The sequence below is a fragment of the Scomber scombrus genome, chromosome 5 (genome assembly GCF_963691925.1).
Source record: "Scomber scombrus chromosome 5, fScoSco1.1, whole genome shotgun sequence".
In the NCBI taxonomy this organism is placed as follows: Eukaryota; Metazoa; Chordata; class Actinopteri; order Scombriformes; family Scombridae; genus Scomber; species Scomber scombrus.
The window spans coordinates 30,957,980-31,030,068 of NC_084974.1; the positions used below are offsets into that span (position 1 = coordinate 30,957,980).

At 39.0% G+C, this 72,089-nt stretch overlaps 3 protein-coding genes across 3 annotated transcripts; 2 read left to right on the plus strand and 1 right to left on the minus strand.

The window, feature by feature from the left end:
* Positions 1-21,173: 21,173 nt before the first annotated feature.
* Positions 21,174-23,056, minus strand: LOC133981047 (piggyBac transposable element-derived protein 4-like). Its single transcript, XM_062419933.1, has 2 exons — positions 21,722-23,056; positions 21,174-21,599 (listed from the first exon to the last, which is right to left on the minus strand). Exons 1-2 carry the CDS (start codon positions 23,054-23,056, stop codon positions 21,174-21,176), a joined length of 1,761 nt encoding a protein of 586 aa, XP_062275917.1.
* A 1,873-nt stretch (positions 23,057-24,929) lies between these two features.
* Positions 24,930-55,545, plus strand: gdpd4a (glycerophosphodiester phosphodiesterase domain containing 4a). The gene is made up of 17 exons (XM_062419934.1): positions 24,930-25,010; positions 29,430-29,488; positions 29,660-29,765; positions 30,122-30,225; positions 30,398-30,491; positions 30,621-30,680; positions 30,819-30,917; positions 31,668-31,761; positions 37,289-37,434; positions 38,006-38,088; positions 39,858-40,008; positions 41,204-41,422; positions 42,503-42,660; positions 51,079-51,226; positions 53,482-53,564; positions 54,481-54,560; positions 55,439-55,545. Exons 1-17 carry the CDS (start codon positions 24,930-24,932, stop codon positions 55,543-55,545), a joined length of 1,872 nt encoding a protein of 623 aa, XP_062275918.1.
* Positions 48,397-50,096, plus strand: LOC133980021 (E3 ubiquitin/ISG15 ligase TRIM25-like). The gene has a single exon (XM_062418584.1). The coding sequence runs from the start codon at positions 48,412-48,414 to the stop codon at positions 50,065-50,067; it is 1,656 nt and encodes a 551-aa protein (XP_062274568.1). The 5' UTR covers positions 48,397-48,411; the 3' UTR covers positions 50,068-50,096.
* Positions 55,546-72,089: the final 16,544 nt, after the last annotated feature.

Sequence of the window (72,089 nt, forward strand, 5' to 3'; positions counted from 1 at the left end):
TGGTGTAATTCTGGTAGTATTTACTAACTCGTGACAATAATTCTCCAACTGAGGCGTCGACTGTCAAATTTGAGAATCTCCTGATTGAACAAGATAAACCAATCGAGTGTTCAAAACTGTGAACATCCGATAACACATTAATTGATGCCTTATCAATAAGAATTTATCCTAAATTACTGAAAACCAAGATGTTGTTACAGTAATCTGAGTATCTTGCAGCTCTTCTAGTCTCCACTCTCAATAATACGGATTTCTTTCTTTTTATTTATAACATGCTTTCCTAATACTCCCCCAAACCTCTAAAGCCTCTCTGTAAGTCAATTACATAAACGACTGTTCTTTGCCGGAGTCTCGGGGCAGAAATGGGCTTAAATCCGTCTGGCTGTGACGGCCGCCTGCAGCCGCCCTCCTGCCGTCCGTCTGGATGTGAAATCAGCTCCCAAAACCTTTTTTTGTTTCTTCATCTTTCTTTCTCCTTCTAATTAAAAGTGGTAATTACTGCTCGCCTGCTTCCTATAAGCTCCTCCTTTCATCTTCAAGCTAATAGGGAATGAGGTTTTTGTTGGGTTTTTTTTTTTTTTGGTGGGAACAAGGCTTTATTGCTGCCTGTGAATCAGTTTCAAGCCCCCAGTGGCCCTGCGGTGGATTCAGTCCTGGTTGGTTGCGTAAAGTTTCTCCCTTGGACTCAGGCCTGCTGCAGCCTTCAGATCTAAAGACTCACAAACAGTACAAAGCATCTCTACAGCTGCTTCCTGGCGATGTTGTCGACAGCTGACTTCATGTTGATGGAGGTTTCATGTGATTGTGTCGAAGTCCCTCTTCAGTTTCAGGTCTTTAGTCCAGAGGTAGAGAAATTATAGCTGATATATTAATCATAGGTCAGAGACAATCAACATTTTGCCACTATAGGGTGCAACAATTGATCATAATACAGGTTTGTTTGTGTAGTTGTAAGTAAATAACAGGAATTATTAGAATTTTGTGAAGTTTTAAAGGCTGCATACTCACTTTTCTTATCGAAACATCGACCTGTTTGTGTTATATTCGTGTTTTTGTAGTTTATTTGTCACTTGTAAAATGTAAAAGAACCAAATTTAAGGGTTTATTTCTCTGTGCCGTAGACCTCCGTTGGTGTGGAATTCTGAGGCTGAAACCAATTTACTTTCAGTTTGGATTCAAAATGGATTTGGCTGCTAATTTTCTATATTTTTCTTCTAATCAACAAATCTCATTTTTGGAACCAAACCAACAATGAACTGATCAACTAACAAGTATTGTGTGTGTGTATCAAAGTCTGATATATCTTATTCCTTCGTCGTTGTTCAAAAACTACTAAAAACATCTCATAAACTCTTCATAATATAGGAACATGTCACCCAGTGCATCGTGGTTCTGTGTGAGGCCGACGCTACTGAGCATGTGCAGGAACACAGTTTCAGTTCAGTTTACGGCTTGTTGTGCTTCAGATCTCAACCTCTGGACTTTGTACTGAAGTTCTTTGAGAAATTGAGCCTGTAGTATAAAGTCACAAGGTTGTGAAACGGAACCTCGTGGGATTATTTTACTGTATGACACAATTAATTCACCAGTGTATAAAACTGTTTATTTCCTTACACTTACACTTTTCCTTTACACCAATGATAAAAGTCCCAACATCCTCAAACATCCTGATTAACAGTGTCAAAGCTTGTTGCTAAAATTAGTCTAATTGGTACTAAACTACAAACATTATTAAACATAAATAAATAAAGTTTCAACCATAAAATGATATAAGGTTTTGTACCTGGTCCACTTTTGTCTGTGGATCGGCTGTTGATAGATTTGGCCAAGACACCTGCCATCTGCCATCTACACTGATTAATGTAATGTGCTTTTTCTGCCACTAGGTGGCACAAAAAAGAGTGTACCAATGAGGACAACAGGTCAAAGTTAAGCAGAATGAAGTTCAAGGTCCAGCGAACCCAAAATGTAATGTCCCCATATGAGGACGCAGGAGGTTAAATAGTTTTTGAACAACAATGGAGGAATAAGATAGATCACACTTTGATACACACCTAGTCATTCAAAATATAGAAAATTAGCAGCCAAATCATAAATCTCCAAAGTTGAAAGTAAATCGGTTTCAACCTCAAAATGTTAGCTTTGATCAGACTTTACAACTTTTTATGTAGAGAAGAAATTGATTCAATATTCTCTTTTTCTCCATTTTATTAGAATATCTTCATAATTTCAGAACAAATAGGAAATCTAAGTGCCAACATTATCATTTATCAACTTTCAGAAGAGTCATATTGTGATGATCTCATCATGTTGTAATCTCCTTTCAGTTATAATTGGTGAAATGTTCATTATAGTAAATCTGACTTGCTGCTTAACATCACACTTTAATTCACACTGTATCCAGCTGCCATGCGCACCCTGACCTCACCCATCCACCCGACCCCCCACCTAATGTCTGTGAGTGGACAGCCTGTCTGTGGCAGTAATCCTCCTTAAATCCTTCACACACACACACACACACACACTGCTGTCCTCACTCACTCTGTCAGTGTTTTTTAACATTAAAAAAATCCTTAGAGTGCATGACAGGACATTTTCATCTCATTTTCTTCTCTCACTTTGGATGAAAAATCATTAACTATTACAAAACATTATTGAAACATAGAATAAGTTAGTTACTGCTAGGTCTTGATAGTTTCAGATATAAATAATAAGAAGTGTATATATGTGAATTTAACCATATAACAATTGATTTGTTGCATCAATCATTATTTAATTTAACTTAGCACCAGTCTGTTAAAACAAATAATAGGACTGAAACACTCAATATGAAATAAGTCGTGACAATCAAGACAAAGAACCAACATGTGACCTCAATGACCCTAAAGGTGTGAATAATGCTACAAAGGTTAAAAGACACATATTCAGCTCATCTCTAGCTCTATATTTATATTCTGGAGCTCTACAGAAAAATATTTGCTTGATTTCCATTAAAAAAACTTCTTATTTATCTTCTACAGGTCCTTTATGCAGCTCCTCAGTTCAGCCTCTGTCTGAAACACTCCGTTTTAGCTCCTGTCTCTTTAAGGATTAAACCCACGCCAGACTTTAGTGACTTTATTCATCAAATATCTTTATTTTTTTATTCCAAAATCTACATGAACTAATGAATACATTTTCAAATGAGAGATAAATGTTGCTTTATAAGAAATGATCTCCCTTATAAATCATGTCAGTATCCATGAAAAACAGCTGAACTTAGATTTTGGTGCTTAATGGGAACATTTACCCTAACAGCTGAACTTAGATGTTAGGAAGGAAGGAAGGAAGGACAGATGGAAAGAAGGAAGGAAGGAAGGACAGATGGAGGGAACATTTACCCTAACAGCTGAAAACATTGGTTAGAATATTAGAAAAGTTACATTACTTTGATGAAGTCATTGAAATAGTTACATTACTTATTACATTTTTAAATGTTATTAAGTTACCTTGACAACCCTGGAGAGGTGAAAAAAATCAGGTCCAGGTAAGGTTATGAGGAAAAATACTGCATGAAATTAGACTTTGGACACAACTCACCCTGCTAAAAATGTCAACTCAATATCAGATAGGAATTCTCTTTTTAATCCGTCCTTGTCTCCACAGGGTTTAAACTGAGCCTTGATAGTAAAGCAGTGCACAATCTGTTGCCATGGAGACTCAGCTCTCATTAATGTTAACCACCTCTAATTGTCCTGCAGGAGAGAAACAGTGACGCAGGATTTCTGCTCTGCTCCTTTTCCCCCGTAGATGCTCCTCTCCTCCTCCCCTCTTCTGATTCTCGTCTTTCTGCTTCATCCCTAACTTTTTTCCCCCTCCGTGCTCTCAGTAGTCGGCCTCTCTCTCACACACTCAAACATTAGTAGGACCTATATCTGCCTCTGCTGGTGCAGTGTGGGAAGTCATGAGGCCAGTTTCTGCTGAGGTGGCAGAGAGCGGAAGGAGTGACGCAGTGTGACGCATCGTGGACAAGGACGAATAACTACGGAGGGTGAAACAAAAAAAATGATAACAAGACAGTGGAGAGAAAAGTGTCAGAAATAATAAAGAAAAAAAGAAAAATGCAGGAAAACAGCTCGGAGAGAAAAAAGAGAGGAAGGACAGTGAGGTTGTGAAGTGTGAACGAGGGATTATATGTCAAAACAGGATGGATGAGAAGAGGAGAATACTTATACTTACTAAAATCCCTCATATAGTTTTAACCACATCATCATCAACATCATGTTTTCAAGGCTAGTGCTGATATTGCAATTAAGCCACTGATGTGCTATTTAAATTTTAAACATGTAAACTTGTGTAAATTACAAAAAATGAAGCTCATGAAACAGCGTCTGAGCCTCCTGAGGACAAAAACTACATCAGCACCAGATTTGTTGAGCTGCAATCTAAACCAGGGCAAAAAACACTCTTGTTGACAACTATTATACGTGTTAGTTCTCTATAGGGGAAATTATTGGTTGATTAATGGGAAAATCATTCAATAATTGGCAAGATGTTTTATAATTGATTGATGGTAGACAGGATTTCCCACATGTTAACATATACTACACGTGTGCAGTTAATACAGTTCAGATACAGTACAGTTAATAAACGTACTATTTACACTTTAAATAAGACTTTTATGTGTTTAATTTATTGTCTTTATATTGTATTATTAATCTATAATAAAAACTAAACTACATCCTGGTAATAGGGTGTCTATTATTTAGAGAGAGAGAGAGAGAGAGAGAGAGAGAGAGAGGTAATGTTAGCCAAGACAGTAAGGGGTGATTGATTACTGTATTCTCTCCTGTGTGTGTGTGTGTGTGTGTGTGTGTGTGTGTGTGTGTGTGTGTGTGTGTGTGTGTGTGTGTATAGTTTAAAAACAGTAAGTCATTATCTGTCTTTTGAACCTCGTTATTTCTTTATATCTTCAAGTGTATGTGAGAGACAGAGTGTATGTATTGATTCATCGTCGGTGTTGCAGTCATGAAGTCGAGTGTGTGTGTGTGTGTGCATGTGTGTGTGTGTTTAACGATTGATGCCCCTCTGTGTTGCAGTGGAGTCCCCCCACCCCACCCCCCTTTTTTATTGCTCACTATTACATAACAGCCTCCACTGCAGAGCAGGAGCACTGCAGAAGACTCCTCTGATACACACATACACACAGGTTTGTATTTCCATCTTAGTGAGGACGTAATTAATTCCTTATAAGCCCCCCAAATCCTAACCTTAAAACCAAGACTTAAAGGATAAGTTCGTCATTTTTCAAGTCTTAAACCGGCTGTAATCATTCCTTCTGTTCATATTGACTATTAAAAAGAGCTCCTTTAAATGTGCTTTCAGTGGAAGTGATGGAGGACAAAATCCACAGTGTGTCCACACAGTCATTAATTCTTTACTTGCAGTAATCAAGGACAGAGGATGAACCCTATTATAATGATTCTGTGGCCTCAAAGAACGGCTAAATTATACAAAAGCCTAAATGACTAAATGACATTCACATCAATATATTGGAGAAAGGGTTTCCACGTTTAGTTTAAACTGTCAATGTATCACACAGTCAGGATATGGTTTATTATTATTTATTCTTTAGCATTATTATCATTATTGAAGTTTTTTTTGAGAAATGTATGGGGTAGGGTTGGAAAATGTGACGTTACATATTAGCAACACCACATGGCACTGTCTAAATTGAGAGGACCCCCTGTGAAGGCAAGGGATTTTGGGGAATGGCTTAGAGAAGGAGCCTGAAGCCGGACGACGTCTTGTTTTATTATGACATGACCACGCCTTGCTAATGAGTAGGGCTGGGTATCATCATTTAACCCTCCTGTATCCTCCCGGGTCAAATTGACCCCATCTCTTTTGACTGTTCCTTCGTTCTTCCCCTCCTTCCCTCTTTCTTTGCTCCCTCCTCCTTCCATACATCTTTCCTCACTTCCTTACTCACGTCCTTCTTTCTGTCCTTCCTTCCTTCCTTCCTCCCTTCCTTCTCTCCTTACTTCTTTCCTGTTTTCCTCCCTCCCTCCTTACTCCTTTCCTTCCTTCCTTCCTTCCTTCCTTCCTTCCTTCCTTCCTTCCTTCCTTCCTTCCTTCCTTCCTCCCTCCCTCCTTACTCCTTTCCTTCCTTCTGTCCTTCCTTTCTTCCTCTTCCTTCCTTCCTTCATTCCTTCCTCCCTCCCTCCTTACTCCTTTCCTTCCTTCCTTCCTTCCTTCCTTCCTTCCTTCCTTCCTCCCTCCCTCCTTACTCCTTTCCTTCCTTCCGTCCTTCCTTTCTTCCTCTTCCTTCCTTCCTTCATTCCTTCCTTCCTCCCTCCCTCCTTACTCCTTTCCTTCCTTCCTTCCTTCCTTCCTTCCTTCCTTCCTTCCTTCCTTCTTTCCTCCCTTCCTCATCCCTTCCTCCTGTCCTTCCTTGACCTGAGGACAACAGGATTGTTAAAGAATTACAGTACCAGTACCAATCCAAGTACCCTTAAAGTGATACTGATACAAATTGAGTACTTCATTCAATACCCATCATGTGAATAGAAGCCACCACTCCTCCACATCATTAGATTTTTACACAAATGCACAAATACCACGACTTCACCACCACAGACGGGTTGTAGCTGCTGTGGCAGTGGACCAATCACATGTTGCATTAAGTCGAAGAATGCTTGCATTGATTGGCTGTGAGCAAGTCCATAGAAATAGTCATATTTTCTAGCTCTGGGTGCAAAAAGAATCGATTGAGCTCTGGGTGCAAAAAGAATCGATTGCAGGTATCGTTTGATTGGAGACGTTCAATACTACTTGGTATCGATTTATAGAAAGAGTACCGATGCCCAGCTGCACTAATGAGACAATATGGACTGTTTAAATTATATCTAAATATCTCAAATGTGACTGTTGGTATGAAATATCAAGTGTCGGGAGCCTCATGAGGAACCCGATGTAATGAGTGTAATGTCCCACCACTACTCTTGGTTATTTATATAAGTCACCTCGAGGCACATTTCACATAGAGCAGGTCTGGACTGTACTCTTTAATTTGATTTAAAGAGACCCAACACTCTCCCATGAGCAGCATTTATCAACAGCAGCAAAGAAAAATTCTCCTTTTAATGGGAAGAAACCTCAGGCAGAACCGGGCTCGAGGTGAGCGACCATCTGCCTTTGTTAAAGTTCAAGACCTGTGAAAGTATAATTGTTAACTGTGGATGTGTGGGCTCTCTGTGTTGTAGGGAGGAGCCACTATAGTTATTTTTACACTCTTTTGTACTTGTATAACTATCACTGCAGTGCCTTGTAGTAGGTGTTATAGCACCAGTAGTTGATGGGTATTGAGAGAGCTACTGTCCAGAATACAGTACAGAGCCCAACAGGATAGATAGGTTTAAGTGTTACAGTGGGTAGAAGAACAACTACAAGAACTGTATACAGAAAACCTTCCGCATTTTTGTTTTAAAGCTTTTGACTGTTCCTTCCTTCCTCTTTTCCTTTCTCCCTCTCTCCCTCCTTCCTTCTTTCCTCCCTCCATCCTTTCCTTCCTTCTTTCCTCCATCCTTCCTTCCTTCCTTTCCTTCCTCCCTTCTTTCCTTTCCTCCCTTCCTTCCTCCCTTCATTCCTTCCCTCCTTCCTTCCTCCCTCCTTTCCTTCCTTCTTCCTCCCTTCCTCTTTTCCTTTCTCCCTCCCTTCTTCTTTTCCTTTCTCCCTCCCTTCCTCTTTTCCTTTCTCCCTCCCTCCCTCCTACCTTCCTTATTCCCTCCCTCCTTTCCTCCCTTCCTTCCTTCCTTCCTTCCTTCCTCCCTTCCTTCCTTCCTCCCTACCTCCTTTTCTTCCTTCCTCCCTCCTTTCCTTCCTTCTTCCTTCCTTCTTTCCTCCCTCCTTTCCTTCTTTCTTCCTCTCTTCCTTCCTCCTTTTCTTCCTTAACTCGAGGACAACAGGAGGGTTATCTATCTATCTATCTATCTATCTATCTATCTATCTATCTATCTATCTATCTATCTATCTATCTATCACTTATTAACAGTTTTAAATGTTTTAAAGAAATAACATCTGACATTGGTGCATGAGTTTGTTATCTTGATCTCTGTAGCTTCAACTGAACTCTTTGGAGGCCGAAGGTTGGGACTAGTGAGGATGTAGAGATACAGACTTTATGTGTGACCATTATACTTTAGACTAATTGTTTGCTCAATGGCTCAATGAACAGATGTTTACCGGCTATCATCACTCATGCACTGTAATAAAGCTGTTTCCTCTCTGTGTGTGTATGTGTGTGTGTGCATCTGTGTGTGTGTGTGCGTCTGTGCGTGCGTCCCTCTGTCCTTGGTGAGCGTAATGTTTCTGTTACTGTGACGACTTGCGCTTTGTTGACCAGATTCAACTCGATATGATTAAAGGTGCTCTGAGTCACCATGGAAACACAGTAGGAGTTGCATAAGCGGAGACAGGGGTTACCCCAGTGACTGTGTGTGCGTCGATATCTGTGTGTATTTCTGTGCGTGTACAGCCGGTGTCTATGTATATTTATACTCAGTGTGTGTCTGCATTCGTGGGTGTGTGTATTGCACATTAGTGCTCTAGACCTGAAACCAGAGGAGGTTTTATTACTCACTCATTTTTCCCCCCTAATTTTTCTTTCTTGACAAACACTTGATACTTTTACTGCCTGACTCTCTTTTGACCTTTGTATATCTAGGTTGAAATCTTACATAGTGAGTGCTCATTTTCAACAGTGCTGTGCTTCACATTCACACCTAGGAGCTGCCCAGTTTAACCACAGTCTGCTGGGCCGGCTCAGGCTTCAAACGTCATTACTGACCTTAGAAACAGCAGGTTATAAATGAGTGTTATGGCCCTGGTAATACATCTTTACATACATTGAGGTGAGGAATTATGTATAAGTGACAAAGAGGTCACTTTATAAACCATGTCTGTCCTGTTATGAATCAACAGGAAGGTGGTCGGCTTATGAAAAGTGAAGCCATTGCGGAAGTGCCTTAAACTGGCTGTTTTAAACCTGTTTTTAGATAGCCAAAATGAGTACAAGCATTAGCAGTATCACAGTTAACCATAGATTGTAAATGCACTGTGCTAACCGAGCCAAGCCATCCTATCGTCGAAATATGGTCACTTCTGGCTCCAAAAACCCAAGATGGTGGCGGTCAAAATGAAGGACTTGAGGCTTCAAAATTGGGGTCCACAAATCAATGGGTGACACACGATGACCATATTATAATATTTTTATGCAGTTTATATCTTGGACACGTTGTCTTTGGCCAGATATCTTTTTTATATCAATTAATTAAAGATTAAATTAATGGTTAGGGATAAATAATAAATATAAAGTACTGTGCAAACGTTTTAGGCACTAAAAGTAAAGTGAGGATGCTTTAAAAAATAATGCCATGAATCATTTTTATTTATCAGTTAACTTAATATAAAGTTGAAAACAGGAGATAAATCCTTGTTCTTTATGAATCTGGATGTGTGTTTGGGCTCATTGTAATGCTGCAGATGCCTCCCTGATAGTACTGAATTATAGATAAGAACATCTTAAGTGTCTAAAACCTTTGCACAGTACTGTATATGAATGTTTTTGCTTTCTTTTTACCTTTTTGTCTTATTATCTTAAGTGCTTTGCAAATGAGCTGTTCTGCTTTTCTTTTCTAAACACGTCCTAGTTCACTAATTTGATCTCATCTCACGACTACTTCTTTGATGGCCCACTCAGGCAGGTTGGTGAAAATATATAAATATCTTACAATTTTTAGTACACATTAATATGCAGCTTATCAATTTTTAAAAAATACCCTGCAGATGTGATTTTTAAGAAATGCACACAGCAATCTCCTCTGCTGCGTGATGGTGATATCTCCTCTTTGATATACATAGATCGCCTCCTTTAATCATTTCAATCCACATATCCTCTCTATCCAATATGTGTACATTGATATGCGACCTTTCATATAACATGGCATATCTGAAAAGTCTGAGCTAGTTTTGTTTTTCAGTTTGATATGATGACACCTAGATATGAAGATTAGACTTGATTGTTTGGCATGACGATTTGTTAAGAACCTGACCTGACAGCTATCTTATATCATTTTGGGTGTTTATGTAGTGTGTCCTACATATCAGTGAGGCAGTTGAGTATCATGATATCATAACATGACCTTAACTACCAAAATATGACCAGGGCAGTGTTTCCATAACTGTATACCTTATGTCAGTGGTCACCAACCCTGCTCATGGAGAGCTACTGCTCTGCATGTTTTAGGTATCTCTCCACTCTAACACACCTGATTCTAATTATTAACTCATTATCAAGTCGTTGACAAGCTTCAGCTGCTTGATAACAAGCTAATAATTAGAATCAGGTTTGTTAGAGTGGGGAGATACCTAAAACATGCAGGGTAGTAGCTCTCCAGGAGCAGGGTTAATGACCACTGTCTTATGTGCACCATGAAGAACAATGTACTTGCCATTAAACCACATTAATATTAGAACACTCTTGTGTTGTTTATAATGTTTTTTGGCTTTGTTTTGATTGAGTTTTTAAAAGGAGGACAAGAAAAGTTACTTCATCCTTCACCCTTTTCCAACATTGAATGATTACTATTTTGTTTATCCACGGTTTGCTGTCATTTCTATTTTGTTATGTCTCGCTGTCTATATATTTCATGTTAACATGTTTGAAATAAATTTACTAAAAATAGACACGTTTATGTACATTTGTGCTCTGTGTAGCCATAGGCTTTACTGGCGTTCCTGTTTGGATATATGTTGATTATGTAGACTTGAATTATTTAAATAGTTAAGCAGCTGTTTCACTCTTATTTTGTTCCTTCTTCTAACAGGGTAAAGATATTTCCTCCAGGACAAACTACCACCTCCCTGCAGCAGTGTCTTTGCATTGCTGTGTTCTTGTTTGTTTGGTTGTCTGTAGCTCCTCAAACAAAACCAAGTGCTTCAGATTCGTTTCAGTTTGTGAAATTTGAACATGAAATTCTGATCAGGTCAGGTATGGCTTTGGTTACGTAATAATAACTGTCACCTGACACTTCCCAGTGTTTTGAAACGTCTCCTGATCTGTTGTCAGCAGGGATTCACTGCAGTTCCTCCTCATGTGGCAGATTTTTCTGCCTCAGCATCTCCACAAATGTAAAACACAGACACACAAATACACCAGGACACATGAAAGGCTCTTTGTTCATTTATTACACCTAATTCTGTCTGTCACATCCACCACTGTAGGTACAAAACTGTATTTAAACTGGCCTGTAGCTACAAAACATTCAGATGTAACTTCCATTGCAATCAACATTTTCATCAGTAACTGTGACAGATTACAGTTACATTTATTTTGTAATTAAGAAACACCATGTTGATGTAACTAGTTATTCTCCAACACTGCCAGCAAGTCTAAAATGAGTCTAATGTTAAAGCTGATATGTCAGAATCTTTTAGTCCATAGTTACCGTGACCCAACACATCCTGGCCAACACCACTTCCAATTACAGGACAATTCAGTCACACACTACAAGCCTGAAAAACAGCTTCTTCCCCCAAGCTGTTAAACTAATGAACACGGCCTGATCCCCTCATCCCACTCACCCACAGACACTCACTGATTATGGCCTACTGTTAAAACAAGCATTGCTACTGTTAGCTGTGTTTGCACCTTTTTTATATTCCACTTTATTGTACTTATAGATTATCAATGTTTTATTTATGTCTTCAATTGTTTTTAATTGTCTTAAATGGTCTTATGGCTCAGGGAATGCTATCTAAATGTCGTTATATTGTTGTCCAACCCTCAATATAATGACAATAAAAGCTACTAAACTAAACTAAGAAGATGTTCAGAACGTTCATTTAAATAGCCTGGAACACAGTGACGTAAGCAACAGGTTGGTTGGTATACCCCACGCGGCCGCCTCGTGCCTCGCAGTTCTCCTGCTCACCTCGATCCGGAACGCGTGCAGCTGGTTTACTGGTACATCCCAGGCAAGGCAAGGCAGGCAGAGCGCGAGAGAGCTGCTGAGCGCGAGAGGGCTGCACGCACGAGACCACTGCAGCACAGCGCGAGCCCCTTCATACGCATTTAAAAACTAACGGTCAGGAAAAATAACGGTCACAGCAGGAGAAACAGGGAGCTGACGTTATAACGGACAGACGGAGCCGGTAAATAAACATCCTCACGGTAAGATAACGCAAGTAATCTTCTCACACGATGATTTGTCTCTTCTCTTTCTCACTGCGTGTGTTGTCAGTACTTGAACGACCTTTACGAGCCTCAACTGAGCAAAAATAATGTCCGTTTAAATGTCAGATTCAGTCATTTAGTATGAAAGCCTACATATATATATAATGTAATGTTTTTGTACTTTTAGAGATATATAGCATTAAATGAGATTGTTCTGATTAAAGATAACAAACAATTTGTTTTCTTCCCCACCTCCCCTTTGTGGTGCCTTATTTAGTTTCATTTGCCTTTCTTGTTCGTTTTTGCTCCTTTTTTAATTTAAATATATTGTTTTCAGTGTCTGTTCAGAACTATGACTTGTGCTTTTTTTGGGTCTTGATTTAAGTTGTTGTCATCTAATATTATCATTTTTTTCACTCAAAGTACTGCAAAGTAATTTAGATATTTAAACATTGGACTGAAAGGCTTAATAATAATTTCAGCATGAGTAGGGGTTTTTTTTAATGCCTTTTTTTTTCTTTTTTTGCATCATGTGTATGAAATTTCGCATTGGGGATATATTTTATGTTTTTCTTGATCATATTTTCTAGCTATTGGTCTGTTTTGAGTCATATTTCTGCTGAAATGTTGTCATATTGTTAATTGTTGAACTCAAACGTCATTTATTTTGCTGGTTTGGCTGATTTTAGGGACATTATTTGTAATTGATTGCTTGGTTTTAACCACTGATTGAATGTTTGAATCACATTTTGCTTGTTATTAGGCTGTCTTTGTTGTTATTCCTATAGGTCAATACAAATCAATAGACTACACAACCAGACTGGATTTTCTCTGTCTAGGTTAAAGATTACCTGTTATTCAATAAGGATTATTTGTAGTCTGAGTCACCGGCACTACATGACACACACATTTTAGCGTGTTTTTTCACCCAGTCAAGGTCAGTTTATAGACCTACAGCTGTGTTATGGACCACATCTTGTTTAAAAAAAAATCATAACTATCATCATATCAGCTCAATTTGAAATTATTTGTCTGAAAGTTTCTCTGACCTCATTTAAATATTTAAGCCAACAAGCTGGATTCATGACCTCATAAATCATTTGCAGCCAAATCTTGTCTCAATATTGAACTTAAATAAGTGTGATGTGTAGAAACTTGAAGCCTCCAGGCCACAGAAACACTGAGAATTGACTTTACAGTGATGTAGGAGGCATCGAAGAGTCAGGAAAACTTTAGAAAATCAACAATATTTGCATATTGATAGATTTTGGGAGCTATAAGTGCGATTGGATGTCATTTTAAAGGATTTTAATGTGGTAATTTAACTTCTTTTACGAGGATAAACCAGTCCAAGTAGAGTTTTTTATGTACATTTTAAAAGATGTCTGCTAAAGATCTTAAACGTTTAGCGGCCCAACCGATATAACGGTCAACCAATATTATCGTCCGATATTGGGCTATCACAGATATATCGATATTGGTCTTTATGCCATCTGATATCTGCCAATATTTATATAGGCTGCATTTTATTTATATTTAATCTTTTTTCTTAATTCAAATTCAATATATAAATATATATAATAATCCCAGTTTATAATATATAAAAATCCAGTATCGGTCGGCTCTATAGTTTCTTGTGATATTATTCTTAACATTCCCCATCAAGAAGAACTGATGTTAATATTACATGATAACCATCTGTGGAGTTTCTGCCATAATGTTGTATTGTTCAAATATTAATTATAATAATATTTAATTTGAATCCAACATGTCCAAAACTTCAACTTCTTGTTTGTAGATTTGGGAAAGTCCTCCCTTAAATGCTTCACATGGAGGGGGTCTTTTACTTTCGGGAGGGGGGGACAACAGATTTGACCTTTTCCTATTCTTCTTACCTCAGGTTGCATTTAGTCTCTCTGCAGCTTCAGCAGCATTAGCATCACATTCTTTGTTTTGTACCATCGGCTGGTAAAAGATGCAGCACCGTACATTTTACAGATTGAGCAGCTTCGTTTCACTGTCGTTAAGTTGGAGCCGCAGATATATTCGGAGCCTCTTAGCCTGAAACTTGTCTTTGGACGGCTGCTTAACCTCATTAACGTTACTGTCTCACATCCACCACTGTAGGAATAGTACTGTATCTAAACTGGCCTGTAGCTACAACACTAGAGATAGGAATTGATAAGATTTTATTGATATCAATGCCATTATCGATTCTGCTTATCGATCCGGTTCTTTATTAATTCTCTTGGCCTACACAGGTTTTCAATTGTTTTAATATCTCCAATTTTTATTAATGACCTCACATGCTGATGAATATAACTGGAACATTAGTAAATAAATGGTCCACAGCTAATGTTGACTTTATTAATTAATTTGAAAGCATCTAACAGTCTCCTGTCTGTATGAGTGTGTTGGTCTGCTGCTCTCGTTTGTTACTGCTCTCGTTTGCGGCTCCGCTGTGCTAACGTTAGTCTGCCAACAGCTTAGGAACTTCAGTGCTGCATACTGCATACGATAATTAATACTCAGAAAGTAGAACTGAAGTGACGTTCATTATAAGATGATTAATTCAAACATTTCCAAATGCACTTGTGGGGTCAATGAAGTGATGTAACACAGTGTCAATTGGTGTAACCAGTCTTTTTTTCATAAAAATCTGATTATATACAGGAAAATAAATGAACTAAAATGTGGAATAAATTTAATACACTTTTAGCAACACAACACTGTTTTTTTAAAACAAATTTTACAACTGTTTTTAGGATACGTCCTGCTCAGTGTTGACAAAATGCTTTAAAATCTAAACGTAGAAATACTCCAAAACTTTTTCTTTTAATTTGATTTTTAAATGAAGTAATTATTAGTATATGTCCACTTAAATACACTGTAGGTGGATAAAATATTTAATATTTATCAGTCTTTTGTGGTTACACCATTTGACATTTTCAGGAGCATTCAGTCTTACTTTTGGTAAAAAAAATGGTGCAAATGTCATTTCAAATTATATAAAACCAACAAAAATACAAAATGTACATAAAACTATTTTTAACATATTTTTGAATTGCTCATCTTACCATCCCTTATTTGTCACTGACCCTTTTGCATTTTGGGACTTTCAGTAAAATAAAGGACTATTTTTCCAGTCATATATTTCATCATTGAAGTTTTCTGAAAAATAGAGTTAAAATCTCGTCTCGTCTCATCTCCTGAGTTGAGTCTATCATCACACCCCCTTGTGAAATTTTTTGTGTGTGTTCATGATGAGATTTAACAGCTTTCTTCAGCTCGTGGCGGCTAACGATGAACTGATAAACTGCCTCCAGTGGAGCTGAAGCTGTTGATGCTCATCTACAAAGAGTTGTTAGGCTCGTCATTAATCTGCTGTGATGACGACTCGTTAGCAACAATTAGTGATACACACCTCTTCATAACGTGTGTGTGTGGTCTCCTCTGTGTGGATGTTAAAAAAGAAAAGGTAATTTTTGTGTTTTACTTTCAGTTAATTAGAGTTAATTAGTGCTATGTCAGATTAGTACACAGCAGGCAGTAATTAGTGCTATTATATAATAATTAAAGTCTTCATCAGTTTTTTTATAGATGAGTTTAGGCTGGACAGGAAGTCAGCATAGAACATCTGGTTAATTTTTAAAATAAAACGACCCGTGCGGACAAATAAAAAGAGACCATTTAACTACGTAGCCCTGTGACCCACAGTGGAAGCACACAAATGATCAAATGATCAAATCAACTAAATTTTAGCAAGTTAAGAAAATGTAATGGTGCTGCTACTGCAGTAATTACGGTAGCCCAAAGCCACTCGTTTGGATTTGATTGGGCTGCCGTAAATAATGTATTAACAGTACAACTTAATTTAGAAGGTGGATTGCTTGCCTTGAGTAAGTTACGCTGCACTTCTCAGACAGAACATATTGTTTTATTTTTGTTCATATTTTATCTTTACCTACCACTAGGGGTGTGTAATGTATGTTCTACAATGATACCTTAATTGCTGTTTCAACGATGTGCGAGCTGATGTCCGTACAAGCTTGTAGATCAGTTGTTGTCTTTATTCTGTATAGAGCTCGGCAATATGTCCAACATCTCATGTCCGGATAACAGTATATATCCTGAAATAGCACATTTTAATTGAATAAATAGTTGGTCCATGCCCTCACAAACCTGACTCAGTGTCAGCTCAGATTGGCTCCGGGCCCCCTCCTTTGGTGTAGCTGAAGGATGGATGGAGGGATGGATGGATGGTGTGATGTGTTTGGACAGTGAGTGAAAAGCAGACATATGATTGGTGGGTGAACAGAGGGCTGCATTGTGTGGTGCGTACTATCCCTCCGTCTCTCTGCGTCTCTGCAGCAGCAGCAGCTCTGTGTTTCTGCTGCTGAAAGAGAGACGAGAACATAACTCACCAAACTTTCTATCAACACACACACACAGGGATAAATTGTGTGTGTGTGTGGCATGTTTCTGTGAGGTCTTCTCACCACTTAGTCATTATTTGTGTTTATTTAGTTTAAATCTCTGAGTGTTTTCAGGGTTGCTGTTAATTATTTTCATCACTAATTACTCTGTGAATCATTTTTAAATATTAGGACATCCTGAATATCATGATCATGAGTCCAAGATGACTTCTTAAAACTTGTTTTGTTCGACCAAACGAGAGATGGTGAGATTACATTTGATGAGATTACATTTATAATGAAATTCAGAGAAAAGCAGCATCTTCAGGAGTGTTGATACACTTGAGATGAGATTTTAACACTATTTTTAAGAAAACTTAAATGATGAAATATTCAACTTTTATTTAACTGAAAGTCACAAAATGTAAAACAATGCAGGTGCATTTTCAATTTTTCAATCCTAATCCTAGTATGAAGAATAGAAACAATTCTAGTATTTAAATATAAATGAAATAAAGAATCAAAATATAACATACTGCTAATAAAATACCCAGAAATAGAAATAAATTACACAAATCCCATGTCACACAAACCAACTCTGAGGTGAAGACTTAACTCTGTGTTTAGTCTGTCTCACCTCAACAACCCAGCAGCTGCTCAGTGTGTTGGACAGTGATGCTGCTCCCCACTGCTGGATATATAACTTTACTTTTTAACATTAACATAATAACAGTGGAGCATTAGGGCCGGATGATACAACCAAAATCTCATCTGCCAATAATGATATCCATCCTGATTTAACACTTTTTAATACAAAGGATAAATAGCTGGTTGGTTCATCAGAGCGATGTGTTAAGTCTCTTTGATAACTTCAAAAAATAAAATAAAAGATGAATAAAATATAATAAATATTAAAATAAAGCGATTAAAACGTGATTTCTTCTTCTTCCTCCGCACTGACCTGCTTCACATTCACACATCTTATACTCCATTTCCCCCCCAAAGGATCATTAAAGTTTAATCTAATTTTACGCATATTCACATCCTGAGGAGACACACACACACACACACACACACACACACACAGCTCCACGGCAGGGATTAAGTGCCCGGTTTAAAGAGCGATCTCTCTCTGTCTCTGAGGATTCAAACCTGTGTCGCTGCCGGAGGATAAAAAGCTTGTCGTTGTTTCTTTTAAATCCGACGTTTTTTCCCTCCGTCCTCTACTGGGATAATCCTGTCTGCTGCTTTTTCCCTTTTTGTTGTTTCTTTTTTCAGCAGACTGCAAATAAACACACTGAGATAAACACATTAGATATGGAGAATATTATGACATAAACACACACAAACACACACACATAAACACACACAAGTTCATTGTGAGTTCATGTTTTCCACACAGGGACATTTAAATTAAACACAACGCTCTGAAGTCTGAAAACACTTCAATAACTTTATTATTGCTTTTTTATATGGCAGTGCATCATCCAGGTTCTCATAATAATTGAAAAATTATAGGTAGATATTTTATAATTAGACAATTTTGGTATTTATGGAAATGACAACAGGGACCTGCAGTAACCATCTGACTGTTTTGGAGTAGTAGCCTGATGAAAAGCAAAACATCAAACGTAAATGACTCTGGTGTTTTATATTATGGCAGCGCCGTCTGCTCAGCTCTGATTGTTGTTGGACTTAACCCACTTCACATTTAACATTGTGCATAGGCGAGATAATGTGTGTGTGTGTGAATGTAGGCCTGTGATTTGTAGTTATGAGAAAGAGGCAATGCAGTAATACACTATGGCAGCGCCGTCTGCTGTGATTATTTTGGATTTGTCCAACGAACTTAACTTCAAATTTACCATTGTGTAATCGAAATGAACTAATATGTTGTCAGTAATTTTGATTAACTGATACATGGCGTTCAATTAACGTTTGATGTGTGTGAGTCTTGGCCTGTATTGTTGTAAATTGGTATGATTTGTGTGTGTGTGTGTGTGTGTGTGTGTGTGTGTGTGTGTGTGTGTGTGTGTGTGTGTGTGTGTGTGTGTGTGTGTGTGTGTGTGTGTGTGTGTGTGAGAGAGAGAAAGAGGGTGAGAAGTGGTTATGAGAAAGAAGCAATACAGCACACATTATGATTGTTGTTGATGATGTTGATTTTTGTAGCTGATGAGCTATAGTTTCTGTATCTGGCAAACTTTAAACGTTGTGTGTGGGTGTGGTTTTTTTTATGATGATGCCATAAAAACAGCCCCCCCCCCCACACACACACACACACACACTCAAATAATTCCTACTACACCACTGAATAACAACCATGAAAACCAAAATTATATACAATCACAAATACCAAAAATAAAGTAGAACAGAACAGTGAAGAACAGAAACAATTCTATTATATAAATATAAATGAAATAAAGAATCAAATTATAAATAAGTATAACATATTGCTAATAAAAAAAACAGAAATATAAATAAAATACACAAATCCTATATCACACAAACGCACAAATAAAACAACACACATATAAATTGTGTTTTAATTCGTTAGTGTGACTAATTTTACTTTTGGCATCACTAGGCTCCCATAGCTACTCCTCCTCCCTCAGGCTGTCAGTGTAGAGACCTGAGGTCAACCTGCTGCTGCTGCTCCTCTCCTCATCTCCTCCTGCTGACTGTCAGATCTGCTCAGCAGGTAGAAGCTGATAGTTCACAAACTAGAATAAGAGCGCCCAGCCTCCCACTCTAACAAGGTTTATTGATCCACAACGCTGACGTTATGAAAAAGAAGATGTGACATGTTTTGTCTTTCGAGAAATATCGTGAGATAATGTTGTGACATCTCAGCAAACACTTATTTGATAGTAAAGGTTGCAGACCATTGTACTAGACTGTTATCTTTTACTACAAGATGACATCATGGTCTGATCTTTCATATGGGCAATCTGACTAAGTGCTCAGGGGCCCCTCGGCACAGGGTCCCCGCGGATCCTTAAATAGTCTTAAATATAGTTTTTGATATTTAAAGTCTAAACATTTTTTTTAAATGTCTGGAACTGTAGGAGTTCAGGCATTAAATTTGATTTGAGTGTAATTATCTTTGTTCAGTTTATGTTATTTATCATTATTATCATTATTTTCTGATTATTTTACATAAACAAACCAATTAACTATAAACATAATCAGCAGTTGGAACTATAATAAAACTAATCATTAGTTATAGTCCTTTATAAATAACTTCAAAATTAGCTCGACCCACTCCAACAGTAAAAGCAATAGTATTATTTTTTCCTTAAAGAGGTTTTAAAAGTTATTAAATTTGTGCAGATACCCCTGAGCAGAAAGGGGTCCGAAACATAGTATGTGACTCCTTCTCTCTCTTAATGTTGGATCATTATCGTGTGAAATGTTAATAAATATAAATATAAACGGAGTAGTTCTGTCTTTAAAGTGCCGTCCAGACATTTAGTTTGATGTCAGGCTGCTGAAGTTGTCTGAAGGCTGTTCAGAGAGGAAGAGGAGGAGGAGGAGGAGGAGAAGTGACAGATGGACCGAGGAAGGAAAAACTGGGCTTAAGACAATTAGTGGAGAGACACATAGTCAAGTTAGAAAATGAAACAGATGGACAGAAAGAGACAGAAGAGAGATAGAGAGAGAGAAGGGGGCACAGTGTGATAAAATGACTGAAAAAATACTCAACAGCACCTTGTTAAACGTCTCCCTCCGTCCTCTCTGTGCTATCTTTGTCCCGTGTCCTCTCTTCACAGACAGCAGGGGGGTAAATTTTAAAGAAATATACTCTCCCTCTCCGGTTTACCTCAGCACCTCACAGTCCTTTTAAAGTGTGTCACTGCTTTCTTTATGTTCTCCATCTGACCCACTTCCAGATTCACACCATCGATTTATACAGAGGTAAATAAATAAATAAAATAAGAATGAAAGGTGACATTTACAGTAGCCACCACCATTATCACCATTATCACCATTATCACTATTATCACTGTTTGAGTGCAAATAAAACCTTTAATTCAGAAGCCTCTTTTTATCTGACTGTGCTTTATTTTATAACATTTAAAATGAGGAAACTCAGAAAAAAAACCCACATAATTTTAGCAGATTTTTGTGACCCTGTTTTAGTTTAGTTTAATTTTAGTTTATATCTAACATGTTAACCTTTGTGTCGTGTTCGTTTCTCCCCCCTTACTTTGGTGCTCCCGGTCAAATTTGACCGGCCTGTTTTAACTGCCCTTACATTAACACAAAAACCATTGATCGTCACCAAATTGTATTTAACTCCCTTTTAACCTGTAAACAATGTCTCAGACTGCTGGTTACATGAATAGACACAGAAATGGAAAGTTGTATTCCAAAATTAACATTTATTGTAGAAAAATCAAAACAGAGACCAAATTCACAGAACATCAGAACATCAACATGAACACATTGTGTGTGTGTGTGTGTGTGTGTGCGTGTGTGTGTGTGTGTGTGTGTGTGTGTGTGTGTGTGTGTGTGTGTGTGTGTGTGTGTGTGTGTTTGTGTGTTCAGACACAGGAGTGGCATTTTGCAATCAGGTCACAGTGTGCCTTGCAAACGTAGGCATCACATTTGAAACATGTAAGACTTGTCTTATTGTCTCTAGGGGCACATAGCTTGCATCTCTTCCGTTTCTGCCCCTGTTTTGGGGGGAGAGTGGCCAGGGCAGTGGCTGGGGCTTGCAGACTCCTCACCAGACTGCAAGAGGCTGGTGTGCGGGGAAGGTGCTGGCGCCGTTGAATTAGAGGAGTCACTAAAGCTTTCCCAAGCTCTGCTAGGAAGAGTCTCCTCTTGAAACATTTCCCCTGATTCCAGGCTGGGTCGATCGCTGTCCACACCACATATGCATTACATGCAGACACATCGAGGATGTTGTGAAACACAGCCACAGGCCAACGAGCTGTCATTCGCTTGCAGGTGTATGTACCAGTAAGCTGCAATGAAAGAAACAATAATGAATAGATTGGAAACAATATTGAACCTGTCTTACACAAAATGCAATGTTTTACATGAATACAAGTAAATCAAATAAATGACAGATGAAAATATACATTACCTTATCAAGGCAATCAACGCCTCCTTTGTTTCTGTTGTAGTCCAGGATGATCTGGGGCTTCCTGTGCTCTGCTTCGCTGACAGAGGCGTCTTTGTGTAGAGTGCTCATCAGGATGACATTTTTATTTTTCTTGGGCAAATATGACACAAGACTGTGTGTGTCAGTGAAAGCAAATTTGGATGAGAGTGCCTCTCTCCCTCTGGTCGACACCAGTGCAGGGGGAAGTTGAGGCTTGTTCTTCCTCACTGTCCCCACCATGGTGAGCTTTCTTTTCAGCAGCTCCTGACCAAGCCCATGTGATGTGAAAAAGTTATCACATGTGATGTTATGCCCCTTGAGACCGGCTGTCATGTCCAACACAACACGCATGCCTTGGTTTTTTTCTGGCCTTCCAGTAACAGGTTTCCCTGTGTAAAACTGCATATTCCAGGCGTAGCTGCTCCTGGCATCACATGCTGCCCAGATCTTGATCCCATACTTGCCTGGTTTGCTTGGGATGTACTGTTTGAATGGACAGCGACCTCTGAAAGGGACCAGGCGCTCGTCCACTGTCACCTCAGGGCCTGGATTGTACATCAGTGGTAGGCGCTCCACCCACCTGTCCCAAACGTTCCTGATGGCAGCCAGTTTGTCGTCTCGCCAGCGGAAAGGTCGTGTAGCTCTGTCATCAAATCTGATAATTCTTGAGAGGACATGAAACTGTTGCAGGGACATAGTTGACCGGAATATAGGCCTCCCTGACTCTGCATCCCACAGACTTTTTGTAGCCTCATTGTTGGACCGATGTACTCCTGCTAGAATCAACAGACCCATGTAGGCTTGGAGGTCTACCTGGTCCAAGGCCTTCCATGTGTCCGCAAACACACGCCCCCCTTCCAGGTTTGTCATCGCCAGTATAATTTCCACAATGGACTCTGGTAAAAAGAGTTGGAAGCTGGACTTGATGTCATCCACACGAGATGTTGCATACCGTGTTGGCCCTGGTGACATCCTAATGATATTTTCCCCTTTTGCTCTGCCTCCTCTGTCCTGGGGGGATGAATACCAGAGCAAGTTGCCATCCTTGGACTGGAATGTCACCTCAGGTGTGTCTTCCACAGGGGCCTCTTCCCCAGGTGCCTCTTCCCCAGGTGCCTCTTCCTCAGGGTCCTCTTCCTCGCCATCTGTTGACTGTTCAGTCTCATGATGGTCTGGATCAAAATCAGGATCGTTGTCTTCTATTTCTGAAACATCCTCCTCTATTTCTGGTTCAACTACAATCCCGTCTTCATCAGTTTGAAACAAAAGGTCAAGAGCCTCTCTGACAGAAAAACGTCTGATCGGGCGCCGACTCATTGTGTTCAGAGTAAAATAAGAGCAATGCACAAGCAAGCTATATATAGGGGATCTGTGAGAAGATATCATACGTTTTGTATCGAAAGTGTGGTTCACGTGGGGGGATGGACACATTAGCCCGGGAAAGAGCCAGGTTCCCATAACAAACACCTAATTGGTAACTTTGAAGTGTTACACGTTTAGTCTGGAAGGTGTGGTTCACGTAGGGGGACAGGCACATAAGCACGGGAAAGAGAGGACACATGGTCAGTCTGAAAGGGGTTCACGTGGGGTGGAGTGTGTGTGTGTGTGTGTGCGTGCGTGCGTGTGCGTGTATGTATGTGCGTGCGTGTGTGTGTGTGTGTGTGTAGGTGTGTGTGTGTGCGTGTAGGTGTGTTTGTGTGTGTGTGTGTGCGTGTAGGTGTGTTTGTGTGTGTGTGTGTGTGTGTGTGTGCGTGTAGGTGTGTTTGTGTGTGTGTGTGTGTGCGTGTAGGTGTGTTTGTGTGTGCGTGTGGTGGTGGTGGTGGATTTGTGGTTGTGTACTATCTGATGAATGAACACAATCTAGGGTCACCCATTCATTTCCTATGGCGGTCATTTTTGACCGGGAACACCACAGGTGTTACAAAGTTGACTAAACAACTCAAAATTCAATGAAAGTACTGATCAGCAATTGTATATGTTCAAATGCCTAGTGTGGAGGATATCATAAGCCCTTGAGACAATAAAATGTAAAACACAATATTTATGATTGATCGAAATGGAAATCGGTCAGATTTGACCCGAACACGACAGGAAGGTTAAAATAACAACATTTTTTAAAAGTGTATATATAGACAGCAAAAGACAAACAGAATGGCAGAACACTGTAGATAAACTATGAAATAACCATCTGATGAAATAATATCAGTCTGAACCAAAGTGATGGACAGAAAGTTAACAACCTTTTTTATGAACAAACAAAAAAATCAGTATAAAGTAAAGTATATATAAATAAATAAATGAATAAATAATTAAATAAATTAAAAATAAACATGTTTTGGGAATGAAAAAGGTTATCTTTAATTTTTTACATGTATTTATTTATGCATTTCTACCTTTGTTTATTTATTTCTTTAGGAATTTATTAATTATTTCTACATTTATTTATTAATTAATATATTTGTACATTTACTTATTTATTTTTAAATGTATTTCTTCATTTGTACATTTATTTATTTATGTCTATATACATTTATTTTTTATTTCTGCATTTATTTATTTACTTATTAAATGATACTTTTGGCACCTGCTCAGTGATGAAACAATGACCATCTTTTTGATTTCAGATCCTCACTCAGACACTCACATGAAACATTAGCAGATTAAATATTATATGTTTGTATATTTATACAGTTTTATGTCTGAAATTTCAATTCAAATCAACATTTTCTTTTTCCTCCTCCTTGTTTTTCTTGTAGTCAACCTTCACATCTCCATAAGTCCTCGTCATGACATTGTTTCTCCTCACTTCAGTTATCTAACATTGTTACTTGAATGCGTCTCTTTCTCATCAGTATTCATTGTAAATACATAAGTGAGACAGTCTGTAGTCGAACCTGCACAATACGACTGCTTTTACATCCATCTCATCACAGCTCTGATGACTCCTGATGGTTTATATACCTCCCATCCCTCCTTTTATTACTCCCATCTGCTTCTCCCTCTCTCTCTCTCTCTCTCTCTCTCTCTCTCTCTCTCTCTCTCTCTCTCTCTCTCTCTCTCTCTCTCTCTCTCTCTCTCTCTCTCTCTCTCTCTCTTTCTTTTATACCTCCACCGTCTCCCTTCATCCTTTTCACAGCAGTAATAATAATAATAACAGATCTGATGTCACCGTTGCCATGGCAGCGGCGTGATGACTTGGCTGGTTGCTCTGCGTCTGGAGGACTTCAGTCAGTCACAGAGAGAAAAACGACAAACTGAACAGAACAGAAATGTATCATCCACATTATAAAAGAATAAAAGAAGAGCATAGAATTTAATTATGTCGAGTATAATTAAATTAATATACATAGATGTAAGAACAGAACGTAATGGAATTGAACAGATTACAGTTTTATGGAAATTAATCAAGCAAACTAGCTTAGAGAATAAAGATGAATAGGTTTTTTTAAAGTGACTTATGGGTATTCTCCATCATTTATAACACTAAATGTTAAGTTTCCAGAATAATATATGTGTTGTATGGTTGTTATTTTAATAGCAGCAGTGATAATGAAAAGGATTTTATGACACTGGAGACGCTTTAATCATTTCTCCTTTTCATACTGAACATTAGGACAGTGGGAGCCATATTGTTACCATTGTAAAGCCCCCCCCCCCCTTTACAATTACAAAAACTAAAGGAACACATAACTTACTTTATATTAAATACATTATCTTAATTATATTTCAATACATTCTCTGCTACAATAAACATCCAGTAGCAGCATGGAACAATGAATTGTTCAATGAAGTAGTGAACCCAACCTCTTAATACCTACAGGACACCTGTATACAAATGAGTATTCATGATATAATATATAGTATAATAATATAATATCATATTCATAATATTAGTATTAGTAATTCTTTGGGTTTACCGACTGTTTTGGGGTGTTTAGCTGTCTGGTGTTGCTTCAGCTTACAGGAATTCAAACTTTCATTAACCAGTTTTCTCACTGCAACAGATGCATTCAGCTCTAATTTTGTCCATTGTGTCTATGAATCCAAACCCCCTTCTTTTTATTTTGGACAAATTAGGCATTTTTCGTCCTTTTTTCTCAGCTCTGTTTATGTTGCTAGCTAACCTCCATGTGTACTGCAGGAGGGATGTTCACGTTACAAACGCCCTTATCCATGCAATTTATATATTTTTAAACTCCTATAGAGTAATTTATTTATTTTTCTTAAATAAATGACTGCATTAGAATATCCCTTGATGATTTACTTACAATGGAACTGATGTAGGACTAAATCAACAATCCTCCTTCTGTGTAAACATGTATTTAAAAGCTAATAAATCTTCATCTTCTATGTTTCAACGTTACAGTGTTTTTAGTAGCAAAGTCTTTTTGTTACTATACTTCCACCACAGCTCAACAGGGAAACACTAAGAGGGAATCTGATGCTAAAAACACTGTACATGTGTCAGATATCACTTGATATGACTAACTCACACTGATGAAGCTCAATAGAAGCTGATCATCTACTTTTAAATGACTGGATGTTTGTCTCTTGTCACTTGAAATGTATTATGAAGGGATCTTCTAATGGTCAGTATGAACAGGAGGAATTATTACAGCAAGAAAAACGTAACTCAGTCTTCATTTGGGCGCCTGACTGCTGGTTTAGTTAACTAAAAAATGAGGTATACTTTCATTTAAATGAGGCCTATTTAACATAATTTAACATAATTTCCAAAAATAAGTGTAAAAATTGTAATAAGTTGGAATGAAGTTGGCTCAAAAGGTCTAATTTATACCTTTGTGCTTCCACCATTATAATTAATCTGCTTCTTTACAGATTCTGCATCTTATGTTCACACTGTGTGTTTCTAATGGAGAGTGTGTCAGGCTGCTAAGTTGACCTTGTTGTTTGCCGTCATTGGACCTACATTAAGTAGAATTAGGCCACTTATCTGGGTCTGTAACACAGCCGGATCAGCACTTTGTAGAACTGTGGAAAGACAAAAACACTCAGTGGTTCATTCGCTCTGCTTTGTCATCACTGAGAGACTGAACGAGACAGAAAGAGCAGAAACAAATTCATCAGTTTATTAGTTAATCGAAAGAAAGAAAGAAAGACAGAAAGATGGAAAGAGTGTAAGAAAGAGATGGAAAGAAAGAAAAAAAGAAGGAAAGAAAGAGACAGAAAGAAGGCGAAAGAAAGAAAGATGGAAAGAAAGACAGAAAAACGCAAAAGAAAGACACATGGAAAGTTGGAAAGAAGGAAAGAAAGACAAAGTAAGAAGGAAAGATGGAAAGAAAGAAAGACGTAATAAAAGTAAGAAAGACGGAAAGTAGTAAGAAAGACAGAAAGGAACGAAGAAAGACGAGGAAGAAGAGAAAAAGGAATAAGTAGTAGGAGGAGAGAAAGAAGGACAGAAACCAATCAATCAGTTAATTGACAGAAAATGAATCAGCAACAAATGTTTTTACTGCATCAGTCAGTCTGGTGTCTTCTGAACGATAAATCGATTAACCTGCAAAAATAAGTGAAGCGTTATAATCGATTTAAACAATTATTAATCAGAACATTGATTAAATCAGAGCCTTTAAAGATTACATTTAATCTTATTTCACTGATTTTATAGATTTTTATGAATCTTACTGATCACCCTACTGATCGCTCAAGCCTTATAGACTTTATAGACTTTATTGTTTTTTATTGATTACCGGTTTGCTTTGTACTCAGTCTTAATGTAACTGTTTTATGAGTTGCATGTTTTAATTCTGCTGCTTTTTTTGACCTGCTGGTTTTAATTTGGTGCTCTGTGTGAATCACTTTGTAATGTAGGTTTAAAAAAGTGTGCTTTAAGTATGTATTATTATTATTATTATAGATTATTATGGTTTTATTTTACATTTTAATTTCTTGCAGCCTGATTATCTTGATGAGATGAGAATTAAAGTCCAGTGCAGGAGTGTTTACAGTTAAGTTTGTTTGGGGAAAGATTTGTAATAATCGTCTATTGAGGAATGTTCTGCTGGTCCTGGAAGTGTTGAGTAATCCGAGGCGGGAAGTTAAACTTAGAGATCAGACTAATTGGCTGATGAAGTATTTGGTGAAGTGGAGCAGTTTATTTAGAGCTGTTGTATAACTTTCATTATTAAACTGCTGCTGCTGCTGCTGTTTGTTGTTGTAATGGAAGTGTTAAAGTGACCATTAAATGAGTTATACATTAAATGTTTCTCTAGCTGACAGAAATCAATTAAAAGTGTTCTGTATAATATGTCAGTGAAAGTCTTATAATGTGATATTTTATTATCCAGAGGAGCAAACATCAGACAGCTCCTGATAAAGAGTGATAGATTAGCCTAACCAGATACACCATGTTTTAAAAAAGTAGAGCCCTATCGATATATTGGCCAACTGATATTATCGGCCTATTACAGATACATCGGTATCAGTGTTTATGTCGTCCAATATGTGCTGATGAGTTCTTTTAACCCTCCTGTTGTCCTCGAGTCAAGGAAGGAAGGAAGAAGGAAAGGAGGGAGGAAGGGAGAAGGAAGGAAAGGAAAGGAAAGGAGGGAAGGAAGGAAGTAAAGGAGGGAGGGAGGAGGGAGGGAGGGAGAAAGGAAAAGAGGAAGAGGGGAAGGAAGGAAAGATGGACAGAGGAAAGAAGGAAGGAGGGAGAGGGGGAGAAAGTTAAAGAAGAAGGGAGGAAGGAAGGAAAGATGGACAGGAAAGAAGGAAGGGAGGAAGGTAGGCGGGAGGAAAGAAAGAGAGAAGGAAGGAGGGAGGAAAGAAGGAGGAAGGAAGGAAGAAAGGGGGATGGAGGAAGGAAAGAGAGAGGAAGGAAAGAAAGAGAGGGAGGGAGGAAGGACAGACGGAAGGAAGGAAGGGAGGAAAGAAGGAACAGTCAAAACAGACGGGGTCAATTTGACCCGGGAGGACGACACGAAGGTTAAAGATATGTATACGCAGCATTTTATGTATATTTAATCATTTTTCCTAATTCAAGTTTAATACATATTACATTTCTAGTGAAGTTTACTGTTTCAGTGCAGTGAGGTCATTTTATAAAAATTAAGTTTGTTCTGTATTTGGTAACCACATGTGGGAAACAAAGTGTGTTGATGTATATATAAGATTATCGGCCGATATATTGATTTAATAATTTTTTAATCCCTTAATATCTGTATTGGCATCTGCCCCAAAAATCCAGCATCAGTCTGGCTTTTTTTTTGTTATGCTTTTCATTCAATTTGTTGGGTTATTTTGTAACTTTTTGTTTGTTTTTATACTTTTTAGTTGAGTTTTTTTAGATCAAAGTAAACATTCAATTAATCAGCCAATTAATATAGGTCATGTAGTTGCGTGTGTCATTAATCACCTCTCTCAGCTGCTGTATATAAGCAGGAGTTGTGTGATTACATGAGTTTTAGGTCAGTGTGAATTTCTTCTAGGTTACTCTAAACAGGTCACAGGGATAAAATCAGCACACACGCAGTCCTGCTAAAAATATCTCCTAAACTGATTCAAACTTTCTTCTCTCTCCCTCAAGGTGAAGATAGTGTAGCTGCCTGCAGTCCTTCCCTCTTTTTTCCTCCATCTGTCTCCTCTTCCTCCTCTTATCTCTCTCTTTCTCTCCTCTTCCTCCTCCTCCTCCTCTCTGTCTCTGTGATGCCGGGCTGTGGGTGACTATAAGCCCGTGACCAGACTGAAGCTGGGGAAGCTAAAGGTGGTGCGGCGGCAGCTGCTGCAAAGGTACAAAACAACACCAGTGTCACCAGTAATGAGACCAGTAATGTCAACCAGTAATGACAACAGTAATAAAATAGAATAAATACTTTGTCATTGCACTTATAAAACAATACAACAAAACTTAGTGTCTTTATTTTTAAATCTTTATTTTTATTGGTTAATTCTGATTTCAAGGTATGAACACCAGCCGTTTGTCTCCTGCCTCGCCGGCCTCTATGGTTGCCAATGGAGACGATACCAAAGAGCCCGGGCACAGCCAGGAGAGTGCTGCTGCAGCAAGGTACACACACACACACACACACACACAGCTCCACCACCTACTGTATAAGCAGCAGGAGCAGCGTGTTGAGTTTGGTTAGTTTGCTGATGGAGCAGAGAGTATTGATTGAGCCTGCTGACTCCAGCAGTCAGTTACTGCTTTTCTGTGGAGAAATATCAGCACATATATACTCTGTCAGCTGGTATCAAAATATACTGCTTCAGTAGTGTGAGAGGCTTTTAATGTATCTGCCAGATTGTGCATCACTGGGTCGCTGTTTTGCCTCCAATTACGACTATAAAGGCCTGTCCACACCAAGAACTATAACTTTAATTTCATAGTTTGTGTGTGTGTGTGTGTGTGTGTGTGTGTTTCAGGTGGAGTGTGGCAGTTTTGGCCTCCTGATCCTCACGTTCTTCCTGAGTTTTGTATTCCTCTATTTTTGGACTGAAGCTCAGAACGACTACCACGACTTTGACTGGTGGGTCACAGTCACTCACTTTCCTCTGAAGCTATATCATCACTATATATTTACTTACATGAATCTATGTAGAGTAATGAGTGAATGAATCATCCTAACAGTGAATGAATGAATGCTTGTCATGTCCTGTATGTGATGGCTGGTGACTGTTTTTTTTTTCGTGGCTCTTCAGGTTTAACTTTGGGGCTCTGGGCTTCTGGTTCCCCTGGTCTCTGGTCCTGCTGGTTGTGGCCGCTACTCTCTTCACATACATAGCCCTGCTACTGGTGCGCATTCATATAATGCTGGATTTTATTCTTTTATGCTTTATTTAACTACATTTGTGGATAGAAAAAGTTTCAGAAGAATGTAACACATGATTAAATAATTGTATTAAATATATAAATGTTGTTCAGGTGCTGGCCGTGTGTCTGCTTTCTGAGGGCCAGAGGCTTTACCTTCACTGGAGCCACAAGGTACTCAATACTCACACACACACACACACACACACACACACACACACACACACACACACACACACACACACACACACACTCTCCTTGTAATAAGTCGTCATACGTTTGTGTTTTCTCTTCTTGCTGTGTTTGAGGCAGACTGGCATCGTGTTGACGTTGGCCTTCTCCGTCACCGCCACCGCCATCCTGTCTGACCTCTGGAGCAAAGAATGGAAGACTCTGCTCCTCTCCCTGCAGGTTAGGAGGGCTGCCAAGTTTTTTGACTTAAGCGAGATTTGTTCCTAAGGGAAGCCGGTGGTGTCTGTGCTGCTGCTGCCAGAACAGATTACTCTGAGCAGTATGCATTGAGAATAAATTATAATCTATTTATGTATATTGTTTTTTACTTTCCCCCTCTGTTGTTGTTGTGCTGTGCTGCTCTGTCTGGTCCGTCTTTGCATTCAGTGTCTTCTTCATGTGTACCAGGAGTGAGATTTGTAAAATTTGACATCTGAGCTTAGCCAACACTGACACACTAGCCAATCACAGGACAAGATTGCTATACTTCTTAATATATAATTTGCAAAACACTCCTATTTGTGCAGTTTTAGAAATGGAGGTTATATCCAATTGGAGCAGAGTCAGATAGAAATGTTTCTTTCTATTCTGTTGAAGCTGTTTGCCTCAAGCAGAAATGAGTGGCGGCTACAGAGGTCTAATTGTTTCTAATTATGCACCTTCACTTTTCAAACTTGCACTCTTCAGCCCCAGTTGATACTGACTCATATGCCATCACTTGAGACAATTTAAGGCTTTAAACTACTCTTTAAACATACCTTACAATACCTGTAAACACAGTTTTCTGTGTATAATCATGACACTTTATCATTGTATCTTCGGCATATAAAGAGACATAATATTGTGCTTTATGTTTTGAGTGAAATGATTGAGACTTTCTTGCCATTTTAACCTTTCCTTTACTGTCTCTTTTCCACTTTTCATCTGTAGGTGACGGCGCCCTTCCTCCACTTGGCTGCAGTCTCACTGATGGCGATTCTCTCCTGGCCAATAGCGTTGCATTTCTTCCGCATGAACAAGAAAGGTAAGGAAGCTGACGAGTGTTAAGTTTTGTAAGCTTTGCAGCTATCATAGAAGTAATGCAGGACTTGCCAGCCAACAGACTTGATGTATATGCTTTGGCTATGTCTGAACCTCATCACTTTCTGGTGTTTTTTGAGCTTTTAGTGAGATGACCCACTTTGTGCCCTGTTGCCATGACAATAAAGGTTGCATATCTTTAAGGAATTTGAAAACTTGTCTCCAGTTATCATTTTAACCCAAACCATGATCTTTACATAGTTCTGATCAAGTAAACTAGACATTAACCAAAGCGTCACGCCTTAAAACATCATTATTTTCACTCCCTAAAGATACTCATGTGTGAGGGCAGCAGTGTAAAATACAAAACAAAAGAAACTGTGAAAATACATAATTGTTCATCAAGGGTGGAGATAAGCGTTCATTTATCGTAATCGAGGTTAAAAGTTCAATTAATCGTGATTTAGATTTTTGCCATAATCGCCCAGCCCTACTGTTCGCCTCAAACTCATCAATGTTCTAGACACAACAAACCTTTCTCTCTCTGACCGCCAGCAGTAACTGAAGAGAAGAAACAACATATTGGCTGATTGCTGGCAGACAGGTGACAGGTTTTGACTCTTTTAAAGCTTCGGTTGTGCTCATGAGATGCTCATCCTGCCAGAAATGAAGTAGTTGTATGACATGGATTATACAGCTGTAGACCTCTCTGTGTCCTTCTCAACAGAAAATCAATGTCTCATTTTCCCTCTCGCTCACTTCTCGCTCCTCTATTTCATATTTTCTCTGATGCTTTCTGTCATCTCTCTGACCTTTGACCTCCCTTTTCGGCTGCTGTCTGCCTGCGTCTTTGTGTCTGACAGCCTTTTTTTTTCCTTCTCCACTCAATGGATCTGACCTCTCTGCCTCTCCGCCTCTCGTCTTCTTTCTTTGGTCTCCATGGGTACTGTCCCTGGTTGCCATGGTGATTCAGCAGATAGAGTGATGCTGAGTCATGCCGGTGGGGTCTCTCTCCTGGCAGGAGATAAGGGAGCGAGAAAGATTTGCCAAAGCACAGGATCAAATATAACTCTCCCTGATGTATCGAGATGAGCTTTGAATGTGCAACGATAGAGAGGTTAAGGATTAGTTCTGTAGTTTATTAACCTCGAGTCAAGGAAGGTAGGGAGGAAGAAGGAAGGAAAGGAGGGAGGGAGGAAGGAAGGAAGGGAGGAAGGAAGAAAGAACCAAAGGAGGGAGAAAGGAAGGAAGGTAGGAGGGGAAAGGGAGAAGGAGGGAGGGAGGAAAGAAGGAAGGAAAGAAAGGAAGGTAGGAGGCAGGAAGGAAAGGAAGGAAGGTGGATGGAGGAAGGAAAGAAGGAAGGGAGGAAAGAAAGAGAGAAGGAAGGAGGGAGGAAAGAAGGGAGGAAAGAAGGAAGGAAGGGAGGAAAGAAAGCAGCTGCTCATGGAAGTAGGCTGCTTGGTTTAGGTGTCTCCAAATCAAACAGGACTGAAATCTCAAGGATAAGAGGTTTAATTAACATATAGTCCAATATCTTCTGTAGGTCAGCACAGCATTAAAGGAAAGCGAGAGAGAGAGTGAGAGGTTCTGCTGGGTGGGAAATGTCAACAGGTGCTTTTTGTGCGGCTCTATTAGACCTGAGAGAGTCTCAGCATGACTCAGCACAGACGCGTGGGCAGGTGGTGTGTCGGCTCCTGATAGACTGAAAAAACCTGAGTCCTGCTGCTAAAAGGTGTGACGGAAAGACAGAAGTCCATCTTCTTATTGTGTCGTAACCTCATATGTCATTTTTATTGGCACAGTCACTTGTTGAATTCTCTTTTTCTTGCTGAATTTTGGGTGAATCGTCTTCAGTTCGCTGTCCTTTAAATTTAATAATCTTCTGCTTCCAGCTTACCTTTCACATCCAATCTCTCAGGTCTGCTCATATTTAACCTTCCTGTCGTCCTCCTGGGTCAAATTGACCCCGTCTGTTTTGACTGTTCCTTCTTTCCTCCCTTCCTTCCTCCCTTCCTTCCTTCTTTCCTCCCTTCCTTCCTTCCTTCCTTCCGTCCTTCCTTCCGTCCTTCCTTCCTTCTTTCCTTCCTTCCTTCCTTCCTTCCTTCCTTCCGTCTTTCCTTCCGTCCTTCCTTCCTTCCTTCCTTCCTTCCTTCCTTCCTTCCTTCCTTCCGTCCTTCCTAAGATCTAAGATCAGCTGTTAGGGTAAATGTTCCCATTAAGCACCAGAATCTAAGTCCAGCTGTTTTTCATGGATACTGACATGATTTATAAGGGAGATCATTTCTTATAAAGCAACATTTATCTCTCATTTGAAAATGTATTCATTAGTTCATGTAGATTTTGGAATATAAAATAAAGATATTTGATGAATTAAGTGGGTTTAATTGGTACTGTGACTCCATTTAAGCCCACGTCATGATTTATTTACTAAATATAAAAAAAAAATTGTAATTTCAAAGAATTAAAAACAGCAATATATGTATTCAGTTACATGGTAAATATTTAAAAAATGAGGAAAAAACCCTCCTGAGCAAAATCTTAAAGGTCTGACTTCAGATGTAACCCACGATGGAGTGAGTAGTTTTCCACACAACCCTTAAAACACATACTGTAAAAATTGATTATCTTGCTGAGGAGCCTCCAGCACTGTTTCTGCTTGTTTCATCACTCCCTGCGATCGTTAATGCTGATCTACTGTTACAAAAATGACAATCTTACCTCCGTGTTTCGCTAATTGAACACTTTTAATGTGAAGCCGCAGCAGTAGGAAAATGTTGGGTTTGCATCAGCAGTAACTTAATACAGCTCGGATACAGCTATAGGGGAGTGACATCAATGAGATAAAAGTACAAAAACGGCAATACAGAGAAAAGCAGATGTTGACTAATTTCTGACAGACTGCTGACCATAAGTAGCATCAAAAACATAACATTACATATATTACACAGTGTCAGTGATTTAATGTATCACAGTAATTACCCATCTCAATAATCAGCCATTAGCTAATTTTACTCTCTCAGTCTGTGTGTTTCTGGATGATTTATGAAAAGCATACATTGTACATCAAATCTCCTCTTAGTTTAAGAAGTAAGATAATTAAAACAGCTCTTTTTACTTTGCTTTTTTACTCTGGATTTGATGAGGATAACATTTACATGTGATTAAGCTGTGTAGTGTTGTCTTAAAACTCTAAATTGGGTAAATAAAACATATTTCTGCATCATTGTACAACCAAACAAGCATGTTTATATCTATTTTGTGATATACATTAACATTTATTATGGAAGTACTAAGTTTTTTTTCCAATTTTATAGATGATGCCAACATTTTTTGTCTTGATAACTATAAAAATGGTACAGTTTTTAAAGTCCTGTTTCAGCAGCTCAGTGTTCCCAGGCAGATTAGCTTCCTAACCATTCTTCCTGTTCCCATATGGCTGCTGTTCAGTCCACCGTGCTGATCCTATCAGGAAAGATTTACCGGATATTATAAAGATTAAATTCCGATTTATACACTAGCACAATCCAGTACCATTTAATTGGCCAATATTTATAGACTCAAACATGTATAGTGTGTGCAGAGATGTTTAAAATCATTAATGTGATGTACAGAACTCATATGGAGCATCAATGCAGCAAAAACAAGTCCATCTTGAACAGGATCATGCAGAAATTACACTATACTGTATATTGTATTTTAAATAATACTGTAAACTACTGAAACTCTCATTCACGTTGTTGTTGAAAACTGAAAACCAACCAAAATGTTCTGTTGGTGAACTTTAAGAGGCGTCTATATTTATCTGTGAAAAAGAGTAGTGGTGTGCTTGAGGACTGTCTTCATCATATAAAACTCAAGAAAAACACAGGTGCTCTTGAAATTTACGTTTCAAGTTTATTTTATTTATACAGCACTTTTAAAAAGACTTTGGACCAAAGTGCTTCACAAAGGCAGGCAGACATATGCACATACAAATGTAAAAGTTAAAAGTTTAAGCACAAATTTAAAACCCAAAGAAGTCAGATAACAAATAAAAACAGATTAAACACAATTAAAAGCCAGCGCATAAGAGTCTTTAGATGCATCTTAACAGTATCTAACGGCCACTGGTAGGCTGTTCCAGAGCTACAACTCATCTGTGGTGGTGAAGTCGTCTTTTGGTCTTGTAAAGGGTGAGAACTTCCAAGATATTATTTAGTGAAGCTGCGGAGGGATTAACAGACAATTATGAGAATTTTGAATGTTATCTTGTAATGAACAAGGAACCAGTGTAAGATTGTTTGGATGTGGTCTCGTTTCTTGGACTGTGTTAATAAACGGGCAGCAGTGCTTTGGATCAGTTGATGGGAAATGGGAGAAACAGGCACTCATATGTGGAGCAGGAACAAGACCTTCGTTGGATTAGGTTCAAAAGCATTTATTCATGGCTAATTCTAATAAAAAATGTGACTGGTTTCGTCTTCATCTTGGGTCAAAGAGAGAACCAACATGTTTGCTTTATGTTAGTCTAATCATAAAGTTTATTTGTTCCTGCTCCACACACGAGTACCTGAAGTTTGTCTTTCTCTCCAGGCTTCTTTGATTATTTGAATTCAGCTGCCAAAAGGTTTAGCAAGGAGTCCTTTTTTTTTCACTTGAGTTTTTATTGATTTTTCACAATCTGTATGCGCATCCACCGACACACGTACACGCCACAGCAGACAATACAGAAACCAAACAAAGCCACACTAGAAAACAAAAAACAAAAACAGAATAAAGTCCTGTTGGGAGTTGTATTCCTTCTTGTTCATTCATTAGTTCTCTCAGTTTCATCCTCTGTATCTAATGTTCTTTCAATAGTCTTTGCCGCTATTCAAGGTCTTGAAAAATGTCCATTTAAGCCATTTTTCTTCCAGCTGTGTTTCTTTCAATCTTAAGCGATGTGTACATTTTTCCATCACATAGATTTCCTCTATTATCTCCACCCATTGTTCCAGAATCGGAGAATCCACTCTACCCCATTTCCTTGTGATAGCTTTTTTAGTAAGGAGTCCTTTTTAACCCTCATGTTGTCCTCGAGTCAAGGAAGGAAGGGAGGGAGGAAGGAAGGAAGGAAGGAATGAGGAAGAAGGAAAGAAGGGAGGGAGGAAGGAATGAAGGGAGGAAGGAAAGGAGGGAGGAAGCAAGGAAGGGAGGAAGAAGGAAGGAAAGGAAGGAGGGATGAAGGAAGGAGGGAAGAAAGAAGGATGACAGGAGGGAGGAAAGAAGGAACGGAGGAAGCAAAGGAAGACAGGACAGAGGAAAGAAGGAAGGGAGGAAGGTAGGGGGGAGGAAAGAAAGAGAGAAGGAGGGAGGGAGAAAGGAAGGAAGGAAGGAAGGGAGGAAAGAGAGAGGAAGGAAAGAAAGAGACAAGGATGGAGGGAGGAAGGACAGATGGAAGGAAGGAAGGGAGGACAGAAGTAACAGTCAAAACAGACGGGGTCAATTTGACCCGGGAGGACGACACGAAGGGTAAATAAATCTATAAATGAGTCTCTTTGTTTGTTCTTCAGTGCGTCAGGTGGCCATCCTGGGTCTCTACCTGTCCATCCTGTTCTGTCTCTACCTGGTCCCTTTGGGAATGTACTCGCCCTGCATTAAAGAGGCGGGAACGCTGGGACCTGCTCCAACGCTCATCGGACACAGAGGAGCTCCGATGGTAAGATTAAACCAGACTGTGAAAGTGAGGAAAGAAAATATCAAACTAGCTGTAGTAACTCTCCCCAATTCTCCTTAGCCCGATAAAGACAGCATTAAACTAAGGCTACTCCCCAACAGCAGAAATATCAACAATGTTCAAACTAACACTAGGCTTTACTGAATGGACGAGCCTCCATATTGTCATGATCTGTCTCAGAGTTCAGACAAAGGAGGAGAACTAACGTTTGAATACAAGAAAAACAAGAGTCGTTTATTAAAGTAACTTATTTACATGACTAAACCAAAACTGTACATGTTGAATCAGTAGTGTATGTGAATGCATTGATAAGGGAAAATGTTGAGAGCTAAAAATTAACCAGACAAATTAACCCTTACATACTGTATAGGGACCATCAGATACACATTTATTTTGGCTGGATTTTTTCTTATGTGACCCACAGTATATAAAATATGGGAATAACATGCATGTTTCTTTTTTTCGTGCACCTGTTGCACATTTTTGTATATGCTAATTAGGGGGAAAAGGGAAAAAAACATAATTCAAACAGTGTGTGTGTGTGTGTGTGTAGCTTGCTCCAGAGAACACCATGATGTCTTTTGAGAAGGCATTGGAAGCTGGAGGAGAAGGACTGCAGACTGATGTCACCATCAGGTACGCTACACTGCACTCATCATATGTTTGTATATATGGGAAAATGTGTTCTTATAATACTAAATAGTAATCAATAATAGTAAATAAATATAAATAGCTTTGAGATCACTTCTGTTGTAATATGGCGCTGTATAAATAATGTTTGACCCCACTAACAACCTGTAGCTAGAAGGAGAGCCAATTATCTGAAGTGATCAAATCATCCCCAGTGTGTAGTAACAGGAGAACAAGTGTTTTATCTTGCTGCTAAATTTATCAGCGGAGCAGTTGGTCAACAGTGAGCTCACGCTGAGTCGGTGCCTTGCTGCTAATTGTGCGGAGCGGAGGGGCAAGCGTGCTACAGTCAGCGCTAAGGTGATTACTGCCATAATAATCCAGTTAGCCGTTAGCCTTTCCATTAGCCTGGTGGGTGACACACAGTCGGCCCTGAAAACAGGAGGATTAACACCGCGACATGACTCACCGCTAGTGGGTTAGTTTAATCCCATGCTGCTGGTGACCCCCGCCAGTCTGTGTGTGTGTGTGTGTGTGTGTGTGTGTGTGTGTGTGTGTGTGTGTGTGTGTGTGTGTGTGTGTGTGTGTGTGTGTGTGTGTGTGTGTGTGTGTGTGTGTGTGTGTGTGTGTGTGTGTGTGTTTGCATGAATGACTTTGCCTACTTGGCAGTTCCAGTGTAATTAAGCTGTCAAGGGTTTTATGTGAATGTACATACTGGAAGTGATACCATCTGTGTGATTAATTGAGATGACAGGCTGACTGTGTGTGTGTGAGAGTGAGAGTGTGTGTGTTAATAAATTATGCTTATTGTTGAGTTAAATGCGCCTTTTCCTTTGCCTCCTCTCCTTTATTTATATTCCATTTTCACTAAATATTATCAGACGTTATTGGCCTATCTCAGATATATCAGTATTTGTTATAAAAATTAGGATTATACTGTATATCAGATGTTTTAATTCATACAATGAGTGTGTGTGTTCCTGTTTTACATAACTGTTTTAACACTTTCTGTCTCAACGGTTTGCTGAGACTGGCAGAAAGAGAGTTCAACTCTATGTGAGATGGGGGAGTCCCTTTTTGAACTTCTGTTTGTCTACTGATTAAGGGAATATGTATGCCAACTGTTGAGAGACCTGTTGAGCTGTCTATGGAAATATCTGTCAGTTATGGGAGGCGACTGAGGCAGCCCAGGTAGAGAACAGCATAAAACCTCTCTGACAACACTAGACGAGGAGCCTTTTCTGTTGTAACTCTGTCTGTTGCATTGGTAAACGCTCCGCTTGTACAAGCTAAATAAATTCAACTTAAACGTTGATATTTGGTATCCAATCAATCATTAATTTCTTATATCAGTATTGGTGTTTATGCATCTGATATGTGCCAATATGTTATTTTAAAGTTATGTCGGCTGCTTTTTTTTGTATAGTTGATCCCTTTTCTTAATTAAAGTTCAATATATATACATCTTATTAATTCCAAGTGAAATTAAGTGTATTCTTAAACCATACATGCCTCCATTACATATCTTTGTCGGAAGTGTTTGGTAAATGAATTTGAGGGACCATTGTAATAAATGTGTTTTTATGTATATATGTAAGATTATTGGACTATTGATATCAGAGTTGTTTTACTCCCTAATATCAGTGTTGGCATTGGACCCAAAAACCCAGTATCATACAGCCCCTACTTTTCACTCTTTACCTTACAATTCTGCATCCTACACTTCCCCTCCTTTATGTCCTTTAGTTTGTCACACATTCTCTTCCTCCGTGTAGTTACGACGGCGTTCCCTTCCTGATGCACGACTCCACGCTGAGGAGAACCACTAACGTCGAAGAGGTTTTCCCCAACCGAACGCACCTCGACGCCTCCTTGTTCACCTGGGCCGAGCTGCAGCAGCTGAACGCCGGCGACTGGTTCCTATTGGTGAGAGAGACACACACGCACACACACACACACACACACACACACACACACACACACACACACACACACACACACACACACACACACACACACACACACAGTTTTCAGACTGGTATTCATATCCTTCTTTGTTTTGCCTTGATACATAATGGAATGACACTGACATTTCCCCCCAGCTATTTCACACACACACACACACACACACACACACACACACACACACACACACACACACACACACACACACACACACACACACACACACACACACACACACACACACAGAAATTGTATATTGAGATATGCTTTTTGTTTGTTTATAAATTCAATACTATTAACACTAAAGGAGAATTGCAAATATGAATACTGTGACGTTTGAAGGCAACTTTCACACAAACTTAATGTCAAGTAGTCAATGTATAGGAATTAATTTAATGTTAATACATATATGTGTTTATGAATGTTTGTATTATATAAGACAATTCATGGTAAAAAGGAAGTTAATATATAATAATAAATAATACATTTTATTTGTATAGTGCTTTACAGAAACACGGGTAAAAAAGCAACAAAAAGAACAAAAGAAACACAGTGAACAGTGAGTTAAAATAAATATAAAAACATTAAAGTACACGTAAAATGAGAACACACAGTAAAACACTTGACGCGGGCATTAATCATGTAGGGAAATACTACTAATTAATGGATAGTGGAGAAGGGGAAGGACTAAATAAGTTTTTACTTCTTTCTACTTCTTTTCTGGCATGTATACTTTAGTGGTTTATAAGAGTTGGTGTATTGATTTCACTGTGTTTACTTTTAATTTGATTTAATTTTTTGCATGTTTGAAATAAACATTTAATCAAACATTCAATCAACCCAGGGGTGGTTGACACTAATCACTGTTCATTAAAATTGAATCAGGATCTCTTATGATGAACCCAGAGCTAAAAATAATGAATCTGTTAATAGAGAGAAGACAGATGGGATCCTTCTAAGTACCCCAATAAAAAGTTAAAATAAATTTTTCTGCATATAATAATAAAAATTTGCCATTATCAAAACCCACCAATAAATTCTGGGTTTTTTTGTGAGGCAAAACTACTAAAATAATTCAGCAGAACTATGAAATACTGAGTTTTCTAGTTAGTTTTCTGTTTATTTGAGTGCTAATGATGACTACTCTCTCTCACAGAGGGATCCATTCGGTACGGTGTCGTCTCTGTCAGAGGCGGACCGCTCCCACGCACAGAACCAGTCCGTTCCCTCGCTGGCCCAGTTCCTAGAGGTGGCTGCTCGTAGTGGCAGACTGGTGCTGTTTGACCTGCGCAGGCCACCGTACGGACATCCCTACAGTCAGTCGTACATTAACGTCACTCTGCAGGTGGTGCAGGAACACATCAACTCATCTCAGGTAAATTCACTGCATGGATGTAACAATAAAAAAGGAAAATAGGTTTTACTAAAATTATATTATAGGACATTTTTGGGGGTTTCTGTGTGATTTAGATGAAATGCAGTGAATAGAAGTTCAGACAAGTTATATGATTTAAGCTTCGTGTCGTTTCCTCCCGGGTCAAAATGACCCCGTCTGTTTTGAATGTTCCTTCCTCCCTCCCTTCCTCTCTCTTTCCTCCCTTCCTTCCTCCATTCCCCTTTCTTCCTTGTTTCTGTCCTTCCTTCCTCCCTCCTTCTTTCCTTCCCTCATTCCCCCCTTCCTTCCTCCCTTCCTCCCTCTCTCCTTCTCTCTTTCTTTCCTCCCCCCTACCTTCCTCCCTTCCTTTTTTCTTTCCTCCCTTCCTTCCGCCCTCCTTTCCTTCCTTCTTTCCTTCCTTCCCTCCCTCCTTCCTTCTTTCCTCCCTCCCTCCCTCCTACCTTCCTTCCTTCCTTCTTTCCTCCGTCCTTCCTTCCTTCCTTTCCTTCATCCCTTCCTTCTTTCCTTTTCTCCCTTCCTTCCTTCCTTCCTTCCCTCCTTCCTTCCTCCCTCCTTTTCATCCTTCTTCCTTCCTTCTTCCTCCCTTCCTTCCTTAACTCGAGGACAACAGGAGGGTTAAGACAGTGTAACTGTACTGTAGAGCTGGGCAATATATTGATATTATATCGATATCGTGATATGAGACTAGATATCATCTTAGATTTTGGATATCGTAATATCGCGATATGTCATCAGAGTTGTCGTTTGGTTTTAATGCTGCATTAAAGTAAAATATGTAATTTTCTGAACTTACAAAACTAAGTCAATTTACTTTTTACGCACTTTATCATTATATCTATACATTACTGATGATTATTTATCAAAGATTTCATAGTGTAAATATTTAGTGAAAGCATCAACAGTCATCTCTACATTATTGTTGTAATATCGATATCGAGGTATTTGCTCTAAAATATTGTGATATTTGATTTTGTCCATATCGCCCAGCCCTACTGTGCTGTAGAGAGCTCCAGCTGTGCTTTGTACCCATGTGTGTGTGTTTTTATGTGTGTGTTTTAGGTGCTGTGGCTGCCGTCTGAGGACAGGGAGATAGTTCAGGCCGTGGATCCGGAGCTGCAGCAGACGTCCGGAGAAAAAGCTTCAATTCAGGAGCTGACAGACAACCACATCTCCAGACTGAACCTGCACTACAGCTCCATGTCACAGCAGCAGATCAGGTGAGCACACACAGGAAGTTTATAAAGCAGGTAGAAGAACATGTGAAGTGCTGCATTCATGTTAAAAGCACAGTTTAGCAGTAAAACACAGACAGGAAGTAGAATTAGGCCGTGATGTTTCCAGAACTATGCATCTTGCCGACTAACACAAACTGAAGATGGAGACGCTGTAACAGACTTTACAGATATACTCGCAGACATTTTCTATAATATGTGTGACTGTTTTCATTAGTGTCTGTGTGTGTGAATGCTTTGTGTAACTTAATGAAGGTTATGTAACTACACTTATTAAAGTCCTCTGCAACAAACACTGTTCAGAAATACCTAAACTCAGGGGTGAAATCTAGCCAGTTCTGTTGAGGAGGGGGGCAGAGTTTCATAACACATGTTTACACACAGTACATATTCAGTGGTGCGTGGTTAATATTAGAGGAAGCCGATCAGCTTGGAGATCTCACATTTACCTGCTTTCACAAACCAGAACAGAACGAGTGCCGTAACCGCGGCTTCTCATTCGTGCTTATATCCAGTTTGTTGGGAACAATAGGATTTAAAAGGCTTTTGTGGAGTAAAAAAAAGGAAAATGCACAAAGTGTGATTTATTTTCTCTCTCCAAATACTGTAAAACCATGAGCACTCAGTTGTTGGTAACACAGGAATTATATGCATTAAAGCCTGTCTGATACTGGATTATTGGGGCTGATACCGATATAAGGGAGTAAAAAAATTCTGATGTCAACATACAGGCTGCTAAATATATATATATATATATATATATATATATATATTGGGGAGTAATTACTAAAGTCTGCATTCTTTCTGGTGTTGCTGTGAAACCTCCAATGAACCATCAGCAGATGATTTGTCTTGTCTTGACTTGTCTCCTCTTTTGTTCTGGTTAATAGCCGAGCTGCAGAGTAGTGAATGAGCTGAAGTCTCTCGGTAAAAAGTGCATTAAGATAAAGATCAAACATAATGTGTTCACACAATACACACTTGCACTAAAGTCAAGAACTCAGCTATATAATTATAAAACCCTCCTGATGTGAGTCTCTGATACTGTCTAGTGTGTGTGTGTGTGTGTGTGTGTGTGTGTGTGTGTGTGTGTGTGTGTGTGTGTGTGTGTGTGTGTGTGTGTGTGTGTGTGTGTGTGTGTGTGTGTGTGTGTGTGTGTAAATTATATAACTGAAGGTACAGATGGCCGTCATGTCCTCAGTGTCCTCGTCTGTCGCTGGTTGAACAACCTCAGGGAAGTGACAGGAAATGAGGGGAGGTGAGGAGAGAGGGGCAGAGGGTGAGAAGTTCATGGCAGGGGTGTGAAGAGGATGAAGAGGAGAGACACAGCAGGTGGAAGGCAGTTAAATTTGGCTTCTTAGAGCTCTGGCACCAATAAAGATATATGATAGATATTTACAATTATATTAAAAAAAGGAGAGAGAGAGAGAGACAAAAATAAAGGTTGTATTTCATAACGCTGACCGAGGTTCAGAAAGTTAAAGAGAGTGGAGGTGGTTTAGAAGAGAGGAGTGTCTGATTAGATAAGAGAGCGAGAGAGTAAGAGGTGGATTAGCATCACAAGAGAGAAGAAGAAGAGTGGGAGGTAATTGTACGAGAACTGTGGGAGAACAATCTGGACTCTGGAGAGAGGCGAGGAAGACGACCGAGTGAGTCACACACCGTTCCCCTGAAATAGTTTCTCTCTTTCTTTCACTCGTTTATCTCATCGAAATATCAGCTTTGATGGCGCTGCGTTTGTCATCAGCTACGGACGCCTGTTTGGATGAATCATGGCTGGACAAGTGGAAACAGTTGTCTTAAAGTTGCATGTGTGGTTATTATTATTATTATTATGAGTAGTGTTATGTGAGCAGGACTTTTAAATTCCAAGTTTTAATTCACAAATGATTAATTTTGGGGTTTTGCCTAAAATAAAACTTAAGTTACATTATTGTTTCTGATTGTTGATTAGCTAAATTAACCCTGACATACTGTTCATATTCAGACTCTTCGCAGTATCCCGTCATCAGTCACAGATAATAAGTGAGATTAATCCTTAAATTAAGCTTACAGAGAGCCGAAAGAGTTTATTATTCAGTTTTAACCATAGACTGTATATAAGAAATGGACGTAACATCCGTGACGTCACCCATTGGTTTGTGGACTGCTGCTCGGAGGCGAATAGTATCGGATCTGAGCAGCGCCATCTTGAAAATTTCAGGTGCATGCCGGGAAAAATAAAAACAGGGATTTTACTTATACGGGCATCAGGAGGAGCATGAGGCGCCCTCCTGAACCTGTGAACCAATCAACCTGTCAATCACGACGTAGCCACGCCCTAATGCATACCCTGCTTTATCGTCACATATAAAATCAGGGAGGCCAAAATGTCCCAAATGAACATCATACTGCATTGAAGAAGGCTTTAAACTAGCGAGTGAGACCATAAACACATTTTGAAAACGTTTACTGAGGTTAGAAATCAAGTGAGAAGTTTGTGAATTCTCCATTGACTTGTATAGAGACGGAAGTCCTTTTGACACCAAAACGGTCGCCCCCTGGTGGCCTTTTGATAGAATGCAGTCTTAAGTTACTTCCGCGTTGGCATCATTTCAGAGGGCCGGAACTCCCCGCCTGGTTTTAACACTTCTCGTTTATGGAGAAAAAAAAACATGAACTATATTAAATGTGAATGATTTAAATGTTTTAAAGAGAAGTCATCAAATTTCAGGCTAAATTAAGAAGTATTTAGAGTGTATTTACTGCTTTCAATTGTAAAAATAGGTCTAATTTGAGTTTGTGAGGGTTAAGGATTTATTACACTGTTGGGCTCTAAATGACAGATTTTTAAGGTTTCAATAAAACCTGCAGACGTCCGATTAAAACCTTTGCATATTTAGTTAAGACCCAGTGAAATGAAAAATGACTTTTCCCCTAAGAGGACTAACAAACATGAGAACTAATCAAAAATAAGAGGTAATTTGTTCATTCATTACAGTAGCAGCAGTTTGCAGTCAGAGAGGTTATGTATGTAGGTGCTATTAAAGTATGACGCTGCCATTCGTCACTGTTTCAGTAACTTCTCATTGAGATAAATCATTTGAGTTTAACTGTGTTGAACTGTGTCATAACCACAGAGATAATGGGACACACTCCTGGTTTTATTATCTGGCAGAGTATAATTTCCTCTCGGCTCTGATCTTCATCTTCATGGAAAATCAATGTCTCTAAATATCTCTCGCTCCGTCTCTGTCTCTGATCTCTCCTCCTCTTCCTCTGTCTGTTCTTCGGCCTCGCTCTCTCTGTTTACCTCGACAGATGATCATTAGACTTTCAAAGGAGGTTTCAAAGGACTTGTTTTAACATCTGTGTGTGTGTGTGTGTGTGTGTGTGTGTGTGTGTGTGTGTGTGTGTGTGTGTTTGTGTGTTTGTGTGTGTGTGTGTGTATGTGTGTGTGTGTGTGTGTGTGTGTGTGTGTGTGAGAGAGAGAAAGAAAGAGAGAGGTGACCTGAATGCCACCTAAGTAAATTTACTGCAGTACAGTTTGAGGTACTTGTACTTTACACAAGTACAGTTTGAGGTACTTGTACTTTACCGTAGTACAGTTTGAGGTATTTGTATGTTACTGCAGTACAGTTTGAGGTACTTGTACTTTACTGTAGTACAGTTTGAGGTACTTGTACTTTACTGTAGTACAGTTTGAGGTATTTGTATGTTACTGCAGTACAGTTTGAGGTACTTGTACTTTACTGTAGTATAGTTTGAGGTACTTGTACTTTACTGTAGTACAGTTGGAGGTACTTGTGCTTTACTGCAGTACAGTTTGAGGTACTTGTACTTTACTGTAGTACAGTTGGAGGTACTTGTACTTTACTGGAGTACAGTTTGAGGTATTTGTATGTTACTGTAGTACAGTTTGAGGTACTTGTACTTTACTGTAGTACAGTTTGAGGTACTTGTACTTTACTGGAGTACAGTTTGAGGTATTTGTATGTTACTGCAGTACAGTTTGATGTACTTGTACTTCACTGTAGTACAGTTTGAGGTACTTGTACTTTACTGTAGTACAGTTGGAGGTACTTGTACTTCACTGTAGTAGTTTGAGGTACTTGTGCTTTACTGCAGTACAGTTTGAGGTACTTGTACTTTACTGTAGTACAGTTTGAGGTACTTGTGATTTACTGCAGGACAGTTTGAGGTACTTGTACTTTACTGCAGTACCGTTTGAGGTACTTGTACTTTACTGTAGTATAGTTTGAGGTACTTGTGATTTACTGCAGGACAGTTTGAGGTACTTGTACTTTACTGTAGTATTTCCATGTGATGCTACTTTCTACATCTCAGAGGGAAATATTGTACTTTCTACTCCACTACATTTATTTGACAGCTTTAGTTACTTTTCAGATGCAGATTTGACACAATGGATAATATAACAAGCTTTTAAAATACAACACATTGTTAAAGATGAAACCAAAAAGCAGTGTGTAGTCGGCTCACATTTCAGATGTCTATGAGTTGTTAACAGCTCCACCTAATAGTGATTTTTCCCTCTAAACTTCTCACATGCTTTCATTTCAATAAATGTTCAAATGATCCAATATTTCAGCAAAAATCAAAGATTAGAGAAAAAGTCCAAAAACTGAAAACACATTTGTGTATCAGAACTTAGTTTCTTCTTCTTTCCTCTCCCATTAATCATCTCACCACCCCTCACATTTATCTGCTGACCCTTTGGAGGGGCCCCACCCCTAGGTTGGGAACCACTGGACTAAACTAGCTAACTGTATATAAAGTAGTGTAAACTAGCTCCACCTCCAGCAGCTACAACAGTAACATGCTGCTCTAACACTGATGCTTCACTATTAATAATCTAATGATGTCATAATAATAATATATCAGTCAGAGGACCAAACCACTACTTTTACTGTAATACTGCATACTACATCACTCATAATACTGCAGTACTTTTACTGTAATACTGCATACTACATCACTCAAAAACTGCAGTACTTTTACTGTAATACTGCATACTACATCACTCAAAAACTGCAGTACTTTTACTGTAATACTGCATACTACATCGCTCATAATACTGCAGTACTTTTACTGTAATACTGCATACTACATCACTCATAATACTGCAGTACTTTTACTGTAATACTGCATACTACATCGCTCATAATACTGCAGTACTTTTACTGTAATACTGCATACTACATCACTCATAATACTGCAGTACTTTTACTGTAATACTGCATACTACATCGCTCATAATACTGCAGTACTTTTACTGTAATACTGCATACTACATCGCTCATAATACTGCAGTACTTTTACTGTAATACTGCATACTACATCGCTCATAATACTGCAGTACTTTTACTGTAGGAGGATTTTTAATGTAGAACTTTTACTTGTAATGGAGTATTTGTACATAGCAGTAAAATTAAATGTTGAGCAGATTTTAACTGAGACTTTACTGTAAATGAGGAAACACAGTTTGAATCCACAGTGCGGCTCCTTGTCCTGATAACCGTCCCTGTTCTTTAAACACAACAAGCTCCACTCTGGGATCAGAGTTCCTTGTTCTCTCCCTTCAGGTCTACAGTTTGTAGATGGGTGTAACCAACATGTGACGCAGCACAGAGCTGTCAGGCTGCATTTATGACTGAGTCACATGATCAGATCAAAGTTCACACCTGTTTTATTTATCAGGAAGTGAAGCTCAGTCAGTCGTTGCCTCCGAGAGCTGAAATGGCACAGAAAGATCAGCTCGACCAAGAAACAATCAGCTGTTCAATCTGTCTGGATCTACTGAAGGATCCGGTGACTACTACCTGTGGACACAGCTACTGTATGAGCTGTATTAAAGGATTCTGGGATGGAGAGGATCAGAGGAAGATCTACAGCTGCCCTCAGTGCAGAGAGGCCTTCACACCGAGGCCTGTCCTGAAGAAAAACACCATGTTAGCAGCTTTAGTGGAGCAGCTGAAGAAGACTGGACTCCAAGCTGCTCCTGCTGATCACTGCTATGCTGGACCTGAAGATGTGGCCTGTGATGTCTGCACTGGGAGGAAGCTGAAAGCATTCAAGTCCTGTCTGGTGTGTCTGGCCTCTTACTGTGAGAATCACCTCCAGTCTCACTATGAATCACCTACATTTAAGAAACACAAGCTGGTGGAGCCCTCCAAGAAGCTCCAGGAGAACATCTGCTCTCGTCATGATAAGTTGATGGAGATTTTCTGCCATACTGATCAGCAGATTATCTGTTATCTCTGCTCTGTGGATGATCATAAAGGCCACGACACAGTCTCAGCTGCAGCAGAAAGGACTGAGAGGCAGAGAGAGCTCGAGGTGAGTCGACTAAACATCCAGCAGAGAATCCAGCACAGAGAGAAAGATGTGAAGCTGCTTCAACAGGAGGTGAAGGCCATCAGTCTCTCTGCTGATAAAGCAGTGGAGGACAGTGAGAAGATCTTCACTCAGCTGATCCGTCTCCAGAAAAGAAGCTCTGATGTGAAGCAGCAGATCAGATCCCAGCAGGAAACTGAAGTGAGTCGAGTTAAAGAGCTTCAGGAGAAGCTGCAGCAGGAGATCACTCAGCTGAAGAGGAAAGACGCTGAACTGAAGCAGCTCTCACACACAGAGGATCACAACCAGTTTCTACACAACTACCCTTCAGTGTCACAACTCAGTGAACCTACAGACTCATCCAGCATCAATATCCGTCCTCTGAGATACTTTGAGGATGTGAAAGCAGCTGTGTCAGAGCTCAGAGATCTACTACAGGACATCCTGAGGGACAAATGGACAAACATCTCACTGACAGGGACTGAAGTGGACGTTTTACTGTCAGAACCAGAACCCAAGACCAGAGCTGGGTTCTTAAAATATTCACGTGAAATCACTCTGGATCCAAACACAGCACACGCAAATCTGTTATTATCTGATGGGAACAGAAAAGTAGAATGGACGGGTCTACAGTCTTATTCTAGACACACAGACAGATTCACTGATTATTATCAGGTCCTGAATAGAGAGAGTCTGACTGGACGTTGTTACTGGGAGGTGGAGTGGAGAGGAGAAAGAGTGTGTGTATCAGTCGCATACAAGAATATCAGCAGATCAGGAAATAAATCTATATTTGGATTTAATGACAGATCTTGGTCTTTATGGTGTTACCCTAACAGTTATGTATTTAACTTCAACAACAATAAAACTGCCGTCTCAGGTCCTGTTTCCTCCAGAGTCGGAGTGTACCTGGATCACAGAGCAGGTATTCTGTCCTTCTACAGCGTCTCTGAAACCTTGACTCTCCTCCACAGAGTCCAGACCACATTCACTCAGCCTCTCTATGCTGGACTTTATGTTTATGTTGGATCCACAGCTGAGTTGTGTAAAGTGAAATAGACAGAAGTTATTTCAGACTTCATGTGTCAGATGTTGTAATTCTTCATGTTTTTGTCTCCATGTTTCTGAGCTGCTCAGAGATCAGCTGACATGCTAATAGTGATATTCAACACTTTGTTTACTTTTAACCTTCACTGACATTTCTTCAGATGAAAATGTGAACTTCTCTTTGTTCTAAATGTTAGTTTCATGTTTGTATTGATGTATTTGTGTCTGTTGTTTCTTAAACAGAGAAAACAGCAGAACTTCCTTCATCACAGATATTTTGTTCTCATCACTTTGTAAATTCATAAAGAAATGTTCAATCAAACTGTAATGATCATGATAATAATCATTAATGATGTTCTTGTACATAGCTGACATTCTGGGTTAAACTAACTGACTGTGTGGATGAAGTCAATCTGAACATGAAATCATTGATCACACTTTACTGATTGGATGTGTGAACAATCTGAAGCTTCAATAATCAATAAACAGGATTTTTATCAACATTGATCAAAGTGTTTTCTTCTCATTCAAAGCTTGTGTACTTTTACTGTAATACTGCATACTACATCACTGATAATACTGCAGTACTTTTACTGTAATACTGCATACTACATCACTCATAATACTGCTGTACTTTTACTGTAATACTGCATACTACATCACTCATAATACTGCAGTACTTTTACTGTAATACTGCATACTACATCGCTCATAATACTGCAGTACTTTTACTTGGAATTTGCTATTTTGGTACTTTTACTACTTGTACTTTGTCCACCACTTTTTCATCTCAAATCACCACTGTCTCATCCCTTTATTCATCCCTCTGTTTTACAGTCGTCTGCAGTAATCAAATATTTACTGACATTAATGTTGACAGTTAAGTTCATGCCACTGTACTGCTGTGTCAATTTGAATGGGTCAATAAAGATACCACTTATCTTATCAATAAAGCACTAAAGGTCACTTTTCTTCATGCTCACCCTGTCTAACCCCTCCTCTCTCCTCTCCTCTCCTCTACAGTAAGTACCGCTCAGTGAACATCAGCACTAACCTGTATGTGATCAACCAGCCCTGGCTCTACACACTGGCCTGGTGCTGCGGCGCTCAGTCTGTCACCACCAACTCCATCCACATCCTGTCCAACATCGACCAGCCGCTCTTCCTCATGGTGAGCCTCATGTTCGACTCCGTCATCAGACATTACGATCCTCCAGAAAGGTTGCATCGTGTTTTTTAAAGGTTTATGAGTGATTTCACAGACTCTGCTGCTGTTTGCACACATTAGTTAACCTACAAAATAAACTGAAGGCATCTGTGACGTCATTTAAAGCACATAAAAAACGCCCTTTAAACATTTACAAATGATCTTTCTAAATAATTAAAGTTGTCTAATTTTAAAAAGATACTTTTTATTGAGTGTAAACAAACAGAACAGGGTACAATAACCCCACCACAGACAGCTGTATAGCACACGCAACAGAAGAGGGAGAGGAAAGAAATAAAGAAAATAACAATAATAAAGCTAAACTAGAAAATTCCAGGGACATTTTGAGTGCCACGGGGCTGCTGCTGGGACGAGTACATGATTTATTTCCAGTGTTCAAAAGTCACCTTACTTTGGTTTCGAGTATTAAGTACATCTTACTAGTCAGTATCAAGTGTAATGTACTTTATTCTCAACTTAACATCCCTCAAAATATTAAGTAAATGTTCATCATATTTAAGCATAAATAATATTTATTTAAACTAATTAAGTAAAGTCTACTTCATTTTTTCACAGACAGGAACATCACTGTTATGAAATTATTAAGTAAATCTTATCATTAAGAGAGTAGATTTTATTATACTTTTTTATTTTAAATTACTTTGTTGTATGAAATTATATTACTCATTATAATTATGTACATTTAGTTCATCTTCTATTGATAAATGTTGAATCTTTTTATACACCACAAATCATACAACTACAATACAAAACAATACAATACAATAAAACTATTTATTTTGTCCACTGTAAACATGAATTAATAACTCCATTCAAATGAATTAGCTCAGTTAACTGGCAAAACAGACAGACAGGAATTAGCCAATCACAAAAAAGTAGCTCAGTTTCTGCCCAGCAACAGGTTGCTAAGGGCAGCTAAGGCCCTACGGTTGCTACGGCGATGTGAGAATCTGCTTGGAAAAAATTCTCAAAATGCCCCCAGAATTTGGCTTCTGACAAGGTCCCGAACAATTGCAAACTGTGAGAAAACCGTAACTCCTGTCCAAAAACCGAAAACACCGTGAGAGACACAGAAGCCGGCAGTTTATTTGTGTGTTTATTTTATTCAGATATTCCTTAAAATGAGCGCATAAGCTCAGTGCGAAGACAGAGTGAGATTCTTTTGAAAAAAAAGACGATTACATTAGGGTCAATGGGGAGCGAGACAAGTATTGCCGCCGGTCTCGGCCCCCCCCCCGTTTAAATTTTGTGCAGACCCCGCCTGTCAACGTCACATTTTACGAATCCCAACACCTATGTCTACATTTTGACAAAAAATTATTTGTCTCCTTTTTACGGTTTGGCCGTGAGCTCGAGTTACAAATAAAAATTAAGGTTATTTTTTACTGGTTCTCGCACTCAAGCTAACCACTCTAACTTTGAAGAAAAAGTGATTTCCACTCCTCGTTTGACTGCTCATAGTTTGAAAAGTTTACATGTTATGTAAAAACAGTTTGATGTTTTGGAGAGAGCACAAGTTTTCCTCCGTTTTAAAGTCTGAATCACATTTGTACATGCAGGTATGAGAGAGCTAGGTGACTCCGAAAAAAGGTGAAATTAAGGTAAAATTTGGTGGGTTTAAAAAAAAAAAAAAAATCCCATTCATTTCCAATGGAGAATTATTCCTGTTTTTTTGGGAATTACTTTGGAAAAAATTGGAATTTCAACACCAAAAGTCATAGCACCTCTTTCCCAATCGAGCCGCACGTTTTGATGTATATATTGTCGGGGTTTTCTCAAAGCTGCGGGACGAGTTACGCGCCGAAATTTGGCGGAAGAATAATAAAAAGTATGGCTTTGCCCCGAGGCACTCCTCTGCAGCATAGCATGCTGTAGAGGAGTGCCTCGGAGCTGCAAACCCGTGGCACTAATAAATAAATAAAATACAAAAGATGAATATGCTGACTAACCAAATGAGATGAAACAAGTTGGCTAATTTTTGTTATAAGCACCAGTTTTTCCTCGATAAGGAAGTTCTCATTATTTTCCTTTTCTTAATGAACACGTGGCTGAGTGCAGTTGAGTGGGAAGGTGTCCGAAATGTTGAGGTTTACATAAGTGTCCCATCGCTTTGTTTAAGATCCAGTGAGTTTGAGTAAGTTTTTAAGAAGGAGCGTTAAATTCGTTAATAAATGATTTTTCTGTTTCTCTCTCTCCAGTCTCCAGAGGAATACACTCTGATGTGGATCCTGACTGATGTCGTATCTGCCTTCCTCATCATCGCCATTTTCATTTTCCACTGGTGCGTAGACACACACACACACACACACACACACACACACACACACACAGAGGCTGCTCCTCTGCTCTTCTTGTTGGGTGTCGAGGCGATGCAGAGATGAGTCATCCCGGCTGCTGATGAGGTTTTATTATGAATAATGTGAGAGATAATATGAAAATGTTTCACCTGTGTAAACTGTGTGACACACTGATCACTTTTCTCTTTAGTTCCTCAGTTCCTGTGGAAAAGTCGCTCTTTGTGATTTGGTCTAAAAGAGGAACTTAAAAGGGGAATATAAGATAAAATTATACAATCAAATACATGTTACTGTTGGTGATAAAGTTCCAGCTGCTGGTTGTAAAGGTTTAAAGGACACATGATCATTACAGTAATCCAGTCTAGTGGATACAGAGCAGGTGTGAAAGGTGCTTAAAGGTGATAAAAAAAGATGATTTACAGACATTTTTAATATGATTCAGGAGAAAATGTGAAATTAACTCATTAACTCACATAATGAGGATATGAAGATGAGAGGTTAACTTTTCATGACGTCCTTTGTTATTGTTTTAATTGTATGTCATCATCAGTTTTCCTCTCCTCTCCCTTTATACCTGAAGTTTAATCAACACTCACCTGGACACACACACACACACACACACACACACACACACACACACACACACACTCAGTATAGACATCAAAGTAAGTTACAGTGATAAATATACATCCACATAAACAGACATCTGGTTGTCCTCTGCTGCGCTGATCTGTCTCTTTGGTGTTTGCGTGTGTGTGTGTGTGTGTGTGTGTGTGTGTGTGTGTGTGTGTGTGTGTGTGTGTGTGTGTGTGTGTGTGTGTGTGTGTGTGTGTGTGTGTGTGTGTGTGTGTGTGTGTGTATATGTGTGTGTGTGTGCGTGCGTGCGTGTGTGTGTCACAGGTGGAGAGAGAGAGGCCTGCCCTTCTGGTCTGGCAGCCGTCAGACTCACGAGAACGGACCGTACAGCAAGTTCAGGACAGGTATGACATTTGTCTGTGTGGTTGAATGCATATTTATATATTTATATGTTTATATGTTTATATATGATGAGCCTCATTTCCCTTGAATCTAATGTCTCGTCACAGCTGATGAAGCAACATTTATCTGATTTGGAGTCTTTATTGATGAGGCAGCGAGCCAGAGGATTAGGATTCTACAACTTTATCTTATTTCATAATAACAACAATAATAATAATAATGATAATAATAATAATAATAATAATAAATACACACAAACAATTTGAGAAGATTGAATAATAATTCAGAGCTGTTAGAAAAGCCCTTTTTGATGGAGCTCGGCTGGCTGTGACTCCAAACACAAACACGTCTTTTTAGCTTCCTCTTTACTCAACACACAGATATTATTGATATATTATATATTGATTTTGATTATCTGGGGGTAATAAAAAGAAACAAACACTCAAACTTCATAAAATGTTGGAATATTCCTTTAAATGTCGCTCGGCTCACTAAAACGCAGAGCAGCAGAGACGAGACGTTATATTTTATGATCATTGTCTTTGCATGTAGTGATCCCCTGCTGTGTGTGTGTGTGTGTGTGTGTGTGTGTGTGTCAGACTCTTCGGAGGTCCTGTGTGTTCGATGGAGCCCCCTCCACACTGACTCCCCTGCTGGAGCTCCCTTCGGTCTTCAACCCATGACACCCTGCATGTCAACCCTGCATGTAAAAAAAACAAAAAACCCTTCAGCAACCTTTTATAAACCTTGAACGCTCTTTAAACTGTAAACGCTTCTGTATGTGCCCCCCCCCCTCCTCCCACTGAGCCTCTACTTTACCCCTAAATGCTCAATGACATGTGACAGTATAAACTTTATCCTCTCTCTCTCTGTTTTGCAGAGTTGAGCGACGTGTGGTCCGTCTCCAGCGTCAATGTGCGACCAGACCTACGGAGCTCGCCCAGTTCACCCAGTGCTCCTCACCTGCCCACCATCACAGAGGAGTGACTGGACTGGGGGAGAGAGAGAGAGAGAGAGAGGAGGAAAGAGAGACAGAGAGAGAGAGAGAGAGAGAGAGACTTATGGCGCTTTTCCACTATACAGTTCCAGCACTACTCGACTCGGTTTGGTATCAGGAATGACCTTTTCCATTACTATAGTTCCTCCTCAACGTGGGCGGGGTCGTCATAGCGACACAAACACATAAACAATGGAGGACATGGAGGCGATGGTGTACTTGCTGCTGTATGAGGCTTTCTGTCTCACACAAAGCGAGAGAAGAGAAACCAATCTCTGTAACGATGTTGTTGGTATTTAAAAATGGCGGGTTTGATTGAATGGCTCATGACTCTTCCAGTGACTCTCTGACCAATCAGTGGCCAGCAGTCTGTTGACGTCACATTTTAGTATTGGCTCGGCTCGCTTGGAACCTCGGCGGAGCAGATACTATCCCTGATGGTAACACAAAAAAAACTGAGTAGAGTCGAGCCAAGTAGTGTTAGAACTGTATAGTGGAAAAGCGCCATAAGAGAGAGAGAGAGAGGCTAGAATGAGACGAGGGAAAATAAAGCACCTGAAAACTTGATTTCAAATCTTCAAGTTTTTCTCTGTAATATAAAAATAAGCAACAAAGAAAGACCAGCGAGAGAAGCTCAGATTTTCTTTTTCTTTTCTTTTTTTAACACATATTTAAAATACAGATCAATGTGAAAGGGACCAAGAATAGAAGAGAAGTACAAACAAAGGTAAAGAAAACTCTCATCTTTCTCCACTTTTCTTCCTCTCCACTTTTCCTCCTCCATCTGTGGACCGAATGCACAAACTGAACCAAACTTCCTTCACTGAGCTGCCAGCAGGGGGGGACGAGGAGCAGCAGAGACGCTCTGTGCAGGACGAGAGCGCCACCCAGTGTCCATTCCCCCCCACTGTATAATGTCATCTTTACCATTAACATTAACATTAAGGTGTGTGTGTGTGTGGGGGGGGGCAGTGAGGACAATTTAACACTGTTCCCTCCTCCTCTCGCCTCCACCTCAAGTTAAAGGCCGACACGCTTCTTGAGAAAATTTTTCCTTTTTATCATCAGCTGAAGCTCAACGACGCAAGAATTCAAAGATACTAAAAACCTCACCAAAAAAAAGAAAGAAATTATATTTACCTGCTGTAGTAATTTTAGACGAGTCAACTTTCACACCTGTTTCACCGCCTCGTTGTTTCATGTCGATCAAACGTTTGTCAGGAAGTGAAGCTCCGAGTGACTGAAAGGTGACGAAGTAGGCGAAAAAAGTGGAACGGACTCTCTACTTCATCTTCAGCTGTACAGACATCAGGTGCATCAGACCAAACCTTTAAAAAAAACAAAAAACATGTCTTAAACATATTAATTCTGTGCGTCTGTCTGTGAGTTTCGTCGGTTGCCTGAACTGAACTGAACTGAACACTGTTGGACTGACAGAATGAATGTAAACCCGAGGCTTAAAAGTAAAAAAGAAACAAAAAAAAAGAAGGTAATTAGTTATTATTCATGTTTGTACTAAAGTTGAATGTATTAATCATGGAAGTTGAAGTGAGGACACAGTGTGAGAAAGGTTTTTTTTTTGGGCTGGAAAGTCGTCGTTTTTCAGTTTGGCTACAGGTTTGTGTGCCAAATGTATCAGCTGCTCTGAATAAATCTTTAAAAAAAGAAAAATAGAAAAAAGCTTTTGAGTATTCAGACCTCGTATTCTTTTTAAAAGACAGTGAATGCAGCATCAGCTTTTTCCTTAACGCACACAGCTGCTTCCTGTGACTGTATGATTTACTAACTGAAGTCTCAACTTTTCCAGGAGTGAAATCCTCGAGGTTGGAGGCCTTTTTACATTTTTATTTATGTTATTTTATCCCATTTTTTTTAGAGGTTTTTCTGGTTTGCTGCACAGAGTCAGACGTGAAGCAGGAAGTGTTACAGTAAGTGCCATTAAAAGAGTGTATGACTTTGTTTGTCAGTATTCAGCACAGTTAAAAATGTTCTTTATTTTCCTTTTTAGTCAACAAATCAATTCACTTATTGTTTGTGTATCCAAAGTCTGATATATCTTATTTCTTCGGTGTCCAGAAACGATTAAAAACAGATTTAACCTTCCTGTCGACTGCACAACTTTTGTCCTCTTAGGTAAATTTTAACTGTTTACAAAGTATAAATTATTGCCCAATTCTGTGTTAAACCAACTTCATTCCAACAATTTTTACACTTATTTTTGGATATAATGTTAAATAGGCCTCATTTAAACAAAACTATACCTAATTTTTTTTAAAAAGGAGAAATTATGAATTATTTCAACTAAATTTAAGATCAGAGGAAAATATGTTGATGTTTTATAACAAATTGATCAAGTTTAATCAGGATACAGTTTAGAAACATATCTGAATGTCAGCAGATAATCACACCTGTTGTCCTCATGGGTCAAAACTGTTTATAAAGCGTAAAGTACAAAGGCATTTAGCATAAACCCGCCCCTGCTGCTGTAGGTATAATAGGTATAAATACATTCAGCGCACACTACTACTACTACAGTCTACAGTTAGCCAGTTAGCTGAGTTAGCTGCCGAGTTAGCAGCAGAAAGCTCTCAGACCTAGCGTCCATGTTTCTGGTAGAGGTGGTGACTTTGATTGACAGGTGACACTTGGTAGGGGGCGGGGCTTCAACAACTGGAGGTTTAATCGTTTTAGGACAACAACAGAGGAATAAGATATATCAGACTTTGGATGCACATTCAATACTTGTTAGTCGATCGGTTCATTGTTGGTTTGAAGAAAAATATAGAAAACTGATTTATTATTTAATGTGGAGGTTAGGAAACATAACAATACGTACTTCCTGACACATCATACATGCTCAGACCTGCAGCTGTTAAACAGTTCAGTCACATTTAACCTGCTTCCTGAACACACAAACATGATTTTATCTGTCATTCAGTATTTTATTTTCTGTTATCTGTCATTTTTGTCTGAAGAGAGAGAAACGTATGACGGCAATCAGACATTTTTTAAGGCAACACGAGACCTCTGAATGAGACTAAAACATCACAGCAGATATAATCACATGACTGTAAACTTTAAACGCTACCAAACGACATCCTGCGCTGTATCGTAATGTTTTTATGAGTTTAGCTTTTTTTTTGTTGAACCTGTTTTTATGTTCCTGTTGAGAATATACTCGCTGATTATTTTGTATGTGGATAAATGTTTAGTTACAGTTATTAATCACCACAGCGACACAAAGCTACACTTAATCTGATGTTTCCCACTGTGACACCGTAGATTTCCCATCAGAGAGGTTTTGACTTTTTATGTGATAGATGCTTTTTTACAGTAATCATCCCGCAAAATCTGACTTTTTAAAACATCAAACTCTTGGTTGCTATAGATCTTCATGGTGTAAGTAAAGAAATTCATTATTTTCTAACGCAAGCTAACCTTGCATGCTGCTCTGCATGTTATTTCAGCAAAGATAAAGCAAAGCAAACATAAATGAGTGTTAAAAACCATAAAGCAGATTCAGATCTAAAAATACACGACGATGATTGTTGAGGAAAAACCATAGACTGTAAATAAAATGGACGTAACATCCGTGACGTCACCCATTGGTTTGTGGACTGCTGCTTGGAAGCCAATAGTTTAACCTTCACCCTAATGCATACCCTGCTTTATCGTCAAATATAAAATCAGGGAGGCCAAAATGTCCCAAATGAACATCATACTGCATTGAAGAAGGCTTTAAACTAGCGATTGAGACCATAAACACATTTTGAAAACGTTTACTGAGGTTAGAAATCAAGTTAGTGAATTCTCCATTGACTTGTATAGAGACGGAAGTCCTTTTGACACCAAAACGGTCGCCCCCTGGTGGCCTTTTGATAGAATGCAGTTTTATCTCAAACACCTTCACCTCAGACTTGTGACCAAAATAAATTAATTCATGTAAAAGATTTTTTAGGCCTCGTTTGATCCATGTTTCGCTGTTTGACTCAGTTCATGCAAGTAGGAGCAGGCGATACGGCAAAAATATCATATCATGATTATTTTCAGGCAGGATCACGATCCACAATCTCATCATGATTCTTTTTGTTTACTATTTTATAAATTTACTGAACAGCTGCTCAAGATTAAAAAAACATAACATAACCACTGAAAGACTCAGACAAAAAATGACATTAAAACACAAACAATTCCCAAAATAAACAAGAGCCGCTGTTAAAAAGTAGTAAAATGGATATTTGCAGTAAAACAGTTAAAACCAAACTAATTTGAAGCTGAAAATCAATCAGTTTTAATCATTCACCATCTAATATCGTCATATCGCTCTCCTCTATACTTGCAAGAATGTGCTGTCCTTATTTTAACTTCAATCTGCTGGTACAACTTCCTGTTAAATAAATTTGTCCCCAGCAGCAGCAGCAGCAGCAGTGTGAAAGCGTGGACTCGTGGTTTAACTCAGACAGGAAGCTGGTGGTCAGTGGACAGTTTTAGATGCACAAAAGCAGACAGTGTGGACGTAAAGAACCACGGAAAGAATCAAACATCTCTAATTAAATAAATAAAGACGTAGAGCGCCTCAGAGGCTTTTGGTGCTGAGAAGCTCACAGTGGAACATTTCTGTAGCATTTAAACATCATCGCGCTGTTTTAAAGAAGCTTTCCTATTTTATTTTATTTTGTTTGTTCATTTGTTTGTTTTTTTACATTTCACTGTAACTTTTTCTCTGATTGTAAATGTCATCTGGTATTAAAATATTAGAGAAAAAAAAGGTTTGGGTGTTGGTAGCACTGTCTGTGGTGGTTCTTTAATTTTCATCTGCTGCTGTGTTTTTTCTTCTTCTTGTTCCTACAGTTGGATGTTTGAGCTTTTCTGTGCAGAATGACGTATGTGCAGAGTAATGTTTGATGTTTCCGAAGCTTAAATTAATGTTGAATAGTTTTTTTCTTTATAGCTATTGTTATAGTTATCGCTCTTAGGGCTTGATTTACTAAAAGGTCTACGTGTGTAAAAACTTGTGCAAACTTGACATCACCCGCAAAAAAAATATGCAAGGCAGCGCACTGAGGTTTGCGACTTTCAAATGTGCTAAAAGATAATACGCGTTGTCCATTTACTTTTAATTTTCAACCCCAGTGTGCAAAATACAGGGAGGAGAAAATGTAAATATGTTATTTAGCACACGCATTGTGATTTACCAAACTTGAAGGCAGTGGCGGCCGGTCAATGCGGGGCGCTGGGGCGCCGCCCCCATCAAATATCTGGCCAAAATCTACTTAAACATATTAAACATAAATTAATTAGAAAATGCTAAATAATTATGAAATAAATAGTATTTGTTTGCAAGATGGTCCTGTTAGCCTCTAAGCACCTGTCATCATTCATTATAAATCGATTCCAAATGGTATTTTATTAATTTCTATATGTACTTCCTGTATGTGGGGCGCCGGAATAATGGAAGTCAATGCAAGCCCTCAAACTTTTGACAAGCATGTGACCTGAGGCTGCTCTCTCATTGGCCTGCGTCACGTTTCCCACGGGGCGCAGCTCAGTGCGCCCCGGACACGCCCACTTTTATTGGCAGCGAATAGGCCCTTTTCACAGTGACGTCAGACAACTTGCGGGTTGGAGCGAAGCAGGGTATCGTTACATCCGGTTTGAGCCCTTTCAACTGAAGAAGACGCAGGATCACACACAGCGGGACAGCGCTCAACAAAATTAAGTGTATTTTCTAAAGGTAAGATTGAGACTAATATTTCACTTGTCGTAGTATATGTCATATTCATTTCCCTCGGTATCGTTGGCGATCGTTGCAGTTATTAGCTACCTTGAGGTGCAAAATAACGTCAAGATGCATGCTAACCGGCAGGTTAACAAGTATAGATCTATGGCCAGCAAGCAGTAGGAGAGTGAATATGATAACGCGATGCTGTCCACCGATTAGAAATCTGATGTCGATGTAATTCATCTTTTTTCCCCTCTCCCTGTTTCCTTGTATCCATCTCTCGACAGCATACTATGGCACACTGCTACTGCAGCGTCCCAGGCTGTTCCAACAATAAGAAACATTTCCCGTATCTTAGTTTTCACGACTTCCCAGCTGATGCTGGGCTTCGTGCCTGTTGGGTGAGGGCAATACGGAGAGATGAGGGGCCAACTTTTTCAATCATTCGTGGGAGCACTTATATCTGCAGTCAGCACTTCACACCTGAAGAGAAGTATGTTTCTGTCAGTGGGCGAAGCAAGCTGAAGAAAGGAGCAGTGCCATCTAGATTCCTGTGGAATGACTGGGGCAAAGGTAAGAGGGCTGTGTAAAGGGGAATTACCGTTTTGTTGTTTTTGTTTTTTACAGGACCTTATTTGTAGAATAAAATACGATCATTTACTCACCCACATAACTTCATGAATGCTTTTTAAAACTCAAGAAAGACAGATGACGTGTGAAGAGTTCTTTTAAAATTCTTCATTGAATAGACAGAAATAATTTTTGCCACCAAATAACAATCAACATATTTGTTATTGTAGGAAGAGGCTCACAAGCTCGGGAATCACCATACCAGCGTGCAAGAAAACGCCTTGCAGAGGCAGATGACAGTGTGATGCCTGTCCCAGAGAGTAGCACAGAGGATGTACCCCATCCGGATCCAGTGCTAACAGATCACGACTACACCTGCCGTCCCTCTCCTGGTCAGTATTTAAAAACCTAAGCCCATTCCTTCTTTCTTACAGAAAACTGAGATATGTGTAAATCATATCATTATCTACATGCTATCAACCTAAATGACACAAGGCCATGCAATATCTGACAAGTTATGGCAATAGACATTACCTGGACATTACCTCTTTATTGTGGTGACTTACCTGGTAACTCTATCAATTACTATTGTGTTTCTTCACCTCATAAAAGTTACGAGTTTCTGTTAAAATCATTAATATCATCCAGTTATGTGTACAAACTAAAAACAGATAAGTAAACCAAATAAGGTTTTTTCTCTTTGTCCTCTAAAGGTACAATGGACAGTGCTGCTAGGATGATTCAGCAGTTGAAGGTGCAAGTGGTTACACTGGAACACGAAATCCGGCAGCTGACACTGAAAAATCAACAGCCACTGATTTCTAGGTTCTGTGTCACTGATGAGGACTACCGTTACTACACGAGATTCAGCTCCAAGAAGGTCTTCACTGTGTTCTGGGAGTCTGTTTACCCCTCTGCATCAAAGCTTGTCTATTGGTCTAAAGCACAGCGAGCAGCGGAAGTGATGCCTAGCCCACCACGAAAGCTTGAACTGATAGATGAATTGTTTATGTTCCTCTGTCGCGTAGCAGCTGGGCTTCAGGAGAAGACCTTGTCATCTCTCTTTGAGGTCAGTGTGTCATCTGTGAGTCGCATCATTCTAACATGGACAAGCTACCTCTACCAGGTTCTGGGATCTCTACCATCATGGATGACAAGAGCGCAAGTGCAGGCCACAATGCCTGACAAATTCAGGCTCTACTGTTCTCAGCTCAGAGTCATCATAGACTGCACTGAGATCCGCTGTGAAACAGCATCTTCCCTCTCATTACAGTCAGAGACATTCTCCAGCTACAAAAATCACACCACCTTCAAGGGTCTGATTGGTGTTGCGCCATGTGGTGTTATCACATTTGTTTCTACGCTGTACACTGGCTCTGTTTCAGACATTGAAATAACAAAGAGATCACACCTTCTACAGCTACTCCAGCCAGGGGATGAGGTAATGGCAGACAAGGGCTTCCTGATTGAGAAGATGCTGTCAGAGGTGGGGGTAAAACTCATCATCCCTCCATTAAAAAAGTCCACCCAGCTCAGCAAGGAAGACACTCAGAAGACCCAGGCTATTGCTCGACTGAGGATCCTAGTGGAAAGGGCCATACGCAGGGTCAAGGAATACCACATTTGGGATGGGCTTGTTCCACTCTCTATGGTAGGATCTGTCAATCAGCTCTGGGCCATCTGTTGCCTGATGTCAAACTACCAGGGACCTCTAGATATCAAAGGGGACAAACCAGTCTGAGACTTGAGTACTGCAAGTGACTATACAGCTGTGGCCCTGTGTACTGTAAATAGTTAATTAATGTAAGTGTTAAATGAACTGATTGTTTTGAAAAATAAAATACTGTTTGTACAAAAAATGAAATGCTGTTTGGCTTAAATTCTAAGTGGGGTGAGGATGACTACAATAAAGTAAAAACACTAACACATACATGAATTATTCAGTAGTAACGGGTACTTGATTCTAAGGAGTTTGAACTAAGCAACTACATGACCAATGTTCACGTTTATAAATCACTGATTCAGAGTCCTTGTATAAACATTCATCTTTATATAATAATATATAATATTCTTCAAATACATCAATATCATATCATTCACAATATCAGACATCAGGGTGTCACTCTCAAAAACATGAGATCAGTATTAAACTGTTTGAAAATTGCTAACACAAAAAATCATTTTGAAAACATTTAAAAACTAATCTAAACCATTTTTACACTTGTGTAGGAGGAACTGGCATACACAAAGGGAAAATTAATACATGGAATAATGCACGCTCACATATCTACATATTTACATACAGTACATGTCTACACGCACGCATGCACACATCCACATACATACCTACATGAACACAGTCATTTTCCAGTTTTACTGGATAAGAACACATCCATGTAGATGTTGAAGTAGAACTCATCCAGCTTTTGGCGCATGAACAGGATAAGCTCCTCATCTCTAAAGATGCGTTCTACAGTGATGTCAGTGTGTGTATCAGTAACAAAATCACACCACTGAAGTCCACTTATGGCCAGTTGTCCCTGCACCTGGTAGTAGTACTTGTGTGTCTTGCGTAAGTAGGCTTTGCCTTGGACTGTGTTCAGATGTTTCACTTGGTGAACGCTTTCCACATCGCAGGTCTTGACCTCTGCCAGACCAAATGGTGGTTCTTCGCACGGGTTGAATACTTTGGCATCCGGGCTAGCCCCAAGGTGAGGTGCGTCTGGGTGTATTATAACACCAGAAGATGTCACAGATACATCACAGAACTCTGAATACTGCCGCAGTATCTCCGCCTCCAGGTCCAAACCTCGTTTCATGGCAGCAGTCTGAGGAGTTCCCCTAAGGATGCGAGAAGCCAAGGCTTTGGCAGAAGACTCCCCGCGAACATGGCATATCTCACGGAATCGGCTGGCTGTGAGTCGGGGTTTGCGTACCAGGGTCCATAACTGGCATTCTGACTGCTGTCTGGTTTCAGTTTCAATAGCAGCTGAGATCTCCCGTGTTACCTTTAAAAAAAAGAAAAAGAAAAAATTAATGCACATCACATTAATTGTGAATATTGACAGATAGCACTCTTTATGTGAAAACCCTCGAACAATAAAGGTTAAATAAATCAATAAAAACCTTCAGGCTCTCCAGGTGGCATTGTTGTTTGTAATTAAGCTCGTAATTTCCTGGGAATTTAAAACTGTAGCCATCAACAGGTAACTGTGGAAACACAGGGGCATCAGGGTGTCTAATACAGTCCTTACTTATATCAGGAGGGCATTGATAAGAAAGGACAGAGCCAAATGGCACATGGCCAAATTTAGAGTCGACCAAATTAAGGTTCTCAACCCCATGTAGCATTTTGCATAACCCTGGTTGAGGATGAATGTGTCGGAGTTTTTCTCCACTGGCCATCATATGCGGATCTGGAAGAGGCCCTGACAAAAATAGAGAGAGAGTAAATGAGAGGAAAGAGGATGAGAGTAAACAAAGACAAGACAGAAGATGAGAACAGAAGAGTATAAAGAGGAGCGTAAAATTCATTCAAACTCACCAGCATATGCTCTGTACAGTGTGCACTTTGCACCAGTCCTTACACTTCTTCGTGTTTTGGGCTTACACACTGTCATATTATTTGTTGCCTCTGGTGCAATTCCCTACAACAATAACAACAACAATAATAATAATAATAATAATGATGATACAGGCAATGAGAACTGCAAGTCCTACATTTTCAAGAGTAGTAAATATAAATATCTGACCTGTGTCCTTGGCCGGTGCCAGGTCTGCAGCATGCTGGTGCAGGACAGTGGCAATGGCACAGTCTTGAACCCCAAGGTACTGTAGTGTGCTGTCTGAAATAGCAGGGCTACCATGTGATTACACAAAGCCTTACCTGCGACACAAGAACATGCCATGCACTCCAGTGCCACGGGGTCCTCTCCAGAGTCAATTGTAAACTTAAAATAGAGACATGATGTGTTAAGTTCATAATTTCTAAATAATCAAAACAGTAACATGACAGAAAGGAGTGCAATTACATGCCCAGAATAATGATGCGCTGAGCTGGTAAATTACTCCTCTGGGATACATGAAGTTATGTGAATTGAATTGAATTGAATTGAATTGACATGACCACTTCAATGATAATCCATAAATACAATAATACGCTGATTATTAGTGGGCATGTAAAAAAAAATCGTCAACAGTGTCTTTCTCAGTCTTTGTTGTCCTCAACTAACCTAGGCCTTAACAGTTATGTGCACAGCTGTTTTATTGATTGTGGCTCCCTAAATACTGACATGAGACTGAGAAAAACACTACACCCACAGTGGAACTTCGTGGGATACTGCAAAGTCTGCAACCGCAGCTTAACACAACAGAAGAGCCCTAAAACCGAGCCCTAAAATCATATTTTAAAAACCTGGAGATAATGAGGCTCCTCGTTTTTCTTCATTGACCTGTGACAGCGTGCTCTCACTGTGACCAAGTGGTCAACAGCGTTTGACACTGTTACAAAACAATGTTCGGTGAGAGAAGGCTCGGCATTGCACATAAAGGCTAAACAATATTAAACTATATTCAAAGCACGACAGGTTAACAGCTGTGATATATAATAGTGGATAAAACAACTGTTAATAATATTTATAAAGCCACCATAGCAACTTAATCGAGAAACAGATAATAGATTATCAAAACACCTGTAGCCTACGTTAAGTTATCATTACCCTAGCATCTCCGCTAACGTCAGAGCTAAGAAGACAAAACACTTACCTTCATAATTAAACAGGTACTGTTCGATAAAAAACTTGTAACCTTTATCAAGCTTAGAGGCTGGAGTCTTTGAGAAATGTTCTGCCAGTCTGTTAACGTCTCCTAAACGAAATTTTGGGAGCTTGAGGAGTGACTGTGTGAATTCCATTTTGTAAACACCGCTCAGTGAGATAGTTGAAGCAAAGAAGGAAAGTCAGGATACCCGGCTTCGCGCCAATCCGGAAGTTGTGTGACGTCATGTGAAAAGGGTCTATTGTTGTTGTTTCATGTTTTTTAATCCACTGTGATTGGACAGTTCCGGCTGTCATTCACGCCCTCCCGTCAGCTGCTGTCACCCAAACTCCTGCTTACGGTAGGTTCAGGAGATGACGTTAAAGTGGATCCGCGGAAATTAAAGAAGATTATTTTGTAATTTCTCTACAAAAAAATAATTTCACAAGACTTTAACTAGAAGAGAGAAAGAGGATAAAGCAGCAGCAGGTGATGGAGGAGCTGAGAGTATCTCCTGCTGCTGTTATGATAAACGGAGCTGGCTAGCTGGATGCAGTGTGAGTTATTCCTTTTATTGCTTAATCTGTTTGCTGTTTCAAAGTGTCAGCACCGAAACGTTGTGGACAACGACAGGGGAACGAGACCTAAAACATCTCTCTGAAAAAAATCAAACAGAAAGCTGCAGCCATCGAGACAATAGCATGGAGCTAAGTTGTTTTTAGCAGACTTAGCATTGCTGAGCTCTTTCTGCAGCTGTTTCACCACATCTGGCCACATGTAGACCTCTGCTATGCCAAGCTCCAGAAGAGGAACATAGATTCAGTCAGTGGCTGCATCCAGCAGCTCCAACAGGACATATAAAAGATCAGGTAGTAGCTGCATTGCTGTTATTAATATTGTAAAGTGTTAAAAAATACTTTATAAAAGACATAACTATGAAGTGTAAAAAACTAAAATGCATAAATGCAGGATAAGAAATGATGGAGGTAATTTTGACTATTACAGTTGATTTGGGTACATTTCATTATTAAAGTTAAATAAATTATGCCTAATCACAGCAGTGTATAGTGCTTAATGCGCCATCTATTGTCATGTTTAGGTATTGCAACAACTAACAGATTACTGTGAAATCAGGACTGAAGACACAATAACTAAAATATAGGTGGTGTCTCTTTTTAAGCATATTACCTTATTGGTAACTCTGCTTTAACTGCTGGTAACTTTAAGTGATGTGAGTGAAATGGGCATTTTATCATATCTGGTTATAATTTTTTATTCCTCTCTCTGTGGGTCAGAGATACCATACTGGGACAAACCAGGGGACATTATAGTGTGTTGTGTTGTTTTTAGATTCGTTTTTCTTTCTTATTTATATTTTTTTGCTGCGGTATGAAGTGGTGCTACGGCTTATTTGACACTAACCCTAGGACCACCAACCATCAAACTGCGCCCCCCCAAACATTTTTGTCACCAGCCGCCACTGCTTGAAGGTAATGTTGGTGACGGTAACTGTGTCTATAAATAATACCTTTGAAGGACAGGTATTAACCTGCTGTTACTATGGAGACGAGGAGACGGAGGCACAATGACAGAATACGCACAGGACGGAGTTTTTCCACCTGTGTTAATATTTTTGGAGTGGAATATTTTTGGTTTTACTAACAGCATTTGACAATTAAGTTTTTCTGGTAATATTAGTTTTTGTTATAACTCAATATATTAGTTAACCTCTTCCACTAGAACCTGATCACATTTCATTTTGCGCTTGCAGCTTTCTGCTCATCCAAACTCTCCATTAAGACACAAAACCCTTATTTAAATACTGCTGTCTGCACCTGTTGCACCTTGTTTTTATTTACGCAGTTATTCTTAGTAGATCTATTGCACTGTGCACGCAATTTAGTTCCCTTTATTTGTGATCTTACTTAGTAAATCAGGCCATTAGTGTGTGGACCTATCTGGATCCAACCTCTAGATGTGGTAAAAAAAATCTTATCAAAGATTGGTCGTATTTACTGCTTTTTACGCTAAATAGCTAACATGTCAGCATATAAATAGCAGTGAGCAAAAAAAAAATTCACATACATCAGACAAGTCAAAACAAATCATGTTTAATATTTTATACAAAAATCAGAGCACACGTTGCACAGACCATGAAAACACTACAGGAAGTAAAGATTTAGTTTAGTAACACCAGTCAACTAATAATAAAGTTCAGTCTAAAAGGCCACAAAACATTTCACAAAAAGACGACAACCTGACAACACAACAACGGTATCAAATGGAAAAACAGTTGGCACAGTGTGAGGTTGATGGATGATGAGTAAAAACCTTCACACAAAAACAGGAAACAAACAAACTGAGATCTAAATCTTTGAGGCACAGATTTTTTAATTTCTGACAACCATGCAGCATTGAAGGTATTTAGTGCCTCGATGTGACGTTTGTATTTGGAGAGTTGCATTCAAACTGAGACGTCCACCATCTAAAAACACAGACATCAAGCATCATTTTAACTAGTAAAACTTAACTTAGACTTCACTAATAAAACCCAAAGAAAAATAACTTTCTAATCTGCCACAAAAGGGATTAAAAGCGAAGGATTTAAACCCACAGCTGACGGTCTGGAGTTAAATCCACAGGTGAGGGAGTGTCTTTAATCAAACTAGGTGAGTGTTTTATTGGTTTCTTTATATTCTCATGAATTTTTGAATGTCTCAATTGTCTAAATGTGTATTTTGATGCAGGTTCGACTCCAGAAAGAAGAGTTTCTAACCTTTTTGACCTGCTGGAGGAGCAGTAAGAGCTCTCTGAGTACTTTATATTGTTTTACATGGACCTAAACGTGCACGAAAAGTGCCCTAGAAAATTAAGCCCCTCTCTCCAGATTGACGTACATGGAAAAAATTTGGTGTGCATATGTATCATGTAAAGACGCACAAAAAAGTCTCTTGGAGCCATACCTTAAGTATAACAGTTAGTCTGCCTTTTTGAGTCAAATTTTCGATTTTAGCGTCATTTTTTCCATTTCCATGCCTTGTACTTTTAACAAACTCCTCCTAGAGATTTAACCCGACCGACTTCAAATTCATGTGTCATCTTAAGACCTCGAGGATGAAAAGTTATCGAAATCTTTTGCCACTGTTATACCTGATGGGTGTGGCAATGCAGCAAATTTCACCATGTTTCGCCATGAAACAGGAAGTCCTTATAACTACAACATACATTGTTCAAACCTGCCCCAAATTTCTCTCAGATGATGATGATCCCATCCTGAACACGTTTATGTGTCAGTCAGACATGCGCGGGGATGTGAGGGCCCCTTCAATCCTGCTTGCAGCTTTAATTATTGTACGTTTTTGAGTAAATGATTTAAAGGTAGTGTGCGATGATGTAAATCTGGAGTTCAGAATTATCGTAAAGGTGTATTTTGCGTCCACAAACTTCAGCGTGTATTAAGACAAATGTAACAGTTAAAAAAAAGAAAAAACAATAATCACATTAGTCAACATAATCTGAACTCAAGGTCTACTTAATAGCTTTTTCCAGAGCTTTCATTTGCATCTCATGTTTTTCATCAGCAGATGGAGCAAGAGATGGCGTCACTTAGCAGGAGGAGTTCAACCGTTTCTCATGGAGACGACTAACGAAGGCGGTGAGATGTGACCGAAAGCTCTGGAAAAATCTAACAGGTGGATCTTTTTTTTTTAAAATAAATATTATTTGAACAGCAGCTCCACTAAACAGGCTGCTGGGTGATGTAGTTTCAACAGTTAAGGCGTTAAAATGTAAAACTAAACAGCTGATAATAATAAACTACAACATTAAAATGAATGAGATGTAAACATAAACCATGAATTCAGTGTTAAAACATGAGAAAAAGCTCCATATTAAAATAAAAAAACAAGTTAAACACAGTTCAGGACAAACATAGAAGATAAAACACAAACACATGACAGGTGTGTTTTGTAGTGGATCACCTGTAAATACAGATTTTAAATAAATGAGCTGACGTCCCTCGACAACACTTCAGTTACACAATTACAAAGCCAGGAAAAAAAAAAAAACAGATGGATGTTTAACATAAAAAAGATTCATGAAAACTTTGAGAATATTATTTAAAGTGATGAAAACTTGAGCAGCAGGAGGAATAAACTGAACTGACCTCGTTTTCTGAGTAAATTACAGCTGATAAACTTAACAACCTTTTTAAATGTCTGGTTGTCTTAACTATTGCACACATAAACAAAACCCTAAATTAGTTAATGGATGATAACTTTGATATTTTTTAGATCCTTATTACTGTTTAGCGTGAGGATGGTGCAACAGTACAGAGAAGGTAACTAGGTATAACTGGGGCTGAGTATCGGTACTTCATAGCTTTTAAAGTATCCAAAATAAATCGATACCAAGTAGTATCGAAACGTCTCCCATCGATCGATACATGCAGTCGATAAAAAATATGACTATTTGTGTGGACTTGCTCACAGCCAATCAACACAAGCGTTAAATATTAATAATTTGAAGACTTTCAAAATGCATTGGTGGAGGAGTAGTGGCTTCTATTTATATGATGGGTATTAAATTAAGTACTCAGTTGGTATCAGTATCACTTTAAGGGTCCTTGGATTGGTACTGGTATCATCGTCATTTTTTAAACGATACCCAGCCTTAATTAGCACTTTAACCTCCAACAGTTAATATGCATGTTTATGTGCTTACTAACATTACCAGACTATCAGTGCAGTGTGATGTGCTCATACAAACAGCATGTTATTACAGTAACATGGTAAAACACTCTAATTAAAGTTAAAGTCAGTGTAACAGGCCCACACTGCCCTTCAGCCACATCACCACAGTGGAGACTAATACTCTATTATTATCATTTTAAAAGGATAAAAGTTGCAATTTTTCTCTTTTGCAGAGTCAAACTAACAATGGACTCATCTATAGTGTTATGTTGTGATATATCTTATTCCTCTGTTGTTGTTTAAAAATGATTGAAAACACAACAGTGAGTCGAAACGCTCGAGTTTGTTCCTTTATTTTGAAGAGTTTGGTCACAGATGCTCAGTAGCGTCTCTCTTACCGAAACTACTCCTGACTAAAAAACATGATCTTTGTTTCTGTTTCTAAACAAACAAACGTGACCAAATTCTTCATAATGAAGGAACATGTCACCCAGAAGAGTTTTGATTATTATTTTTAATTATGAAGAGTTTGGTCTTTTATTTTTATTAAGAGTTTGTGACATATTTTTAATAGTTTTTGAACAACAACAATGGAGGAATAAGTTATATAAGACTCGGAATAAACAATCACAATACTTGTCAGTAGATCAGTTCATTGTTGGTTTGGATCCAAGTGTGAAGAAAAATCCTTTAACTCGCAATAATTGTTTAAAAAAAAAGAAAGACGTGCACTTAACTAACTGGGCAATATGGTTTCTCTCCAGTTAGAAGATTACTTAACTGTCATGTAAACGAG

Bases quoted from the DNA above. Each gene is read 5' to 3' on its own strand.
- LOC133981047 (XM_062419933.1), bottom strand. From the start codon at position 23,056: ATGAGTCGGCGCCCGATCAGACGTTTTTCTGTCAGAGAGGCTCTTGAC. The intron at 21,600-21,721 runs GTAATGTATATT...CTTTCATTGCAG, and splicing joins GCGTTGATTGCCTTGATAAG to CTTACTGGTACATACACCTG.
- gdpd4a (XM_062419934.1), top strand. From the start codon at position 24,930: ATGACTTGGCTGGTTGCTCTGCGTCTGGAGGACTTCAGTCAGTCACAG. The intron at 42,661-51,078 runs GTGAGCACACAC...TCTCCTCTACAG, and splicing joins ATGTCACAGCAGCAGATCAG to TAAGTACCGCTCAGTGAACA. The intron at 54,561-55,438 runs GTATGACATTTG...TCTGTTTTGCAG, and splicing joins GTACAGCAAGTTCAGGACAG to AGTTGAGCGACGTGTGGTCC.
- LOC133980021 (XM_062418584.1), top strand. From the start codon at position 48,412: ATGGCACAGAAAGATCAGCTCGACCAAGAAACAATCAGCTGTTCAATC.